The sequence below is a fragment of the Wyeomyia smithii genome, chromosome 1 (assembly GCF_029784165.1).
Source record: "Wyeomyia smithii strain HCP4-BCI-WySm-NY-G18 chromosome 1, ASM2978416v1, whole genome shotgun sequence".
NCBI classification, from domain to species: Eukaryota; Metazoa; Arthropoda; class Insecta; order Diptera; family Culicidae; genus Wyeomyia; species Wyeomyia smithii.
Window position 1 is genome coordinate 97,096,385 of NC_073694.1, and position 72,089 is coordinate 97,168,473.

General features: G+C 38.7%; 1 protein-coding gene and 1 long non-coding RNA gene across 2 annotated transcripts; one reads left to right on the forward strand and one right to left on the reverse strand.

Moving 5' to 3' along the window:
* Positions 1–22,810: 22,810 nt before the first annotated feature.
* Positions 22,811–25,092, reverse strand: LOC129718731 (uncharacterized). The gene is made up of 5 exons (XR_008727031.1): positions 25,022–25,092; positions 24,589–24,956; positions 23,427–24,521; positions 23,278–23,364; positions 22,811–23,211 (listed from the first exon to the last, which is right to left on the reverse strand). It is a non-coding gene; the product is annotated as an uncharacterized LOC129718731 (long non-coding RNA).
* A 7,124-nt stretch (positions 25,093–32,216) lies between these two features.
* Positions 32,217–33,529, forward strand: LOC129716963 (uncharacterized). The gene is made up of 3 exons (XM_055666807.1): positions 32,217–32,667; positions 32,913–33,209; positions 33,275–33,529. Exons 1-3 carry the CDS (start codon positions 32,217–32,219, stop codon positions 33,505–33,507), a joined length of 981 nt encoding a protein of 326 aa, XP_055522782.1. The 3' UTR covers positions 33,508–33,529.
* Positions 33,530–72,089: the final 38,560 nt, after the last annotated feature.

Sequence of the window (72,089 nt, forward strand, 5' to 3'; positions counted from 1 at the left end):
TGCCTATTTGAATGGCTTCAAACATTGATTTTGCCTGCAACATGGCGTTCATAAGATCGAACATTGCCTGTTGCAAAAAAGAAAGTTTACCTGCCGTAATAGGCCCCAGGCAGTTGACATTAGAAAAAATATTTTCGGCAGCATTATTATTAGCATTATTATTAGCTGGAGTAACAGGTGTACAATTATTTTCTAGCGTGTTTTGCTTACCCATATTAACGGTCATTTTCGAACTACCAACACTAGGCGGTATAATGTTCGAACTACCTGTAACCTGTGCATAAGTTAAACGGGTATGCAAAGGAGTAGGTAAACTATGCGTCACTGGTACGCTTGGAGAATTTTGTTTTGAAGTTGGTTTTAATTGAGAAATTGAATTTTGTTTACCTTGCCTTGCCTTAACAATTGCTAAATGGACTGGGCATTGATAAAAATTTGACATATGGTTGCCGTTACAATTCGCACAGCGAAAATTTTTACTCTCTTTCACAGGACATGTGTCCTTTTTGTGAGAAGAGTCTCCACAATTAAGACATTTTTGGTCCATGTTACAGAATTTGGAACCATGGCCATAACGTTGGCAAGTACGGCATTGGGTGATATGCTTTTCACCTCCGCCATACTTCCTATAAATTTCCCACTTTACACGCACATTATACAAAGCATGTGCTTTTTCAAAAAAATTTATGTTGTTAACCTCATTGCGGTTAAAATGAATTAAATAATTAACAAGGGAAATTCCAGTTCTCTGACTGTTTTCGCCTCGTGATTTTTGTTTCATTAGAATTACTTGGGTAGGGGCTATGCCAAGTAATTCTGTTAAAGTAAGTTTGATCTCATCAACGGTTTGATCGTTGGTGAGACCTTTCAAGACAACCTTGAACGGCTTGGCGTTCTTGGTGTCATATGTGAAAAATTTGTACATCTTGTCAGTTATATACTGAACAAGACGATCACGACCCTTTACTGAGTCGGCTAATAAGCGGCATTCACCTCTACGGCCAATTTGATAGGTAACTTTAACGTCAGAAACAAACGTTGAAAGTTCCTTTCTGAATATATTAAATTCAGAAGAAATAGTTACCACAATAGGTGAAACTTTCTCCTTTTTTAAAGATTTTATATTTTGTATAGTTTCATTATAAATAACTTCCATTTCACCAGCTTCTTGCTCAGGCAAAATATCAAAAGGATTGTCACTACAGACACTCGAAGTGTCAGAAAGAGATGCCTCTCTTTTCCTCCCCGCAGCGATGCGAGGTTTCTTTTTCCGTCCAGCCATTTCAGGTGATACGAAAAAAGTTAAAACAAATGTTAAATTCAAAAGTAGGTAGTCTTGAGAAAGACTGATGGGAAATAACTTTCAGATAATCTTTAAAAGACACACTGACAAAACACAAACTTTGAAGCTATAGGCAGTCAAAGACCAGTCCACAAGCAACCGAAAAAACGTCTGATCTGTAGGACAGTTCAAGACGCACTGCACTGAGAAGTTGCGGGTATTTAAATCCTTCGTACGACAATTACGAATAAAACGTTGGACATATGCTAATACTCTTTGTAATTTTCGAAAGCAATTGTATTTCGAAAATATTGGAAGATTGTCTTGATTATAAACTGCAACTGTCAATATTTGATGAACCTTCAGTTCTGGCAAATCATTGTCTGATATATCTTGTGGCGCTTTTGAAAAGTAATGGCCTGCTCGCAAGAACTTTGGACCGAAAAACCACATGTCGTTTCGCTTGAGCGAGTCAGGAGTTTGACCTTTCGATATTAGGTCTGCGGGGTTGTCCTGAGACGGAACGTAATTCCACTCATATTCTTTAGTTTCTTGTACTATTTCCGCAACTCTATTACGGACAAAAACATCAAAAGAGGATAGTGGCTTTTTTAGCCACGCCAACACAATTTGGCTATCGGACCAAAGAACAATACTATGGATGATAATTTTCAGGCTATTCAAGGCCTTAATCAATAAACGAGATAGTAAACGGGCTGCCAGCAATTCCTTGCGTGGAATCGTCAACACATCGAGGGGCGAAACCTTTGATTTACTACAAAATAAATGTAGCCGTGCGGTATGGTTGGAGAACAAATTTTGTATATATAATACAGCTCCGTAGGCGACATTGGAGGCATCGCAAAATCCATGGAATTCCAGTTTGATTGCATGTGGCAAAATTGTATATCTGGGTATCCGAAGATCGTTGAGTTGAGGTAGTGCATTGCGAAACCTGATCTAGTCTGTTAAAATTTCTCCTTTGATAATTTCATCCCAGGCCAATTTTACAACCCACATACGTTGCATTAATAATTTTGCTACGATGATAACAGGGGAAACCAAACCTAGTGGATCGAACAATTTCCCAATATCTGAGAACACCTTTCTCTTAGTGAAATGGTTTATATAGAAAGCTGTGAAACTTGTCACAAATAAAAATTCATCTGAAGTGGGACACCATGACATTCCCAGGGTTTTGATGATCTCGCTTCCCATTGATCTGGTTAACGGAACTAACTTTTCCCGATCTTCTTCTGGAACCTGATCAAGCACTTCTTGTCAATTCGAACTCCGCTTGTGGATTGGAAAACCACCTCGAGCGAGCATTTCTTGAAGCTCACGCTGTGCTTGTAGAGCTTTTTCCACAGATTCTGCTCCGGAAGGACATCTTCGACATAGCAGTCCTTCTTGACAATATTGGAAGCAACTGGAAATTGTTCTTGTTCATCATCGCATAACTGAGTAAGACATCTTGTAGCCAAAAATGGTGCTGCCGCTGTACCATATGTCACTGTCAATAGCTCTAACACCTTTAGTGGTTCATTAGCATCACTTCTCCAAAAAATCCGCTGGTAACTGGTTTGGGATGGGTCAATCAAAATTTGCCAATACATCTTGGTAATATCAGCAGTAAATGCAACAACATACTGACGAAAGCTGAGTAGAATTGTAAACAAATCATTTTGAACTGTTCTTCCTACTTGAAGAACGTCATTTAGCGAGCATGAGCTGGATGATGGTTTTCCAGACCCATCGAAAACGACTCTCAACTTAGTGGATGAACTGGACGGTCGTAAAACAGCATGATGTGGCATATAATATCGGTTTGTGCTGCAGGAATCGTTTTGCTCGTCAACCTCTCTACAATGTCCTAGCGTCAAATATTCCTCTATGAATTTAACATACTGTTCCTTCAGAATGGGGTTTGATTTGAACCGCCTTTCAAGCATAAAAAACCGTCGGAGAGCAAAAGAGCGATTATCTTGCAAATCGGGTAAGTTATCCCTAAACGGCAGTTTGACAACATATCGGCCTTCAGAAGTGCGATAATGTGTGAGGCGGAAGGTGTTTTCGCAATCATCTGGCTCAGTGGAAGGAGAAGTGGCTGGCAACTCTTCTATTTCCCTAAAATTTTTCATTGTTTCATTTAAAGTTTGCAGGGAAGCAGAATGAACCAACTTCGGAACATAGCCTACACCATCATCAACTACACCAGCAAATATCCATCCAAAATGAGTTTCATGAAGCTCAGGTAAACCATCAGCTAGGTGAATCTTACCGGTTTTAAGCAGACGAAAGAAGATCGAAGCTCCAATCAGCATATTAATTTGATCAGGCTTGTTGAATTCAGGGTCGGCGAGTTGGATTCCAGAAGAAATCGGCCATGACGAAATATCAATCTTTGAGGCAGGGATAATTCCAGTCACCCTTGGCACAACTAAACATTCGGCACTAGTGGAGAACTCAGAATGTCTCGATTCAATATAAACCATCATTTTTGCTCGAGTATGAAATTTGGCTCCACCAACACCTGCAATTGGCATACAAACTGGTTGCCTTGTAGAACCTAACCGATCGGCCATAGTCTCGGACAAAAAACATACTTGAGAACCGCTATCAAGCAAAGTACGACACGGAATAACACTATTATCAGCTGCTCTGAGGTTCACCACAGCAGTCATCAACATCACCGTTTGCACATCTCGTGATTGGTTGCAAGAACAAATAGGAACAGCATTTGAGGGCTCTTGTTCAATACTATTCGGGGTTTTTTTTCTGGAGAATTCAGTTTCAAATGGGTCTCAAACTTGGCCTGAACTGTGTGTGAGTCGTCATGCAAGAGGGAATGATGCCTTTTATTACATTTTACACATAACTTTTTGGAGGGGCAGTTGTGAACTCTGGCATTCTTCACGCAAAAATTTAATTGTTTGGTCATAATTGGGTAACTCACCATGTTTCTGTGTTCGCTCCCACAGTTGCAGAGTTTGAGGATCCAGACACGATGTTAACAGCTTGGTAATGATGAGTCCAGATAATCCGTCGATCTTTTGCCCTTGATATTCAAGGCCAGCAACATGTCGAACACAGATTTTCATCAGCTCCAACAGTTCTTTGCAATTTCGCTTGCACATAGGCTTCAAGTGAATCAAACCTTCGATGTGTATATCAACTATCACTCTTGGATTTTCAAACTGCTCGATCAAATGTTTCCAAACTAGCTGAAAGTTGTTGTCTTGAATCAATTTTGCATTGATAAGACCTGCAGCATCACCGACTAGTGCTTTGTCAAGGTGATGCAATTTCATTGCATCGGAATCACTACCGCGAACGACGAGATCCTCAAACAAGGCTCGGAATTTTGGCCAATTTTCAGCTGCACCATCAAACGAGGGAACAGGTGCACGAAGGGGCTGGTGCTGCCCAACCACGTTGGGTGCTGGTGCTCCATTGGCAGACGTGGTAGCAGACTTGGTGTAACACTCTAACAGACGCTCTGCGCGGTCGAGAGCTTCTGTGTGAAGCTGATCAAACAGATCAAGCTTTGCGTCTTGTTCCTCTAACTTTGCTGACGGAGTGGCGGCGAGAATTTCACGGTGCAACGCGGTGTACTCATTGTAGTGCAATTCTAACTTTTTAAAATACACTTTCAACAACGACACACTGGATTTTTTCACTTTTGCCTTAATTTGGCCTCGCTGATGGATAAGCACTTTTACTTCTTCTGCTTCCATCGCGGCTTGCCTCGGTGTGCGATTGACTGGCATTTTCATTCAATTTGTCTCACAGATCGCTTAGTTTAGTTCAATTCTCACTTTCACAGTCAAAGTTTATTTTGAATGTTTTTACGGTAGATTTTAAACACTATTCACTTTCTCTATGGCTTCAACTCAACATCCATGCCAAACAACGAATTGCACGGAAACGACGACGGTAGTAGCATTCATCCGGTTCGAAGGACCAATGTCGAAGCGCATTGTTCCGGCTTCGAGTGGGAATAGGAAAACGATCGCACAGTGACCATCTGAGCGTGGGAGAAAAACTTAACTCATTTCATGCCTTGAAAAAGGTGGATTGGATCCTTGTCGTCCGGTCAACTGTGCCTTTCAAGTGGACTGTATAAACTTCAGCAGTTGCCCATCGGTGGCAATTCTCCTACTGGCTCTCCGTTGCTCGGCAAGAATGTTGAGAGAAAAAAAAACTTTAGCTACAACTCTCCATAAATTAACTTTATTCACCGGATATCAAAATAAAACTGATTGCTTAAAGCTAGAATCGTACGCCTTATATAGAAAATTCAAACACATCCCTTCTACTGCTGCTATAAAGAATGGTTACGTGAGCATGCGCAAGGTGTTTTCTTCTTCCTGTTGGCTTCTGGTGCGCTGCTGGTAGGGTGGAAGGGTGTGCGCAGAGTTGCCAATAAATTTTTTAATTGAACTGGAAAAATGCTGAAGAAAAAACTGGAAAAAACTGGATTCCAAATATATTTGCAAAATACCTAAAAAGTAAATTGTCAGAGAGCTTTTCTGTGATGGTTAATGAATCCAATATAAGTTTTAAATACAGCAACTTCGGGCTTACATTTTGTTGAAATTGTAGACTGCAAAAAAAGCAAAGCCTTGGTGCTACATTCCGAATCGGAACTTGACCTTCTGTTTATTATATACACAGACTTCGCAGCCAACTGTTGGATGTACAGGACAATTGCGGGGCTAGCGCTACGATAATATTGACACTAACAGTCTCTCCCGAGCCGAGACTCGAACCTACGACGACTGGCGTTTTAGGCCATGTTACCGTTGCGCAACTCTTGCCCTACAATGCCCTTGTAGGAAAGTGCCAGCAAGGTAATAAGTAGTGTAGTGTAGTAGATACGATCTTGATGTATTTTTGTTTATGTTTAGGTTGGGCATGCGTTTATTTGTAACTATATTTTGTATGTTAAAGTTACTGTCGATTAAATGTAAATTAAGTCGAAGCATTAAAAAAAATTAAATATAGGGACTAGAATAAATAATAGAACTCCAGTGGACAATAACGAAATAAATAATTAAAAACTAATCTGTACTAAAAACTGAAAATACAACCCTGCTGATGCACCGCACGAAATCTGCTGCACTATGCACGGAGAGAGTTGCAGATAAAGATGCTGAGAGGTGGTAGAGAAGCTTGGGAGCCGGACTGTCTTCTTGACCTGACCGGCGACGAGTAAAGACGTGATTACTGGGTGAAGACCCCACTCACGAGAACCGATTCTATACGAAGGAAGGCCATTTCGTGCCATTAAAGTGAAACTTAGTACCAAAAAGTTAGTGCGCCGGTTAAGAAAAACAAGTCAGGTACGACCGAGGAACGCCGAAAAATTGCGCATTAGATATTAACCCAAGCTTCTCTCCACAAAAACCCACCAGGACCCGTTAACATAGTCTGGCTGAATCCAGGCGGAAAAACCACCGACCGGACCCCCGGTTTGACGCAGCTTGTGAGGTCGAAGTCATCCTGGGCAGGAACTACGACGGGCTGTTGTCCCCTCCACCGACGGCATCGCGACGAGCATTGCGACGAGCATTGCGACGAGCATTGCGACGGACATCGCGGCGAGCATCGTGCAGAGCAGCAGCGGTACCGCTAGAGCAACCAGCGCAGGCCACGTGCCCCTCCCCTCCCCACATTCGGACAAGCAGAGTGAGTGGTTGTTTAAAATAAAAACTAGTAAAAATTCTTGGTTCCGAAGTAGACCCGGAGCCGACCCTGAGGACCTGCGAGTCTCTCACGGCCGACAGGGAGTAAAGAAAAGAGGTCTTGGGAACCCAATCCCAAACAGTCCCCAGAGGAACGACCAGGGACAAGGGACTTTGGCAAAAGCCCTTCAGGCTGAGCAGTAACAATTGGCGCCCAACGATTTAGTTGAAAAGGGATCAAGAATTCAAAACGTTATTTTGAACACTGAGAGTATAGGAGGGATTAGGCACAATTTTAGCAACGCTCTGACTAAATAACACGAATAGGTTAGAGTGTGTAGCGGTAACAAGAAACAGACTTTTCTCTGGAACTAGCATTGTTCTAGCCATCCGCTTACTAGTGCGCGAACGCTTACTAGAGCTGTTTAAACGAAGACAAATTGAATAGTTGAACGCGAGTGAATAAACAGTTATTTTTTGATTATACAACATCGGTTAATGGGTCTTGACTTTCTAAGAGGGAGAATAAATCAAATCCAGTTCGGATTTTGTGATTTTCTTTATTTATTACATATTATTTAAATATTAAATGGATTTACAAACCTTGTATATGAATTTAGATGTGTCTCATCTTACCACAGATGAGGTCGAGCACGAACTTTTGATTCGTAACCTGCTATTTAAACAGGAGGATCATGATAGTGTTAAACGTAGAAAGAGAGGATTAAAAGAGGAAAAGGCGCTTAAAGAGAGAATAAAAGAGGAAAAGGCGATTGGACACGTCTCGACGCAGTTCGCGCGAACGTGGCGATCAGCGTCTGAGGAAATTGCGTTGATAAATTCGAACCTAACAGTAATTAAAGGATTGCTAGATTATCCAAAATTGGATGCCAGACAATTGAAAAAGCTACAATCGAGAATAACACATTACCGAGTAAGAATTGCCCATTTATCGTTGGCATTGTATGCGAGAAAATATAAGTCTCACGTTAGAGCTATAGAAAGGCAAATCGCAGAAATTGTTGAACAGTGTTTTAATTCTGAGTCAGCACCTTCTGAGGACGTCTTGCCTGACAAAGAGACAGAGTCTGATATTACGCAGGCATTGCAAGAAGTAAGAAATGAAATACAGGTGTTAAACGAAACGGTCACTGGACTGGCCGAAGAAGATGAAGTGGGAAAGGAAAGTGTGGGAAGATCTAGAGCAATGAAAGTAAGGAAAAAAAAGACGGAAATTTCGTTGAAGCAAACTGAAGAAATTCTAGATAAATTAGCGGAATTCGAACAAGGAAAAATCGAAAATATAGGACATTTGATAATAGCTTTCAAAGATTTTGTAATACAAACATCTGACAAAGAGAGAGCTAGAAGGGAACATGAAATGGAATTAGAAAAGGAGAGAAGGCTTGAAGCGGAAACGAATATTGAAAGGAAGAAAAAATTAGAAAAACTTCTTGTTGAAATGGGCACTAAATTGAAATTAGACTCTGACAAGAATTCGATCAACAGCAGATCGAACGACTCGGGAAATTCAAATAAAGAAAATAAAATTGATCGAATATTCCGGTCAGAGCCAAAAACTGATAAGAAAACTAAACGGAAAAAAGATGAAAGAAGGGCAAACAGAACAACGTCCAGACGGTCTGATCGAACATCTACAACGGATGCTTCAGAATCGGATGTACGCAATGTAACAGAAATGAGCGAAAGCTCCTCCACCGAGGACAACAGGATAAAAAATTTGAAAGTAAGAAACGGTTGAAAAACAGATCGGTGAAGTTTAGTTCTTACTCGTCGGATAGTTCATTCAGCGAATCAATCACTAACACTGATACCGCGAGCTCGAGTACCGACAATTCAGATTATTCGCCTTATGATCGAAAACGAAAAAACAGGACAATACATCAGAAACAGAGAAAATCGAAGGAATATGTGAAACGAATACCCATATCTGAATGGAAGATCAAATATGATGGGAAAGACAACGGTCGAAAATTGGTTGAATTCCTGAAAGAAATTAAAATGAGATGTAAATCAGAATATGTATCGGAACGCGAATTATTTCGATCCGCGTTTTATTTGTTCTCTGGCCGAGCCAAAGACTGGTACATGGAAGGAGTTGAAAATCGAGACTTTAGAAATTGGAGAGAACTGAAACGAGAATTGAGAAAAGAGTTTCTTCCTCCAGATATTGATTTTGAACTAGAAACTCAAGCCACTTATCGGCGTCATGCGAGAAATGAAAAGTTCATTGATTATTTCCATGACATGCAAAAGATTTTTCAATCCATGACAAGATCGATTTCGGAGAGAAGGAAGTTTCACATAATCTGGCGAAATATGCGTCACGATTATAAAAATGCACTCACGGGAAAGTCTGTCAAGTCTTTAGCCAAATTAAGAGAATATGGCAGAATGGTAGATGAAAATAATAAAAAATGTTTACTCCAGAGCTTCGGAAGGGGTGAATCAATATCGCTCGAATCAGGTTAATGAAATTTCAACTTCAGGAGATCAAAGAAAAAAGAACGGATCAGGCAATAATACTAAAATATTTGTTCCTACACAGAAAGAATATAATAGAAACCGAAATCAGGAAACTAAATCGCGAAACCAAAATAAACCAAAGCAAAAAACAGAAAAAGTGAATGAAACTCCAATGGAACCGTTGGAAGGTTCTAGTAATACCACCCTAGAAGTACTAGTTCAACAGTACTCTCGCCCCCCGATTGGGACATGCTATAATTGCCGAATTGCAGGGCACCATTACGTTGAATGTCCCGAAACTAGACAAAAGTTTTGTCGCTTATGTGGATTCCGAAACGTCTACACTAGCGCATGTCCGTTTTGTAAAAAAAACGCCGAGGGTTCAGTGTAGGGAGGGTAACTGAATCAAATATAAAAATTCCTTCCACAGGTGAGAGAACAGAAACCAATTTGTTGTCGTGTGGTTTCGTTCCAGTTTTAGCTAACGAATATGTCACAGAGCGGGAGGTAGAAGAAAGCTTTATCACTGTGCAAGGTGATGACCGGCCGTTTGCCAAAGTTTTGATCATGGGTACAGAAATTATAGGCCTTCTCGGTAGTGGGGCTCAATGATTTGTGTTAGGCGTGGGATCTGAAAAACTGATAAAAAAATTAAAATTAAAATTGTATCCATCCTCTGTTACCGTAAAAACGGCAGATGGCAACAGTGTATCAGTTAAAGGTTATGTTCACTTACCAATTACCTTCAACAGCGAAACAAAAATCCTAGAAGTATTAATCGCACCAGAACTTCGACGACGGCTTATTTTAGGCTACGGCGATTTCTGGAAAATGTTCGGTATACAACCGACTGTAAACACGGACGAAATAATATATAATCTAGAGGCATTAACTCACGAGGAAACGAATAACTCGAGAGAAGAGGGGTATGAGGGGTTGAGCGAAGAACAGGTAGCGGAACTACAAGGCGTAATGAAATCATTCAAAGCCACCGTAGAAGGTGATGTGTTAGAGGTCACTCCAATGATTTCTCACACTATCGAATTAAAAACTGAGTTTAAAAATTCGCCGCCAATTCGGATAAACCCATATCCCACTTCTCCCGAAATGCAGAAAAAAATCAATAAAGAAATTGACAACTTACTGTTGCAAAAGGTGATCGAAAGAAGCAGAAGCGACTGGTCACTTAGCACTGTTCCTGTTGTTAAGCCCACAGGAGATGAACGGCTATGCTTAGATGCACGACGACTAAACGAAAGAACGCAAAGAGACGCTTATCCCTTACCCCACCAAGATCGTATATTGAGTAGATTGGGAGCGAGTAGATATCTGTCCACGATCGATTTAACCAAAGCTTTCTTACAGATATCACTCAACCCCGATTCTCGTAAGTATACGGCCTTCTCGGTGTTAGGTAGAGGGTTGTTCCAATTCACCTGATTGCCCTTTGGTCTAGTAAATAGTCCGGCCACTTTGGCCCGATTGATGGACGAGGTTCTGGGATACGGTGAATTGGAACCAAATGTGTTCGTCTATCTAGACGATATTGTGGTAGTTAGCGACACATTTGAAGCCCATATTAAAAGTTTGCGGGAAGTAGCTAAGCGGTTGAGAGCCGCTAATCTTTCGATCAATCTCGACAAATCAAAATTTTGTGTTTCTGAGCTACCCTACCTTGGCTATATTCTCTCCCGAGAGGGTCTTCGGCCTAATCCTGAGAGAATAGAACCCATCGTAAATAATGAGCGACCCAATTCCATTCGCGCTCTTCGTCGATTTCTAGGAATGGCGAACTACTATAGGCGGTTCATTCCGATGTTCAGTGAGATGAGTACCCCACTCACCAATCTCCTCCGCAAAAAGCCGAAAACGATCGTATGGAATGACGAAGCTGAAAGAGCTTTCATACGCATCAAAGAAAGCTTAGTTACGTCTCCCGTGCTCAGTAATCCCGATTTGACTTGCCCTTTGAAGTGCAAACCGATGCAAGTGATAGCGCTGTTGCCGCCGTGCTAGCCCAAAAACACCGAGATGGAGAGAAAATTATTGCGTATTTTTCTCAAAAGCTTTCGCCGGCGCAACAGGCTTACGCTGCGATCGAAAAAGAGGGACTGGCTGTAATTTTAGCCATAGAAAAGTTCCGATCATACGTAGAAGGTGCGCACTTTGTCGTGATAACCGATGCATCTGCACTCACCCATATTATGAAGGGGAAGTGGAGAGCGTCCTCTCGACTGAGTAGATGGAGTATTGAACTTCAAGGGTACGATTAAGAAATAAGGCATCGTCGAGGAAGAGATAACATTATCCCAGACGCTTTATCGCGGGCAGTGGAAGCTCTCGAAATTAAAGCAGGGACCGATGATAACTGGTATGCAGGATTGCTTAAGAGGGTTGAAGAAGCACCAGATATTAATTTGGACTATAAAATTGAGAACGGTAAACTTTATAAGTTCGTGCCGACGAAGACCGACGTTTTCGATTATCGGTATGAATGGAAGCTTTGTGTTCCTGAGAATTTTCGGAATGAAATTCTTCAGACTGAACACGATAACGCCTTTCATATTGGCTATGAAAAGCTGCTAGACAAAGTGAGGCAGCGCTATTTTTGGCCAAATATGGCAAAAGGCATAAAAAAATATGTGCGAAATTGTCAAGCATGCAAGGAATGGTCCCCGTGGTTCTATGGTTAGCGATGTCGGTCGGCTAGCTCTCCCACACGGTTGTGACATCGGGTTCGATTCCCGATCAGGTCGAGGATCTTTTCGAGCTGGAAATTTTCTCGACTCAGCACTGGGGCACGGTGTATCGTTGTACTTATCCTACACATGCAAAATGTGCCAAAAAACAATATCGATAACGAATTCTCTCAACTAATCTAGTTGATCGAGACCGCATAAGCCCCCCAGGCTTGCGTGCGATATTATTGTTGCAAGGAATTCAAACCATCGAATGTCTCGCAGCATCCAGAAAGGGGGCAACCCAGATTAGCTACTAAACCGTTCCAAATTTTATCGATTGACTTTATTCAATCCTTACCACGTAGTAAAACTGGTAACATGCATCTTAGACCTCTTAGACCTTTTCTCAAAATACACCATGCTGGTGCCAGTTAAGAAGATCTCTACGGGACTAGTGATCAAAGCACTAGAAGAGCAGTGTTTCCGTCGGTACTCTACCCCGGAAATTCTAATTAGCGACAATGCTACCTGCTTTCTAAGCAAAGATTTTAAAGCCCTCCTGAGTTGGTATAAAGTCAACCATTGGACTAACGCAAGACATCATAGCCAAGCCAACCCTGTTGAAAGGCTAAACCGTAGCATCAATGCTTGCATAAGAACCTACGTAAAATTCGATCAACGTTTATGGGACACTCGAATATCCGAAGTAGAATATACCATTAATAATACCCGACATTCGTCGACTGGTTTTTCCCCATATCGTATTATTTGTGGCCACGAAATTGTCGCCACCGGTGAAGAACATAGATTAGAGCCCGATATTAGTGAACTTTCTGAAAATGAAAGATTAGCAGCTAAATTAAATATCGATCGAACAATTTTTGATATTGTCTCCAAAAACTTAATGAAGGCCCATGCGAAGAGCTGTCAAAATTATAGTCTACGATTTTGTAAAACAGCTCCAGTTTACTTAGTAGGACAAAAAGTCTTCAAGCGGAATTTTGCCTTATCTTCTGCAGGCAACGCATATAACGCGAAGCTGGGACCAGCTTATATTCCGTGTACGGTAATGGCAAGAAGGGGAACAAGTTCTTATGAACTTTGTGATGAAAAAGGCAAGAACTTGGGTGTTTTCTCAGCTGCTGATCTCAAACTAGCAAGCCCTTGAATCTACCTTAACCACAAAAGACAATCAGCATAAATGTCGCATTGGCATTTCAGTACCCAGTGCCCTTCAGGCATACAGAACAAAAAAAAACCTCAATTTAAAGCTTTTTGTTTGCATGTTTTGTTAAAGTAAATTACCTGTTAATTTGATATTACTCGTTGTAAAAAACGATGTTTTTTTTGTTTTGAGAGAAGAATGACGGCGAATATGATCAAGTCTAGTGTAAATTACCAATATTGTTATCACTTTTTAAACCTCAAAGTTAATTAAGTTTACTAAGCTTTATAGAAACTTGCTTTTTGCAATTATAACTTGCTTATATGACAAAACTGATAAATGAAAATCACAATGATGAAGGAAAATCATATGTTGCGCAGGAGAGTACAGACCGGTTGACCTCCACTATAACGGCAGGAAGTGAAGCTATAACAAAAATAAATTAAAATCACAACATCCAAAATATTTACAATAGAAATTAAAACCGATCAAAGTAGTATTACATTTTACGATAACGATTGTCAATAACAAACATTAGAATTCAACTTGATCACAGATAATTCGCCAAGAATATAAAGGAATTTCCCACCTTCCACTCAATCTAAAGAAAATTGAGATTATGTGAAGTGAAGATCGATTTATAGATTTGAAGAGTAAGAACGATTAAAATAATGAGCACTTAGTAGTTTGAAAACCATCTATTCAATTTCTTTAGCGTTTGTATAGTTGCTCTTTTGAAAGTCGGAATTTGCATAAAGGCAGAGCCCAAACCTGGGCCTATGACTAAAACAAGTAAGTTTTCAGAAATAAGTTAATTACTGATAGTAATTAATTTATTTAGGGGGAGTATGGGGTAATGTTACCGTTGCGCAACTCTTGCCCTACAATGCCCATGTAGGAAAGTGCCAGCAAGGTAATAAGTAGTGTAGTGTAGTAGATACGACCTTGATGTATTTTTGTTTATGTTTAGGTTGGGCATGCGTTTATTTGTAACTATATTTTGTATGTTAAAGTTACTGTCGATTAAATGTAAATTAAGTCGAAGCGTTAAAAAAAATTAAATATAGGAACTAGAATAAATAATAGAGCTCCAGTGGACAATAACGAAATAAATAATTAAAAACTAATCTGTACTAAAAACTGAAAATACAACCCTGCTGATGCACCGCACGAAATCTGCTGCAATATGCACGGAGAGAGTTGCAGATAAAGATGCTGAGAGGTGGTAGAGAAGCTTGGGAGCCGGATACTGTCTTCTTGACCTGACCGGCCACGAGTAAAGACGTGATTACTGGGTGAAGACCCCACACACGAGAACCGATTCTATACGAAGGAAGGCCATTTCGTGCCATTAAAGTAAAACTTAGTACCAAAAAGTTAGTGCGCCGGTTAAGAAAAACAAGTCAGGTACGACCGAGGAACGCCGAAAAATTGCGCATTAGATATTAACCCAAGCTTCTCTCCACAAAAACCCACCAGGACCCGTGAACATAGTCTGGCTGAATCCAGACAGAAAAGCCACCGCCCGGACCCCCGGTTTGACGCAGCTTGTGAGGTCGTAGTCATCCTGGACAGGAACTACGACGGGCTGTTGTCCCCTCCACCAACGGCATCGCAACGAGCATTGCGACGGACATCGCGGCGAGCATCGTGCAGAGCAGCAGCGGTACCGCTAGAGCAACCAGCGCAGGCCACGTGCCCCCCCCCCCCACATTCGGACAAGCAGAGTGAGTAGTTGTTTAAAATAAAAACTAGTAAAAATCTAAGTGAGTTGAATTCTTGGTTCCGAAGTAGACCTGGAGCCGACCCTGAGGACCTGCGAGTCTCTCACGGCCGACAGGGAGTAAAGAAAAGAGGTCTTGGGAACCCAACCCCAAACAGTTCCCAGAGGAACGACCAGGGACTAGGGACTTTGGCAAAAGCCCTTCAGGCTGAGCAGTAAACGCCAGCATCGTACCTCGAGACCATCTGGAAGGTTTGATATTGTAAACTGAAAAACTTCATTTACAGGAGCAAAATTATAAATCTGTGATGTTTAAATTTCAAATATATCTGAGATCGCTATCCCTAGGTATCTAATTATTCGAACAATTTTAAAACTGCTACGCCACTGAAATTAATTTGGAGAATGTCGCCTTTATATAATATCTTTGAGACGGATTGTTTTTATTTTTATATAATATTAACCCATCATTGCAATTAATTTTTTTCTTTATGATCTGATAAAACCAATTTGTTAGTTTTAGAATAAAGCTGAGATTACTTGCCTTTTTCATCTCAACCATGCAATACGATTTTTATTTTGGCTTTGTTTCGTGCGAGAAGATACAATACTGAAAATACTGTTGAGAATTGCTACAATGACTCATCAATCCACAAAATTTACGTTCTAAAAATATTTCTAAACCAGTCGGAGCTTGAGTGTCCAGGAAATCTGGATAAAACTGGCAGATATACAAAAAAACTGGAAGATTTTGGGAATGAACTGTTTGACTGGATCACTTGAAAAAAACTGGAAGAATCCTGTTTAAACTGGAACATTGGCAACTCTGGGTGTGCGTGCTCGATGCAGTATACTGTTGTGAACGAAAAGTCCTGATGAATGGTGACCAATCCTGAACAAGGATGATGAAATTCCTTTGCGGTATGTCGTAACCTGAATATTGAATGCTAGGGACGCTTGCTACTAGAATGTTTCGGACGCGTATTAGAAGCTAACGTGTGATGATGAAATGTCACTGCGCATTGCATTTTTCCGCTGTGTGCGCAGACAACATTAGCGTGGGACAAAGTATTAAAGTCAGCTACAAGGTTCAGTTTCCATACGAATTCTATGGAATAATCCACTTTTCTAAACTTATTCTCTAGAAATGTCCAGTTTGCTCTTATGAATACATCGATGAATGATATTAGCAGGAAAAACTCTTCTGAGGACTGTAAGGCGCTACGATGCTTGTAGAAACCATGCTTGAATCAATAATATTAAATAGTTTTTTTCGGCTCGGATTTAGTTGTCACGGCGCGGATCCCCGTGGCGCGGATTTTGCGGATTCAAATTCAAGATTTCTGTAACAACCCTGCACATCGCAAGGAATCAATGAATTTGGAACGTTTAAATAGTACGATACCATATTTAAATTATGTTGAAGCCACATAATTATTGGTTATTATCAAAGCAGGTATTGTTCTAAATAGTCTTTGAATTTCTTTTCTTTCCATAATTTTCGAGCCACATATCAAATTGATATGAAATTTGTTATTTGTAAGTTCGAGAGATGACTCGTTCGTATGACACTAGTTATATTCAAATAAGTCATGTAATCTTTGAGATAATAGACTTTCGTTGTTTTATTGACAACTTAATACATAACGGTTGTTTAAGTTCGGTTATAATCAAATGAAGTGGGAACGTATAGGGCAGCCAAATTTTGAAACCACGTGTTCAATCATAATTTATCAGTTAACCCTTAACTAGCCCGCTCATCTGATAATAATATTAATCAAATCGGTTATGTAGTTTCTGAGATAATGAAGTTTCGTGATTTTCACATTTCGGTACATTACAGACGAAGTTACAGTTCGATTACAGTAAAATTCAACAGGGTGTTATGAGGCAGCTAGACTTATCATTTGACACTAATTTTGTGCGAATCGGGTCAGTCATCTCTGAGAAAAGTGAGTAAGTTCAAGTAGTCTTCGGAATATGTTCCTTTTCATAGCTGGATTTTACATTAGTAAACATAACAGGCAAAGTAATAGTCCGATTGCAAAACAAATCAATAGGGTCTTATGGGGCAACTAGACCTTCCATTTGACACTGATTTTATGAGAATCGGTCCAGCCATCTCTGAGAAACATGAGTGAGATTAAACAGTGTTCAGAACACGTTTCTTTTCATAACTTTTGATTCACAAGTCCAATCTTTATGAAATTCAAAAATTAAGGGTTTTACAGGTAGTCCATCCATTTGAGACCAATTTTGTACAAATCAGTTGTGTGATTCTAGAGATAATGATGTTTCATGATTTTTACAATTCGATACATAACCTCTAAACTAAAAATCCGATTACAATAAAATTTAATAGGGTATTATAGGACAACAAGACCTTTCATTTGCAATCAATTCCATGAAAATCGGTCCAGTCATCTCTGAGAAAAGTGAGTGAGAATAAAAATCTGCACATACACACACATACAGAAAATGCTCAGCTCGTCGAGCTGAGTCGAGTGATATATGCCATTCGGCCCTTCGGAGCACTTTTATATCTTCGGTTTTGCAAGTGATTGCTATACCTTTCTAGGAGAAAGGCAAAACTCCTTTGAAAACACTTTTTTCCAGTTTTCATTTATGAATAATGTATATAATAACCATTATATCACTAGAAACTGTTCATCTTGATTTACCACGTCACTCTCAATTATATACAGTCATGCTTTAGGCCTTAGAGTTGAACATATGGATGAAAAACTGCTTTTTAAAAAGCCTTTTTAGAAAACGTCTTGTAGCTCTGAAATCTCAATTTCTAGAGGTTTGAGGTATTCAGCAAACAGTTTTGTAATCAAATTTTACACAACTTTGCGGAAGAAACTATTCATCTAGCAAGTCACGTTCAAAAGTTAGATATGGCGCCCTCTATACGGCGAAATTTGTAACTTATTTCATTAAAGCATATGAAGGACAGCAGTAAACGAAGCAACGTTTTAGAAGATATGGATAACATAGGACTTGAAAAAATAGTTTTGCCGTCCGTTTCTCGATTTGGACACACTGTGGGCCAGTAATTTTCTCCGTTTACGATTATTTTTATCGCAAGGGAACTGTTTCGACCGTGATCGACCGATTCGGATTGATTTTGGTGATTCGCTGTTGTATCCACATTTGCTAAAAATGGATCATATTTTATGAACGTCTAACATATTTATTGTTGTAAAATAAAAATACCTAAATCGTAAATTGGGTCGTTATCGATTAAAATTAAATCCGATGAGGCGTGATTTACTAAATGGTTATCTACATGGAAACATTGAGTAAATTAATATCCTCGAATAAAAGTTTTTCTTCTAACAATTACAGTCAACTATACCAACATCATCCTGCATGTTCTCTGACAAGCACAACTGATCATCAAACCGTGACTGATTTCCATCATTTATGTCAATCGTCTGAGCTGAAATAATTGCACAATTATTATTGAATGTTTCCAAGAAAAATTGTCATAAATTATGTATCTTGGCATACTCATCATGTGCAACAAAGAGGCTCATATAATTTGCACAGAAGACAGAAGCATGTTGAAAATAACGGATGAGTTGATTATTTTTTCGCACGCTGGAAGCAAATGCACACTGTGTAACAAAGCCAAATACGCAACATTAGAAAGCTTGTATTGTGAAGAGTAATCGCATAAAGCTATCGCAGATTGCAACTGATAAAATATAGATAGCGCACATTTATTGCTCATTAATAAGGGCACTATGATGAAAACTCTAGCTGGTTGAAAACTTTTCTGGCTGTTCCCTCAATAAGCTGTTCTGTAGCGTCTACGTAGAGCTCTGCGCTATGCTCATTGTGTCATGCTCGCTGAGTTTTTTCATTATCACGGTGCAGGTCTATGATAAATTTAGCCCAGACACAGTTAATTCATTCAACAGCACGCAGTTTTGGCTTGCCTACTCATATGTGTAGTTATATTCCACACTCCCTAGGCGCAAAGGTACCGCTCAATAAGGTTGTGCTTTTTTTGCTCATCACAATGCCTACTAACAAACTGATGTGATGTAATTTATGTGTTGAAAAATGCACAAAGATGAGTAAGTGGACAAGACTGGTCATAATACCTGTTGCTTCTAGTGTACGATTTTTCGCTAAATTTGAAGTAGAGCTTTCGTCGATATCAACTGCTAGATCCAAACCAATCAACGTAGGATCAATTTCATAATACTCTGGTAAACCTTCGACTTCATGCTTGACCTTTCTCCAAAAATTGAACAAATGTGTTGTTTCAGGGTCGCCAGTCCAAAAAAGATTATATTTTTGTATCTCAAATTGATGGTAAGTTTCTGGTGAAAGTCTGCGGTTAATTTCTTTGAGAAAAATTTACGATGGCATGTTTTCTTCTGTTGATTGAGAAGTATCCATAGGAGCGACTATATCTTGTTTTCTCTGCTCAGTTAAATGATACGGATCTGGAAATGACGAGTAATTTATGCATTCAGCATTCCACGGCACTAAGCCACACTTTCTGAAGCCGTTAACTAGTGTGGTACCAACATGATTCATCGAATTGATAGATTTTTCTAGAAGAGGCGCAAAATCCGGTTTCGTGATTGTTGCTCCACCATTGTTGAACCTCCATTTGGTAAGTTAGTATCCCATGCTGCTTTCATTGGCTTGAAAAATGACACATCTAATGGCTGAATAAAGTGTGTTTAATTTGGCGGTAAACATCTCAGAATGATTTGATGCTCTTTACAGAACATCATGGTTTCATAAGTCACATGAGAACGATGGCCATCGACAAAAATCACAAGAGGAAGTTCAATTTTTGATTCCTTCAGCCAAGGGTAGAATGCATTTGCCATATATTCATAAAAGGCTTCAGAATTCATCCAACCACTATCTGTACGCCCAACACCCCATCCTTTTGAAACACTTCGAATAATTTCCTTCGACAGTCGTTCTTTAAATGGGACAAAATGAGAGGGGGAACCAAGATGCCAGCAGCTGATCCAGCCATAAGAACGGTGTAGGAGTCACGAGCCGAGTTTTCCTGGACCGATTGTACATTTTTGGTTCCTTTCTTAGCTAATAGTTTCATTTTTCTAGCACTCATTTTTCGCCATGTAATCTTCAACCTCTTTGAACCAGCAAAGCACTTCCCTCTCCGTAATTATTCGTGTTTTCGAAATGTGGTTTGCAGTTCGCTTCGAGATTGTTGGATGACGTCTCAAAAATCTTTGTACTCAGCCTCGTGATCGGGTTCGGATTCGAATATATTAGGCCTACCGACTCATTTTGCATATTGCCCGACGCTTATTTCTAAAATTTCTTCACAAATCGGAAGTCCTGCTGCAGCCATCTCTTCAACCCAATCGACGATTTCAGCTTCCTCTTCAGGCGTGAAAATGGTAGGTTTTCCAACAACATTTCTCCGCTCAAAATGATGTTTACATTCAAAGAGTTTTGTCGTACTCACATTATACTGTTTTGCAGCAGAACGCAGAGACGCCCCAGCTCTAATCGCACCCAAAGCATGTTCAATACATTCAGATTTACGATCAAGAAACTCCATATTTGCGAAATATTGTTCTCAAACAGAAATGATTGTTCAATGTTCGAAATATGAATAATTGTCTTTAAATGTGATTCAAATTCCGAACACTAATTTTCCTTAAATTTCTGAAATAAGGCATGAATCACTACATCCATATTCTGTTTTAACAAAAACTTACCTTACTGATGTCCGAAAACCACAAATATTAGACAAAAACGAATCAAAACTGTTGAAACAACTGAATCGAAATAACAGCACACTTTAACGCCAACCGCTAGAAGAGCGAGTCCAAACGAATAAATACTGACTGTCAATTTACTCAACGCCTACTGATTTCCAGGAAGAGGTCCTTCAGTGAAATGTTATACATCACTGGAAAAAGGACTTTACAATGAACAAAATGGTATATAATAATTATACTTTTTTTTTTATTACACTAGCTATACTAATTCGATTTTTATTCTGAAGTGTTCGAAGTTTGAGACTGATCGGAGTTTGAATCAAAACGGTATGTTCCACTGCAAAAAAGTTGTCATTTTCAATACAAAAAGTTGTGAAGAACACAACGACAAAATCGCGGCGGACATAGTAATTTCAATTGTATTCACTGTACTTGTAACATAATAATGTTTTATAATTACAATCAATAATAGTAGTTATGATAACAGTTTTATGTTTATTGTTACTACAACATTTGTTTCAGAGTAGGACAACTTTTTTTCACTTTTGTCGAACAGTGTAATTTTTATTTTCAATTTTATCAAACTGTCGTGTTTCTCAACAAAAAATATTTTCGTTCAAGATTCAAGTTAGCAAAAGCGAAGCCAAACTGTTTTCATTACTGGTGAAAATTTTAGCAGGAACCAGTTTAAGTCTGATCCATTTTAGCTTTGAGATTTATGTGGTAACACCTAGGCTGCCGCTCATGGCAAGTCCGTCCCAATTGCATTTTTGTCAATTTTGAGTTTATTTATGGAATCAATTTCTTTTTAAATCTACTTTCGATAAAACAAATATTTTTGAATACTTCGTTCTGAGTAACTATGAAAAAAAAATAGCAAGTCGGTTTGTCCCATAGCAAAAGTGATCACAAGTCGGTCCCATCGCAGAAATCTTCGCAATTGAACCCCACAGCCAATAATGATTATGAAAAATGTGATATTTACCACAACTTATGATCTTCAGGTTTAGAATTGGATGTACCAAGTGATATATTATCAATTTCACTATTTATTGCTTAAATTTTCAAATCGATTCATCAACATTTGCGAAGAACTGGAAAATCAAATTTGGAAATTTTCACTCATCCTTTCAAGTTCTATTTAAAAACGAAACAATATTTATTATGGTGAATACTGCTAAAACTATTTTTAACTAGGGTATTTGTTGTATTCTCGGCAGTCTAAGCAGCAATCCTGTTAAAAATGAGCACTATTGTCACATTAGTTACGAAGTACCGTCATGTTGTACTTTGATATGTTTGCTGACAACCCCTCAACTTATTACTAAAGAGCAAAACTATTCTAGGTAACGTAGAAGTTCTAATGCTTCATTTAAAATCTTTATACTTTGGTTCTTATAACGTCAACACAATTTCCATTATGGGCACATAAAATGTTTTCATCGTCAGTTGAAAAAAGTAAAGGAAATCTGAGTGTGTGTTGGAGAACACAAACGCGTTTCACGCAAATGTCAAAATTCAGTACACGTTGTTTACCTGACGACTGTATTGTATGAAATAGTTAATTTAGAACTTAATTGCGTCAACAAAATCTATCCGTCGAACTTTTTTGTAAGTTTTGGTTTTCAATTAAAGAGTTACATAATAAAACCCGCTCTGCCTTTTTTGAGTAGTTAGTACACTCTTCCATATCTATCAGAATAAAGCAGTACAATTTCTATGCTACATGATCACCTATGGTATCGACCGACTTAATCAGTGGGTTTCTTCGACAGGTTTTCGCATAAAACTGGTGCAAAACACCTGCCAAAACCCTATTTTACTTTTAGCTAGTTTGTTCCAGCAATTGTATACAGTGATTGAACTGAATAATACAAAACCTATAGTATGTTGCTAGAGGTGCATGAAAAAGCAGGGAGTATTATACTATTGCTCTACGATAAAAATTAAATTCAATGCCAGTTTATTCAGTAATTTATTTCATAAGACATCCTTCAACGTTCGGATAATTACAAAATCAGTTTTTCCTTTCTTCTTTGTATTCGTTTGTTCTTTTGCGCCTCGACTTCTCCTAGCTTCTTATTCCTGAGGTCATTTTTTACCTCCCGTTTCTTTTTAATAGCATCTCCTCTTTCTTGTTTCCTTTTTAGTCTCTGTTCTCGTTTCAGCATTTTCTCTTTTTCTAGTGTAGCTTTTTTCTCTGCTCTGATGGCCATTTTTTCCTGCCTGATTCTTTCCAATTCGATCTTTTCCTTCTCTATTCAAATCATTTCGCTCAACCTCTCTTCCGCAGTCAGTAATGAATAGGATTTTTGTTTATAGTTCCGACGTTTTCGTGTGAAATTTGCAGGAGTGTTCCAGAAATTTATATCTCCATTCGGCGAACTACCGTTTTCGTTAACGGGAGCCTGTTCCATTGTATAAACAGAAGTTGGGGCTTCAAATCCGAATTTTCTGCAATGAGAAAACATTAATAATCAAGAGCTTTCCAATGAGCTTTAAGTAAAACAAATGTCTTACCCCTCGGGTTTGATTTGTCTATAATGTCTAATTCGATCACATCGCAGCTTGAGATGCTTCTATCAGATTCGTTCAAAAGCACATATTCTGCAATGAACAAACAGCAATATGTATTTGGCGTTTTAATTGCAGTGACTAAATTAACATACCTTGAGGATTCATTTTATCAGTAGTGTCTAATGCGATCGCATCGTAACTGTTTGTTAAAATGTTTTCATAAGGCATCTATCATCCTGTGAGAGACATTCGTCGTTCTCAGTCATTAGCATCTGTACCTTCGACGGTGCTATCATATTGATAGAATGTTCGATCGTTTCGTACGGGACCCAGAAACATTTTTTACCACTTTCCATATTCGATTCGCAGCTACGCAGCTCCTCATTCTGAACTATACATTTAGTGTAGTTTACAGCATTCGCATTATACGGAAATAACCCACATGCAGCAAACGCAGATAAGATGATGCTTGGGTTGAAAGCTTCGTCTATAGCTTTTTGTAACAAGGAGCCGAACTGCACCAATGTCACTGCTGCGAAATTATTTTCTAGTTTCCACCGATCCACGATTTGGTTCCATTTGGTCTTAAGTGGCTCGAAAACGCCGACATCTTCCGGCTGGATAATCCTCGCAGCATTTGGACATAGAGTAATTAAAATAATTTCAAGCCGTTGGCAAACATCAGCTGCTTGTATTGCAGTGTGTGATTTATGACCGTCTACAAAATAGATCACCGGAAATGTTACCCCTTTTTTAATCAAGAATGGGTAAAAAAAATTTCTTATGTATAAAACAATGTTCTTCGAGTCCATCCATCCATTTTCGGAATGGCCTAGACCCCAATTTGCCGGAAAGGATTGGATAAGTTCCTTACTTAATCTTTTTTGAGATAAAATGACATCTGGAGGTACTACAGAGCCTTCAGCACAAAAAGAGAACATACCTAACTGTTATGTTTTGCTTACTACCTCCTGTTTCCACGATAGATACGTTTTGAGTACCTCGTGTAGCGAGCACACGCTTAGATAAAGGGTTCAAACAAAACCCAGATTCGTCTCCATTGTATATTCTCGTTGAATCTTCTAGTATCCTAATCAATCCATTTTCCAGGAAGTAGTATCGAACGGTTTGCAACCAGATCTGAAGATTTTTCTCGGAGACTTTAGCGCTTGCCAGAGTCACCGGTTCAGGTGTTCGTAAAGCTAAATCTGGATGTCGTTTCATGAATCCTCGAAACCAACCCATTCCTAGAATAAACATTACCACGGTTTAGTGTTATTTCCGATTATTTTGAATGTTTTCATGTTCACTTACCTGGAAAATTATTTTAAAAAGGTGTTGTTCTTGGATGAGCTTTAAGATAGGAAGAAACTTTGAATATCAAGGCGGCACGAGTTACCGGAAATCCCTTTCTCTCCATGGTTCGCAACCATGACACAATTTCCTGCTCTTCATTTTGTGACAAACAGTGTAGGGGCCTACTGTAACCTTTTGTTTACATTTCAAACCCATTCGATACTGCAGTGTGGTGCGTGGAACTCCGTAATACACAGAAGCATAGTGAACAGACATGGAACCATTTTTAACATTGGCAATAGCACTGATAATGTTGCACTCCTTGTACTGCTTCTGCTTTTTAATTTTTTCCGTATTTATATTCGCTTGCTTGCTGGTAACTGCAACTGCAATTGAGAAATACAATTTGTTTACGGCATATCGAAAATTTTAATGAAGTAAAATTACTTACCTTTCGCTTCTAATCGACCATGAATGGACAAATCTATGGGATAACACACTTCGGGAGAATCCATCACTACATTTTACAACGCTTTGGAATTTCCAAAACAAAACAGTCCACTTTCTTCACTGACACTCGTTGATACAGTGTCGGTACGAGTTAGCACGCATAAATTTGGTGTCGATTTATTTTGAGGAAACTCTAATTTTGAACTACATTTTTTTTCATGAAAAAAATACATAGAGTACATTACAAATGTCCTGAGCGAAAAATATTGACCGTATTGCTTGACTAAAAGGCTTATCTTCTGCAACGAGATCATTGCATATTTTCAATCCACACAATTTAAAATTGAATAATCCCAACTTTATGCGTGCTCTACATGCACGCACCACTCTGCTCTGTACTCTCAAAGTTCTATTCAAATGATACGTTTTAATTAGAATGGTCGAAGTATGTGAGAGATGTGCGTCACTAGCATCTGATCTTTCAGCTAGATAGATTGGTTATGATCCAAGTATGATGACAGTTCTACAAGGTATGCTATTCACGTCGATGCATTAGGATTAGTGATCGTTATGAACTTTTTCCAATTTTGTGTGAAATTTGAAATGATTTTGCATTTTAAACTAAACTTATAAGACATACTTTCCTGAAAAGTTATAGAAATGATGTTGAAACATGTTTTATTTGTGGGGAATACATAAACATGCTGCGGTTTAGGTAAAATATGCTATTTATCATCAATTTGCCGGTAACCTTTTGCACTTTTCGTATTTTTATTGTAGTCTAATAGCGCTTCTAAATAGAGTCGCTTATGTTTCATACAGTAACAAAAGTCATGAGCTATGACAATGACTAAGATTATGCTCCAACTATTAGAAATATAGCATTTTTATATATTTTATTTCGACATATTGTCGCAATTTTTCACACTAAATCTAAATTAATATCAATTTCTAGTGTGTTTCAACTGGAGATTCACTCTCCAATTAAAAAAATCAAATATAAAACAACATAAAACGAGAAATTTCCGAAAATGGTCCGAATTCCATACAAAAAACGAAAATTTTCATAACGAGATTTGTTTGTGTGCGTGGATAGATAAAAATGTGGCATACCTTGTAGAACTGTCATCATACTTGGGGTTATGATGATGTCACTTGTATACATGTATGTGATTCAACGAAGGAAGAAAGCAAACATAGCCAGCTTTGCGTGCATATGTTATTCTAAAAATTCATCCCCCTGGCAATCATATTTTCTTGTATTGTGTTTAACTTTTCACTCACGGGTATATAATTTTGATAAAGCTCTACTGGTAGCTGCTGACAAAAGTCGATGGTTAACAATAAAAATGAAAGAGTTGTTTTCATTAGCTCATTAGCTTGTTTATTCCGTTGCTCTAACTTATAAAAAACTATTGTGTTTTTCCGCATCATTTGTATATAAGCTGACATATTTTCATGACCACTTAGCAGGGGGTCTTGCTTTTTGAGTCTGAACATACGCATACATATGTATGCACCAGTGCCTCCATAATTCAAAGATAAGAAGTCTTTTGTTTCAAAAATATGTTTTTTGTCACTTGATATGATAGCTGAATATTTTTGCCAAGGTAAAAAATAGATTGAAAAAATATTCTTCTAAAACATTCAGTGTTGATCTCAGCTGTTTTGGTACGTATCATTGCTCGTGTTTCTGGCAACAAAAAATTAATGGCTGTTACTGCCGAAGAGGTACATATTATTGAAATTTTATTATCATATATTATCAGTATCTAGTTTAAAAAGTATATGCTAAAAGTTATTGTATTGTATTCAACCTTGCAGAGAATAATTAAAATAAAAAATATTGGGTGATAGATGTGTATTTCAAAAGAAAATTAATTTTAAACATCGGAAGTACATGGCATGTATGTGTCAAATGTTTACTTCGGCCACCAAGAAAGTGTAAATTTTTTGGGGTCTCAACAAATTGTCGCTTAAAATAGGCACTTTCAATACAGTTTTTATGCAATAGTTTAACTCAGGTGATCAACAAAACTTACTATTTCAAGGTGAGTTGTAAATTTAATGGTTGCGAGGTGCAAAACTTGGGAAAAGAGTACCTTTTTTCTAGCTGCCGATAACACATACAACCTGACGAAGCCGTCAAATACCCTAAGTTATTACATTACTGCGTTGAATATTCTTGTTATGTTTGGAATTAAATAAGTTATTAGCAAAAGTAAAGTATTGATCAAGATTTTGTGTCAGACTGAAAACCATTTTTTTATACGTCTGTCAATATCCTCAAAATTCACTTACAACGAGTAGCAAAGCATAGCATACCATATTTCGTCAAAATTCACGTACATCAAGTACAACAATGTTAAAATAATTTAAGTGAATGCGAAGCATTTTTTTCTACTCTTCGTCACCTTCGCCCATTTAATGAGAGTATCAATGAGATGTTTACATATTGTGATTCACGCTAATTTGTAAAATTACGCGAGATTTGCGTTTTTGTATCATTGTAATGAATTGAAATTGCAAATCATCTAGACCATTTGGGATAGTTGATTGAAAACAACCGTACAAATTTGATTGGAAGTAACATGATATTTTTCTGGGTGTGCGAATCTGGTCAAGCTCACCACTGAAATGATAGGAAATACCATGATATTTTTCCGTGTGTATATGCTTTAGTTCACCCAACGGCCTACAGATGGCAAGTTCATAGTGTTGCCTTGAGATTATATGCAGCGAAGCCCAACTTGGATATCTATGTTTCTTTAGTCTATGCTCTAGCTGATAGTACAATGTTTTCTTCAAGACAAATTTTCCACCAGTAGCTTCTTTCAGCTGTTGTTTGTTGACAGTGAATGCTTTAGGTGTGTCACTGTATTGTTAGTCAAAGCATTCTTTAGTAAATACTACTTTTCGTATTTTATCCGTATTTTATGTAAAGACGTGGGCAAGAATTGTTCAATTTTTGTCGTGAATTACGTTTCGAAGAATTTGTCAGTCATATCAAATACTTCGGTACGCTACTTAGCTGTTTTTTAACGTAGCAAACATTTTCCTAAGCTATAGGTGTTCTTTCATATTTGCTTCCACTGCTACGTGGAAGCTGTCCGCCGTCACGAACGTGTGACCGCTCTCAGGAAAATTTAGAACAAGTTCCTACACCTGATTTCGAATTTATCAGTAGTATCAAATGTAAAAACAAAATCTAATTTTATTTTGAGCGGCGCAGTTAGTACATTGTGTTATGCTTCTCACAAAAAACATGCTTAATGAAGCACGAGAGAAGGTCGTTCATAAATTGACCAGCGATGGATTTATTCCAAGCGCAAGCCAAATATCCGGATATCCGGTCTCGGATATCCGACAAATATCCAAAATCCGGATCAACCGGATATCCGGATATTATCCGACAGGATATCCGGATTTTCGGATAGTCGGATATCCGGATATTGTATCCGAACATAGTTTAATGAGATTTATGTAAATAATTACTTACGAGGGGATGGGGGATTGTGGAAAAAGCCAATTTCTGCGTTACATTTCATTCGAACGGGCTTAAAAGACAGGAAAAAAATTCGGATATCCGGATAGTACATCCGGATATCCGGACATCCGAATAGTATTCGTTTACACATCCGTGATCCGAGCTTCGGATAACCGGATCACGAATAAATCCGGGTAAAAGTCCCAGCACTAATTTGCAGTAGTTTGTTTTTCATCACCAATCGTAGCTGATTATGGGACTGACTTGCTATCATTCTATACGTACCTTAAAAGTAATCGTATGTGGGTCCCAGCTTATGATTTTCAACAAATTTTATTCAAATTTTGGTGTGTATGCAAGTTTGATGATGGAAAAGTGTTAGATTGTCATTGAAGTACTAAATTCTGTTGATGGTCTTGATTGAAGAAGCATTTGAGTGCAAAATTTCACCTAAAGCGTTAAGATTTTTAATTGCTGTTTTCTCATCAGCACCAAAACGCGAATGGGACGGACTTGCTATGAGCGGAAGTATGATAGTGGTAACTTTAATCAGGTAAAAATAAATTTAAATAGTCAGGGAAAAAAATTGGAACATCAGGGAAAATCAGGGAATTTATTTTTGAAAATTGAGTCGCCATCCTGCTTGATCAAAAATATACCTTAGCCTACCTACACGTTCCCCCTTGCCGAATGTTTTATAAAAAAAATATGTTTGTCGTGCAACAATACCAACTTGTTTACTAATTGTGGTGATGTTTTCTATGGTCGGAGAGTGATATATAGAAGATGGCTAATGACACGGATGTGTTGGTTCATTTTGTATTCTGGAATACCACAAATTGGCTACGAGATTGGGATATTTGAATACTGTTAGTGATATTTTATCGTAGATTAGTTTCTTGGCAAGTGAAGCATTTGGTGTCAAGATTAATTGAGCAAGCGTGACAGAGAGAGAAGTATTTGACCACCGTAGAAGACGGTGCGAAAAAAAGAGAGATTAGCTGCCACGGCAAGGAAGTGGTGAGATACCGCGACTGGAGAGCGGGCTTGCTTCCACGTCAAGAGAGTGGAAAGTTTGTGCTACCGCGCCTGAGAGCGGATCGCTACCGCACCAGAAAGCGGTGTTGCTACCGTGACTTGACAGCGGAATTGCTACCACGGCTAAAAAGTGGTTATTTATGGTTGTTGCTACCGCAGCGCGAGAGCGGATTTGATACGTTGCTAACGCGCCTTGACAGCGGAGATTGTTTACATTGTGAGGTGCTTAGATGAAACAGTCGTAGCTAGCTCTGAGATTTTATTTGATCTCGTGTTTTCGAGGTAAATAATGTTGATTAATTTCGTTTGGTAACGAAACTAAACAGATTGCTTTCTTCAAGGATGGAAAATCGAGTGTTTGCAAACTTGCCGACGTTTTCGTGCGCAGATATACCATTAACGGATCGCAGACAAAAGTGGATAACTTGGAGGCGTGGTTTTGAGATTTGCCTCCGGGCATCGAAGATCAATGATGCAACGCAAAAGAAAGATTTGCTCTTGGCTCACGGTGGTTTTGAATTGCAAGAGATATTTTTCAATATTCCGGGTACAGATGTTGACGCTGGCAAGGACACGGACACAGACCCTTACAAAGTTGCCTTGGAGAAATTGGATACATATTTTGCCCCTCAGCGGCATGAGGCACATGAGCGTTATGTGTTCTGGGCTTTAAAACCAGAGCCTGGCGAAAGTTTGATAAAGTTCTTGATGAAGACCCAAACGCACGCATCTAAGTGCAATTTCGGAAAAACTTCCACCGACAGTTCTGCAATAGCTGTGGTGGACAAGATGCTTCAGTTTGTACCTGTTTAGCTCCGTGAAAAACTGTTGCAGGTAACGAATCTAGACCTGGAAGAAGGTGTCAAGCAGGTGAATGCATTTGAAACTTCCCGCTCAGCTAGCGAGCAGATAAGCGGTCAATCAATTTTACCAGTAGTATGTAAGAATCCGGAATTTGTGCAACGCGTTAAGGGACTTTGCAAATTCTGCGGAAAGAATCACGTTCCAGGTCATTGTCCAGCTCGGAATAAAACGTGTTCCAACGTGCCACAAGCTGGGGCATTTTCGTGAAGTTTGTTACAGTCGCGTAGGACAATCAGGAAATTCTGCTAGCTTTCCCCAGAAGGTACCATTTAAGCAAACTGTTAAACGGAACCACTTCCAAGCTTTCCAGTCCAATCGCACATCGTCCGGAAAACCACCACAACAACCGCCTTATCCTACTCGACAGGTGCATGCGATTGGTGACGAACAAGAAGAAGAATATACAGAATTGGTAGAAATGGTGTCGCCGGCGAGTGATTCAGATGAGCTGGTGTGGGCTAATGTAGGAGGTGTCATCGTCGAAATGCAGATAGATTCTGGTGTTTATTCGAATATCATCGACTACAAGACCTGGGGAATGATGCTGAGGAATGGAGTACAGACGTTGACTAGGAATGATCAGGCGGACAAAAAGTTCAAGGCATATGCACAGAAAGATTGCCTGGTAGTGATGGAAATGTTCGACGCGGAAATCATTATTAATGATAGGGGCAAAGAACTAAAAACGAACGCACGTTTTTACGTCGAGAAAGATGGACCACAGCCTCTGCTAGGCAAGCAAATTTTGTCGGATTGTGGCCATTCCATTAATTTCATTGACGATATAATCGTTGTGGGCAGAACTGAACAGGAGCATGTTGAAGCATTTGGGAAAGTATTGGTCAAACTTCGTGTTTACGGGGTTATGCTCAATCACGCAAAATGTGCATTTAAATTGACTGAGATCAGCTTCCTCGGCCACAGGTTTAGCAAAAACGGGATGACTCCTTCACCGAGCAAGATAGCAGCTCTGCAGAGCTTCCGAGCCCCAACCACCTGTGAGGAAGTCAGAAGTTTTCTCGGTCTCGTTAACTACGTTGGGGCGTTTATTCCGAACCTTGCCACCATTTCATTTCCTCTCAGAGAGCTTATGACAAACAAAGCTGTTTTTCAATGGAGTTTAGAGGAACAGAAAGCTTTCGACGAGTTGCTTAAATCCATATGTCATGTAGACCAACTTGCACATTTTGATCCTAAGCTAAAAACCAGAGTTTTTGCGGACGCTTCTCCGGTAGGACTCGGAGCAGTCCTGTTGCAGTTTTTCGAAGGATCGCCGAGAGTCGTTTCGTATGCTAGTAAGAGTCTGGCTGAAACAGAACGTCGATATACTCAGACGGAGAAGGAGGCTTTGGCCTTAGTATGGGCAGTTGAACGGTTTCAGATTTACCTCGTGAGCATTAGGTTTGAATTGGAAACCGATCATAAACCCCTCGAGGCCATATTTTCGCCAGATTCTTCACCGTGTTTAAGGGTAGAACGTTGGGTACTTAGGGTGCAAGCGTTCAGTTTCGATGTAGTATACCGTCAAGGTAAGTCGAACATTGCCGACCCCCTGTCACGCCTCGCCCAAACACCAAACGAACCATTCGATCCAGATTGCGAGGTCTACATACGTAATGTGCTCGAATTGGAAGCAGTAGATATTGGGGAGTTTGAGAAGGCATCTTGCGAGGACCCTGAGCTATGTGAGTTACGTGAGTATCTGGATCGAGGAATGTGGAACTACACTTCCAGTACAATCAAACCTTATCATGCGTTCCGAAATGAGTTTGGGAAAGTTGGTGATTGAGTGGTTCGAGGCTCTAGAATGGTTGTACCTTCGTGTATGCGACAAAGATTGCTTCAACTGGCCCATGAGGGTCACCCAGGTCGAACCAAAATGCAACAACGGTTGCGACTTTCGTATTGGTGGCCTCGAATGGACGAAGACATTGCTCATAAAGTAGATGGTTGCGAAGGCTGTCGACTAGTCAGTCATTCGGATAGACCTGAACCAATGGAAAGACGGAGAATGCCGGAAGCTCCATGGATCGACCTTGCCATAGACTTTCTGGGTCCATTACCTTCAGGAGATTATTTGCTGGTAATCATCGTTTACTACAGCCGATATAAAGAAGTAGAAATACTTCAGAAGATCACTGCTAATGAGACGGCGGATAGACTTGAGAAGATATTTATCAGGCTGGGTTTTCCCAGAATTATAACATTGGATAACGGTCGACAATTTGTTAGCACGGAATTCGATAGTTATTGCCGGAGTAGACGCATTTATCTGAATAGAACAACGCCATATTGGCCTCAAGAGAACGGCCTTGTCAAACGACAAAACCGTTCCTTGATGAAGCGTCTCAGAATCAGTCAGAGCCTCAGCCGTGATTGGAAGCATGACCTTCTCGTCTATCTGTCGATGTAAACTAATCGACTCCACATAGCACCACTGGGAAAACCCCAGCTGAACTGCTGTTAGGAAGGAACTTGCGCACTAAATTGCCAACTTTGGGAGATTTGAGCACTGAAGCACCACCGACCGAGCATGGAGATTGCGATCTGCGTGAAAAGGAGAAGGGTAAGGATGCAGAGAATCTTCGTCGTAGAGCAAAACCATCTTATCTCGGTGTTGGAGATGAGGTTCACATGAAGAACGTCCTTTCAGGAAATAAACTTACGTCTACATTCAACGCATCGGTTATGACAGTTACTGCGAAGCACGGCTCTCGTGTAACAGTTCAGAATAACGAAACTGGAAAATCATACGACAGGAATTCCAGTCATCTAAAACGAGTAGCTATTAAGAATGGTGGTATAATGATTAAAGCAGGAATAATTCGTTATTTCAATTCTCTAACAATATTGTTTGATTCACAGAACAGGTAGACGATACCCAAATGGACCCTCAACAGTCTGACGAGCCGAACCCAGCGAGTAGTCCTAACTCCGTCCTCGGCCATGGTGCTGACATGGATGATTCAAGTTTAAATATTGTGGATCAGCCATCCGATGTACCCGTAACCGATGAGGATGAACAGCCGGATCGAGCCAGATCACGACGTGAGATTAGAAAGCCCAAGCGGTTTGAAGATTGCCTTTTTGATTATTGATTCATTTGTCTACATTTAATTAAGAGGAGGATGATAAGATAAGATGTGGTGATGTTGTCTATGGTCGGAGAGTGATATATCTATGTAAGATCTATGGTAGGAGAATGTATAGAAGATGGCTAATGACACGGATGTGTTGGGTCATTTTGTATTCTGGAATACCACACTAATAATAACTGTTTGTAAAGTACGCTACCAATATCTTATAATATCTGTTTTCGTATATAAATACGATTGCACTTCTCCAGAAGTGTTTGTAACAATTTGCATTTTGTGAAGATGAATAAAGTGAAAATGGAATACACCAAACCCAAGTGCTGTATACCCTTTCCTGATCATCGGTGCTCATCAAGCTTATGCAAATTTAATGAAACGTTGCAAAATTAAAAATATCAAACTGTCAAGCTCATTTTAATACGTCTATCAATTTGTGATTCGTGTAGATTATATTGTATCAAAGTGAAAGATGAATTTGATCTCGAAGAGCATCCACACAATTCATTCATGGAACCATCAACATCAGGATGTGGAAGAAACATTCAACCGACGGAGTTGAACCATCTGCATCTGTATACGAATTGGCGAAGATACCATCAATCGTATCATCATATTCTCAAGAGAGCATTCAAAAAGAATACTCCAGAACACAGAAAACTGAGTTATTCCACAAAGGCCTAGCTGGAATCAACGTTTCACCGATATCATTGGCAAAGCACAATCAGGAAAAATATCCTCAAAACAAGTATCTGAACATTACTGACGGTATAAGAAAAAACATTTTCGATTTTGATGCTGAAGATGCCCTAAACTTATTGAAACATAAAGCGAGAGACTTCGACGAGATGATTTTGCAGTTAAAAGAAAAATTTACTGCGCCCGAATGCTCGAGGGAAGATAAAGTAAGAATACTTTTGGTTCTACCGAAATCTTGGAACCAACGAACGATAACAGAACAGTTTGAAACAACGGAATACATTGTGAAACAGGCTCGGCGCATATCAGAGGTTAGTGGAATATTGGCTATTACTGACGTGAGGCTTGGACATGAACTGCCCCTGGAAGTAAAAAACGAGGTATTGCAGTTTTATGACAGTGACCACGTCAGTAGAGCTATGCCAGGGCAAAGGGACTACGTTTCAGCGAGAAAAGATGGTAAGCGACAGCATGTGCAAGAGCGACTCTTAATGTATTCAATTCGTGAGGCTTACGCTTATTTTAAAGATATCAGCAAAACTGATATTGGGTTGACTTCTTTTAGAGCTTTGAAACCTAAGCATTGTAAATTACTTGTAAGGTCAGGATCTCATAATATTTGTGTTTGTACTATTCACGAGAATACTGAATTGATGATACGCAGTGTAAAAAAATATTCATTTCAAAATGATTCTTAATTTTACTTTGAACAACTATTTGGTACCTCAACTACACGATTCAAATATTGTTATCTCCGCAAATGTGAACATTGTCCAAGCCGTTTAGATTCTGAAAACAGTTTTTCAAAGAACTTGAGAAACGTTATGTGAGAGAAATACCTTTCGAACAGTGGATTGCAACAGATCGATGTAATATAGAGACACTTGTGAAACCAATTGATAAATTTGTGTCTTATTTTTGTGAAAAGTTGGAAAAGTTTATAACTCACGATCACATGAAAACTCAAGAGTCGACTCACACGAGAGAAGCAAAAAATAATTTGGAGGATGGTGAAGTTGTTATAGTGTGTGATTTCTCAGAACTCTTTTCTTGAGAACCGTTCGTCCAATCGTCTTGTTGTCAAAGAATGAATTGTATATTTTTAATCAAGCATTCCAATGAACGTATGGTTTTTGCTGGAGAACCACGGACAAATTAAGAAAAACGTGTATTTTCTCAAATTTTAACAATTTTTCTAGCTTAAATTAGAAAAAACTCGAAAACCAATGCCTTTAGAATTTTAACTACCATGAGTTTTTGGATTTAAAATCTCTCTGCATCTTTCAAAATCACCAGAATTATTTTTTTTGAAAATGTTTGAATTAGAATTTTTATAAAAAAATCAATCTACCATAAAAAATTAGTTTTCATTTCTCCATCCTGGACATTTTTTTAAAGTTGCGTATTAACATCAAGTTTCTTAAAAAAAAAATTTAAAAAAAATCAACTTTTGTTTTTAATTGAGTTTTAATGTTTATTTTTAATTTTTTTCGTCAGAATTTTTTTTTGTGCAGTGTATATTTTTTTTATGATGCATTTTTAATTCCCTACAATTCATTCTCAGACAGTTTTCTATACAACCAACGGTTTCTGGGCTAAAATGCTTCGAATAAAACCTATGCCAAAAGGCATACGCCCTTTTAGAATGTAACTCATGGGTGTGAAAAATCTCTCCATCTGTGAAAAATGCTCAGTTTGCTAAGCCAAATACGTGTGCCAAGTTTCATTCAAATCATAAATGGTCGATTAAATTTTCGCGTATTTTCAGATCATTTGGCGCGATTTGTCTCTGTACTGTTCATTGCAGCTAAAAATCCCGATTTTGCTATTATTCTCTTGAATGAGGACTTGTATTCGCCGAGTAGATGGTTGAAGTTCAAACAACTAAAACTGGATATAAGTAAAACTAAATTTAAGGTTATTTCGCGCAACCGTGTTACTGAAAATGTCTCTTTGGAAATTGACAGCGAAATAGATGAAGAAAAAAAAATTGACAGCGAGACACTTGAACGCGTACGTGAGATGAAATATCTTGGCGTGACTATTGATGACAAACTTAAGTTCAATATTCATATTGACAATGTCATCAAGAAAATTGCCAAAAAATATGGAATTCTCTGTCGTTTGAATAAAGAGTTGAGTACTTTTAGCAAGATTTATCTCTATAAATCAATCATCTCTCCCCACTTGGACTTTTGCTCTTCCATTTTATTTTTGGCAAATGAAATTCAAATACCGAGATAACAGCGTTTGCAGAATAATGTTATGCGGTTAATTTAGAGATGTAATAGATTCACTTCCTCGGCTTTGATGTTGGCAGCGAATTGTGCTCATGACGATGGTGTTTATTTTTAAAATAGTTCACGGATTGCTGCCTCGATATTTATGTGATTGAATTGTGAGAGGAAGTGATACAGCCGAAATTCGTTGGTTGGAACACAACTGCCACCCAACTAGCGAATCGTGTTCATTAGTTGGATGAACTGACAACTGGGCAAATTTTTCAAAGGGGAGCGCCGATTGTTTGTTTTCTTCCTGCTTTGGAAAAATTCCGAATTTCATTGCGGTAAAACTATGCCAAAGAAAATGAACTTTGCTCATCTGTATTGCTGCTGAAGTAAATATTTTATGTATTTGGTCAATACTTTTTCATACAAAAATTCCAATGAGAAGTAAAATGACAAAGCGCAAGCACATCACTCTGCTTCTTGCCTAAAAAATGGAGGATCGCTACGCTGGATAATTCCGGTGAAGGCGTTGAAGAAATAAAAGAACAAACAACCGAACAGTAAACCTCTAAATTACACACAAAATTTTGTAAATTTATAACATTTACTTTTCAAATTACGCGATTGATTAGGCCAGAGATGATCTGCATGAAGTGTCCAGTTAACAGCGCCGAGAAACAAACTTATTAGTGCTGAATGGATAAAGCGTAATAACTAAACATGTTTACAAATTTTTTACAACAATAAATAATTACAACAACAATGATAATTGAAGGAATAAAAGGAATAAATAATTAAAGGAATTAACGTTTTCAATTCAATGCGGGGCCTAGTGTGGTTGGTAACGTCTCCGCCAACCACGCTCGACGCCTGGGTTCGAATCCCACCGCCGACATAGGTGTCGATGGTTGTGAGGTGGCGTGATCCACTCACAACCAACCCAACTGGTCTAGATTCAATCCTAGCCGACACCGGGAGATTCTGAGGCGAAAAATCTCTGGGATCACGCCTTCCATCGCATGAGGAAGTAAAGCGCCGGTCCGTTAATAAACGGGTCGTGAGTTAGGGCCCTGGGTGTGGAGTCGCCTCCCTGGGCGTCGGTGATTGGCCACAACAGTGGCGGAACTAGACCGACGGAAAAAAAGCGAGAATAAAAAAAAAAATAAATGCCTACACATGTCAAACGTGCAGCAACGCTACTTGAGTTTAAGGGACAATGTATTTCACACGTCAAAGCTGTTTTTTAAGCAGCTAAATAGAAATGTTTTTCAATTCACGCACTAAATTGACGAAGTTTTCATAACGGATGATTTTATGTGGACTTTTGCTGTAATAGCTTTTTAGTATTTATTTAAGCATTGCCAAAACTGTTATGTTCATCCCGATGATAATGATGGGTTTTGTATTTAATGTAGTAGTAACAAAAAAGGTTTGAGAATCGCGCGAGTTACATAGATATAATTGACTACCTTTCTGAAATTGATATAGGGGTAAGCGGGGTAAGACCGCCCCCTTAAGCAATTCTGTTTATAGAAAAAAAATGGCGGCTGACATTTCATTTTTTCTTCGCTAAAAGGTTCTTTCATTCAATACCCGCATTAAAAAAATAAGAACTGAAATATTTTTGTTTTTTTCCAGCTTTTTTTTTTAATTTTAAAAATTCATTGAAAATGTTCGGATCTTTTTCATGCGGGGTGAGCCCGTCAACCAGCGGGGTAAGATCGCCTACCATTTTTTGGGAATAAAAAATATTTTTAGGGCAAAAACGGTTGATTTTATCGGTATAGTGTCTTTCACAATGTTTGCGATGGTATTTTTTTCTTTTTAAATAAAATACACTTTAAATAAAATACACTACACTGTGAAAAATCTAAAAAAAAAAATTTTTAAGTTTTTATTTGTTGATTTTGTTTTTTGATTATCCATTTTTTTGATTTTTTCTTATGTATAGAGTAATAATAATAATTATTAATTTTCCAATTTTTTATGTTTTTTTTTTAAGAATAAAATTACCAACGACTTTATGCATCAAATAAGGCGCCCAAAAAAATTTCTTTACAAAATTTGAGCTATCAATATTTTCATTACTTCATGATCCAACAACCATCAAATTTTAGCTTACCTTTTGTAGATTTGGCAGGCAAAACATGTTTTTTTTCAAATAAATTTGAAAAAAAATATTTTTAATTCTATTTTGATATCTTTTCTTTAATTTTTTTACAGTGTGTACTTTTTTCGGAAGTAAAAAACTACTATTTTTTTCAACTCTGCCGGAGACGTCATACCGATTCAAACAAACCATCCTGGCTCTAAAATTATTTTTGTTCAGTTCATTAATACCATTTTTACACAAGTTAACTTTTTTCAAAAGTTTTTGTTAAAAAAATATTACTAGAAAAGCTTCAACCAAATTGAAAATGGTCAATTAACATCGATGTCTTATGTGGCTTGAAATATCCTGTAAATATTCCCTTTGTAGTGTCGAGACATTTGGGTTTTGAAGTAAAACAACAAACAGTTGTATACGTGGCGGTTTCACCCCCAGTGGAACATTTTCATATTCCACCGAAAAAGTAGTAAAAATTACAAAATTACTCATGGCCTTCGATATTTCCGAAAGAAGATAGATTCAGACAGGCGATTAAACGTATATTCACGAATAAAACAATAGATTTTTAGACAGAAAAACCTTAAGTCCCGTTGCCGCAAAACAATAGCGCCTTTACTGGTTGCCAGCTGAAAGGTTGTTTTTGATTATTTCAGCGACCGTTCGCGCACTATCAAAACAGAAAGGGATGCAAAATGTTATGTAATTATACTGTAATGGACACGTTAAAGAAATTTTTCATTTATTTTATAACTTGGTAGTAAAACTACGGTGGGCGGTCTTACCCCGCTGGGCGGTCTTACCCTGTTTACCACTATGTTATTTTGAAAAATAAAGGTTTTTTATATACATATATACAATTTTTTTTTATTACTATATTAAGGTGGCTTTCAGCCACAGGCTGGTTCGCCACCAGATATATACATATGTATTATGCTGATGTATGTTATGAAAATTGAGTTTTTGTGACACACTAAACTTTTAAGTAGTTCTGGACATACGTCGGATTACTCGGGAAAATTATGACACTTTTGATTGAAATCGTCTACCTCAAATCTTCGTAGGGGTAAGAGGCGGGACCATCAACATCATTTGCATGTGGTAATGTGTTTGAATGTTATATTTTGAATGTATACTCTTGGCTACCAAAAATTTGTTATTTAGAGTGAAAAATAAATCCAGCGAATATTATCGAGGTGAGCAAAATCATTTCAAATCGCCTGGAAATACGCGAAAATTTAATCGACCATTTTTGATTTGAATGAAACTTTGCACACGTATTTGGCTTAGCAAACTGAGCATTTTTCACAGGTGGAGAGATTTTTTACACCCATGAGTTACATTCTAAAAGGGCGTATGCCTTTTGGCATAGGTTTTATTCGAAGCATTGTAGCCCAGAAACCGTTGGTTGTATAGAAAAACTGTTTGAGAATGAGTTGTAGGGAATTAAAAATGCACCATAAAAAAAATATACACTGTACAAAAAATTTTTTTGACCAAAAAAATTTAAAATAAACATTAAATTTCAATTTAAAAAAAAAGAGTTGAATTTTTTTTATTTTTTTATTTTAAAAGAAACTTGACATTAATACGCAACTTTTTAAAAAAAGTCCAGGATGGAGAAATGAAAAATAATTTTTTTATGGTAGATTAATTTTTTTATGCAAATTCTAATTTAAACATTTTTCAAAATATTTGTATTCTGATGATTTTTAAAGATGCAGAGAGTTATTTTGAATCAAAAAGCTCTTGGTAGTAAACATTCTAAAGGCATTGGTTTTCGAGTTATTTTTAATTTAAGCTCGAAAAATTATAATTATTTAGACAAATACACGTTATTCCTAATTTGTCCATGGTTCTCCAGCAAAAACCATACGTTCATTGGAATGCTTGATCAAAAATATACAATTCATTCTTTGACAACAAAACGATTGGGCGAACGGTTCTCAAGAAAAGAGTTAAATGTTCTAAGTGATATAAATATATATAAGAATCAAATATTTATTTTCGAGTTTTATTATCGTAGAAACATATTTTTTTATGACATTGATACTTTACAGAACTAGTTTTACCTTATATTTTATATACATCATAAGTAAATGATTCGTCAGCTTTTGAAAACAGCTTCGTTTGTATCTTATTTTCTGAAGTCGGAACAAAAGGGTAATACTTTTATGTGGCAGCTATCATTATAGATTTTTTGAAAATATTGCTCCATTCTGTTACTCCTTGTTCATATTCTTCATATGATACCCAACTAAATGACATTTTTGATGAATTTTTATTACAATCATACAATTCTTTTGCGCTTGTAATGGGATGCTCATGTTCTTTAGCTAAACTTGCATTTCCTGCCATTCGTTTTAATATGCCACTAATTGCATCGTATGGGCCTTTACCATGAGAAGTCGCAAAAAAATGCCTCTCTGCATCGATGTTATATTTTGTTGCAAAGTTTTTTCTATTTTTATATTGTGAGGCAGCTCCATCAGACATTAATATCGCTTTTTTCAACTCTATTGTTGTTTTTAAAAAACTCATTAATTTGGCAATGAACACCTGAACCGCAACAGTATCATGATGGAGTACTTCCGGTATTAAGTGTTCCAGATTCTGAATAGTAAACAACGAAGGGATGAATGGTGACTTGACTATCATTCCAATAACTACACGAATCACAAATTGATAAAGACGTATCAAAATGAGCTTGACTGTTCAATATTTTTAATTTTGCAATAACGTTTTCGTTTAATTTGCGTAAGCTTGATGAGCACCGATGATCAGGTAAGGGTTAACAGCATTTGGGCTTGGTGCATTCCATTTTCACTTTATTCATCTTCACAAAATGCAAACTGTTACTAACACATCTGGAGTAGTGCAATCGTATTTATATACGAAAACAGATATTATAGGTGACCCAGTAGTTATTGGTTGCGTACTTCAAAAACAGTTATTATTAGTAAACTAGTAGGTAGTGTTGCACGACAAACATATTATTTTATAAAACATTCGAACAAACTTATGATGTATATAAAATATAAGGTGAAACTAGTTCTGTAAAGTATCTATGTCATAAAAAATATGTTCCTAAGATAATAAAACTCGAAAATAAATATTTTATCCTTATATATATTTATATCACTTAGAACATTTAACTCTTTTCTTGAGAACCGTTCGCCCAATCGTTTTGTTGTCAAAGAATGAATTGTATATTTTTGATCAAGCATTCCAATGAACGTATGGTTTTTGCTAGAGAACCATGGACAAATTAAAAAAAACGTGTATTTTCCGAAATATTAATAATTTATTGAGCTTAATTAACTAGAAAACCGATGCCATTAGAATGTTTAGTACCAAGAGCTTTTTGATTCAAAATGACTCTCTGCATCTTTTAAAATCATCAGAATACAAATATTTCGAAAAATGTTTAAATTAGAATTTTTATAAAAAAATTAATGTACCATAAAAAAATTATTTTTCATTTCTCCATCCTGGACTTCTTTTTAAAAGTTGCGTATTAACGTCAAGTTTCTTAAAAAAAAAAATTCAACTCTATTTTTTAAATTGAAATTTAATGTTTATTTTTAATTTTTTTTAGTCAAAAAAAATTTTTTTGTACAGTGTATATTTTTTTTATGGTGCATTTTTAATTCTCTACAACTCATTATCAGACAGTTTTTCTATACAACCAACGGTTTCTGGGCTACAATGCATCGAATAAAACCTATGCCAAAAGGCATACGCCCTTTTAGAATGTAACTCATGGGTGTAAAAAATCTCTCCATCTGTGAAAAATGCTCAGTTTGCCAAATACGTGTGCAAAGTTTCATTCAGATCAAAAATGGTCGATATTCGACCATAGGTCATTTCGCGCGATCTTGCTCAGGTCAGTCTTTAATTATTATTCACTGTAAAGCTCTGCCTCCACTTGTCAATAGCAGTACCAATTGTTCATGCTGTGTCTCTACGTCCCGTAGATCCAGAGACAGCTCGAAGGCTCTAAGCCATTCTTCCAACTCCCGTCTCATGTCTTTCTGATCCACTGAATCGTTGGAAGGTTGCAAAAATAAATGCTTTCCTTCAGAGCTCATCTGCAATTAAGTCAAAGAAAAACAAAATACATATAACATTTGATACCCCGAAAATCAAAACATAGTACGCAATTAAACGAAAACAAGCTGTTGTTGAAGTTCTATACTATCTGTTTCATTTTCTAATCACCTCTACAAGGAAACAAAATATTTTGCTGCTAGTCTCGAAGTGGTAGACTTTTTGGCAAACCGTTCTAGTGTAACGATAGTTGTATACACAACCTTCAAGTGTTCAATTATAGACCGAAAAAAATCTGCTGTGGCAATTTCTCTCTTTTTCAACGAATTTCTTTCAACATATCAACAGACAGTGCAGTCGACTCACTCATATGCCCAATAGTATCTCTCGATTGCATTTTTTTTATCCAGCAAGTGGTCTCGTTTTGGTAGTGCGCTTCGATCTTGAACCGGGCTCGCTTTCCTCTCTTCAGTACGATGAATGGCCTATCGTTGTAACAGTGCGCTTCGGTTTAAAAACCGGACTCGCAACTTTCCTTTGCCTCTCAGTACGATGACTGACCTAGCGTTGTAGTAGTTCTATTACCTCTTGCTCTTTAGTTCGACAACTTATCAAGCGATGGAGTGGTGAGTAGATTTCTGCCGTCCATGCCTTGTATATTATTTTAACCAGGATCACGGGCTTTCACTAATATGCTACTCAAACGAAGAAAGCCAAAGAAAATCATCATCCGCTCCACTTGCTCTCGTTCAAAAGCCGCGCAAGAAAAACAAAAAGGCTCTTCAATGTGTAGCTCCACCCTAGCTCATGGAACTTATCACCGGGTCGTTTAATGCTGTCAGTTCGTTACTCACCCATACACTCTTAATTCGTACCTACCGCGTGGGAGTTATGTTCAATAAATGCAGACGATGTTTCTAAGCGAAGGTATGCCACTCGAGGCTCAATAACGTCAACATAGGGGAAACGGCTCAAAGGCTGCACGAATCTAATTCTTCGCTCGTGATAACGTGATTAACAGAAGGGGTGGTACTTGCACTTTTGTCGTGTTGCTGCTGCTGCTCGACCCCGCTGCTAGTTGATACTGCTCTTAGTTGTTTTCGTTGATTTTCCGCGCCGATGAAGTTGGACACCAAGGCTGATGACGTCACGGGCTGCCTATGTTGATGACGTTCAAGTTGAAGGTGCCTGACGTACCGGCTACGCCGAGGATTATTCCAAAATGCCGTTGACCGACGGCGCAGGTGGGTAGGCCACTAGGAACGGCTCCCTATTTACTTGTCGTCCGTCTCCAATACCGATTACGTGGAAGCCGGATCTCGATTGTATAACCTCAGTTGGTCGTGATTCAAAATGGTGAATTTACTCCAGCCGATCACCAGACGTCCTAGCGTCTCAAGATGGCGATTCTCCTCACTGTATCGTGTAGGCCTGCACGCCTTACCTAGCTAGACAAATCCCGCAGGATTTTAGCCAAAAAATAGAAAAAGGGCCCACAGCGGACCTTTTTCCTGATGGCCGAATTATCTTCGTTTAACTGTTAACTTCTACTCTTCCACTTCCATGTGCTTTTTCAACTAAACTCTTGTCTTTCCAATTAAACTCACGCCCTTCTTAACCGTTTGATCGTTCAGGATAGAGAGATCGTATTCTTGCCAAAGCCGAGCATTTTAAGTCACTAATTCGGGCTAGGAACCAACAGTTTTCTAAGAGTGTATAAATCTGAGTTCTGATGTTTCTCTCTGAGAGTACTCTGGCTGCGTAAAGCTCATTTGCTGTTGCCCGTGCTGGAGAGAACGGTACACTGGGGCAAATGAGCTATGTGGTGGAGCCACATGCAATATTTTTGGAACCAACCGGTTACAAATGCATCAAAATCATACGGGCTGGGCGCCAAATGTAGAGTCCTTACCTTGAACCACGATTATCTCTGTTTAGGTCTTTATATAAGACCACACGAACTCCTTCATTACAAATTTACTTAGCGACCATCCATTAATGATGTCACGCAAAATTTGGAAAAAATCAACTCCCCCCCCCCATCCCCCTTGCCACAAACTGTCATAACTTCCTTGACCCCCACTTAATTACGTCACGTTTTGCCTTTCTCCTAGAAAGGTATAGCAATCACTTGCAAAACCGAAAGAATAAAAGTGCTCCAAAGGGCCGCATGGCATATATCACTCGAATCAGCTCGACGAGCTGAGCATTTTCTGTATGTGTGTGTATGTGTGTGTATGTGTTTGTGTGTGTATGTGCAGATTTTTATTCTCACTCACTTTTCTCAGAGATGGCTGGACCGATTTTCATGAAATTGATTGCAAATGAAAGGTCTTGATGTCCCATAAGACCCTATTGAATTTTATTTTAATCGGATTTTTGGTTTAGAGGTTTTGTACCAGAATGTAAAAATCATGAAACATCATTATCTCAGAAACCACACAACCGATTACTTTGCCTGTTATGTTTGTAAATGTGAAATCCAGCTATGAAAAGGAACATATACCGAAGACTACTTGAACTCACTCACTCTTCTCAGAGATGGCTGACCCGATTTCCACAAAATTAGTGCCAATTAATAAGTCTAGCTACCTCATAACACTCTATTGAATTTTACTGTAATCGGACTGTAACTTCGTCTATAATGTACCGAAATGTGAAAATCACGAAACTTCATTATCTCAGAAACTAACTACACAACCGATTTGATCAATATTGTTATCAGATGAGCGAACAAGATAAGGGTTAACTGATGAATTATGAATGAACACATGATTTCAAAGTTTGGCTGCCCTATACGTTCCCATTTCATTTGATTATAATCACATCTGTTCAACTGAAGAACCAAAAACGAGACAAAATCTTTTTATTTTAAGTATCGACATCTAGCGGTGGAGAGAATGCATTTTACACTCGAAATTTCATCACGCTTATATTCCATTCATTCAACAAAAGGACCGTATGAGCTCTCGCCGCTTTTTCGTCGAGAGAATCCTTTGTTCTCCCCGGTGCTGGTATAGCGAGGGTGCCTTTTCATGATGAACGTACAGTGCCACCCGCATACGTGCAACGGTTTTTAAGTAGATATATTTTTAATGAATTTCATTGTTGCCCAAGTTGAAAACTGAATATCTTGACTAACGACAATTATTTTTTTACATTGTACCTAATGTCGTAAGCAGTGCTGGTACAGCGTGTCTGAAATGCATTTCTAGCAATGTTAGGTATAAAAAACGGTACGAGAAAAAAATATTGTCGTTGATCGAGAAATTCGGTTTCCAAGTCCAACGAAAATATTCAAGTAAATCAACTAACAGGTTAAAATAGTTTCAACAGTCGTGAGGTGTACGATCCAAGAAAATTTGTTAGACAATGTTTGAATGGTTGAAAGATTTTTAGTTTAATTTGTTCTATTGACGTTGATTGTGAATTGTTACTGAAGTTCCACTTCAAAGATCTCTTGAATGCGGTCCTGTGTGAAGTGCGGTCGGTCCTGTGAACATGAATTTGATAGATTCAACTATGCAAGATCACCTTTTTGCCTGGTTATTAAAGCAAAAAAAAATAGTTTTTTCGTGCATGTTCAAACTTTTGGAGCGAACTGTTCGAACGATGCACTGTAAAATCAATGTAGGATGAAACAGCAAAAAATGAATGCGAAAGCAAACAACAAACTTATGATGTATATAAAATATAAGGTGAAACTAGTTCTGTAAAGTATCTATGTCATAAAAAATATGTTCCTAAGATAATAAAACTCGAAAATAAATATTTTATCCTTATATATATTTATATCACTTAGAACATTTAACTCTTTTCTTGAGAACCGTTCGCCCAATCGTTTTGTTGTCAAAGAATGAATTGTATATGTTTGATCAAGCATTCCAATGAACGTATGGTTTTTGCTAGAGAACCATGGACAAATTAAAAAAAACGTGTATTTTCCGAAATATTAATAATTTATTGAGCTTAATTAACTAGAAAACCGATGCCATTAGAATGTTTAGTACCAAGAGCTTTTTGATTCAAAATGACTCTCTGCATCTTTTAAAATCATCAGAATACAAATATTTCGAAAAATGTTTAAATTAGAATTTTTATAAAAAAATTAATGTACCATAAAAAAATTATTTTTCATTTCTCCATCCTGGACTTCTTTTTAAAAGTTGCGTATTAACGTCAAGTTTCTTAAAAAAAAAAATTCAACTCTATTTTTTAAATTGAAATTTAATGTTTATTTTTAATTTTTTTTAGTCAAAAAAAATTTTTTTGTACAGTGTATATTTTTTTTATGGTGCATTTTTAATTCTCTACAACTCATTATCAGACAGTTTTTCTATACAACCAACGGTTTCTGGGCTACAATGCATCGAATAAAACCTATGCCAAAAGGCATACGCCCTTTTAGAATGTAACTCATGGGTGTAAAAAATCTCTCCATCTGTGAAAAATGCTCAGTTTGCCAAATACGTGTGCAAAGTTTCATTCAGATCGAAAATGGTTGATATTCGACCATAGGTCATTTCGCGCGATCTTGCTCAGGTCAGTCTTTAATTATTATTCACTGTAAAGCTCTGCCTCCACTTGTCAATAGCAGTACCAATTGTTCATGCTGTGTCTCTACGTCCCGTAGATCCAGAGACAGCTCGAAGGCTCTAAGCCATTCTTCCAACTCCCGTCTCATGTCTTTCTGATCCACTGAATCGTTGGAAGGTTGCAAAAATAAATGCTTTCCTTCAGAGCTCATCTGCAATTAAGTCAAAGAAAAACAAAATACATATAACATTTGATATCCCGAAAATCAAAACATAGTACGCAATTAAACGAAAACAAGCTGTTGTTGAAGTTCTATACTATCTGTTTCATTTTCTAATCACCTCTACAAGGAAACAAAATATTTTGCTGCTAGTCTCGAAGTGGTAGACTTTTTGGCAAACCGTTCTAGTGTAACGATAGTTGTATACACAACCTTCAAGTGTTCACTTATAGACCGAAAAAAATCTGCTGTGGCAATTTCTCTCTTTTTCAACGAATTTCTTTCAACATATCAACAGACAGTGCAGTCGACTCACTCATATGCCCAATAGTATCTCTCGATTGCATTTTTTTATCCAGCAAGTGGTCTCGTTTTGGTAGTGCGCTTCGATCTTGAACCGGGCTCGCTTTCCTCTCTTCAGTACGATGAATGGCCTATCGTTGTAACAGTGCGCTTCGGTTTAAAAACCGGACTCGCAACTTTCCTTTGCCTCTCAGTACGATGACTGACCTAGCGTTGTAGTAGTTCTATTACCTCTTGCTCTTTAGTTCGACAACTTATCAAGCGATGGAGTGGTGAGTAGATTTCTGCCGTCCATGCCTTGTATATTATTTTAACCAGGATCACGGGCTTTCACTAATATGCTACTCAAACGAAGAAAGCCAAAGAAAATCATCATCCGCTCCACTTGCTCTCGTTCAAAAGCCGCGCAAGAAAAACAAAAAGGCTCTTCAATGTGTAGCTCCACCCTAGCTCATGGAACTTATCACCGGGTCGTTTAATGCTGTCAGTTCGTTACTCACCCATACACTCTTAATTCGTACCTACCGCGTGGGAGTTATGTTCAATAAATGCAGACGATGTTTCTAAGCGAAGGTATGCCACTCGAGGCTCAATAACGTCAACATAGGGGAAACGGCTCAAAGGCTGCACGAATCTAATTCTTCGCTCGTGATAACGTGATTAACAGAAGGGGTGGTACTTGCACTTTTGTCGTGTTGCTGCTGCTGCTCGACCCCGCTGCTAGTTGATACTGCTCTTAGTTGTTTTCGTTGATTTTCCGCGCCGATGAAGTTGGACACCAAGGCTGATGACGTCACGGGCTGCCTATGTTGATGACGTTCAAGTTGAAGGTGCCTGACGTACCGGCTACGCCGAGGATTATTCCAAAATGCCGTTGACCGACGGCGCAGGTGGGTAGGCCACTAGGAACGGCTCCCTATTTACTTGTCGTCCGTCTCCAATACCGATTACGTGGAAGCCGGATCTCGATTGTATAACCTCAGTTGGTCGTGATTCAAAATGGTGAATTTACTCCAGCCGATCACCAGACGTCCTAGCGTCTTAAGATGGCGATTCTCCTCACTGTATCGTGTAGGCCTGCACGCCTCACCTAGCTAGACAAATCCCGCAGGATTTTAGCCAAAAAATAGAAAAAGGGCCCACAGCGGACCTTTTTCCTGATGGCCGAATTATCTTCGTTTAACTGTTAACTTCTACTCTTCCACTTCCATGTGCTTTTTCAACTAAACTCTTGTCTTTCCAATTAAACTCACGCCCTTCTTAACCGTTTGATCGTTCAGGATAGAGAGATCGTATTCTTGCCAAAGCCGAGCATTTTAAGTCACTAATTCGGGCTAGGAACCAACAGTTTTCTAAGAGTGTATAAATCTGAGTTCTGATGTTTCTCTCTGAGAGTACTCTGGCTGCGTAAAGCTCATTTGCTGTTGCCCGTGCTGGAGAGAACGGTACACTGGGGCAAATGAGCTATGTGGTGGAGCCACATGCAATATTTTTGGAACCAACCGGTTACAAATGCATCAAAATCATACGGGCTGGGCGCCAAATGTAGAGTCCTTACCTTGAACCACGATTATCTCTGTTTAGGTCTTTATATAAGACCACACGAACTCCTTCATTACAAATTTACTTAGCGACCATCCATTAATGATGTCACGCAAAATTTGGAAAAAATCAACTCCCCCCCCCCATCCCCCTTGCCACAAACTGTCATAACTTCCTTGACCCCCACTTAATTACGTCACGTTTTGCCTTTCTCCTAGAAAGGTATAGCAATCACTTGCAAAACCGAAAGAATAAAAGTGCTCCAAAGGGCCGAATGGCATATATCACTCGACTCAGCTCGACGAGCTGAGCATTTTCTGTATGTGTGTGTATGTGTGTGTATGTGTTTGTGTGTGTATGTGCAGATTTTTATTCTCACTCACTTTTCTCAGAGATGGCTGGACCGATTTTCATGAAATTGATTGCAAATGAAAGGTCTTGATGTCCCATAAGACCCTATTGAATTTTATTTTAATCGGATTTTTGGTTTAGAGGTTTTGTACCAGAATGTAAAAATCATGAAACATCATTATCTCAGAAACCACACAACCGATTACTTTGCCTGTTATGTTTGTAAATGTGAAATCCAGCTATGAAAAGGAACATATACCGAAGACTTGAACTCACTCACTTTTCTCAGAGATGGCTGACCCGATTTCCACAAAATTAGTGCCAATTAATAAGTCTAGCTACCTCATAACACTCTATTGAATTTTACTGTAATCGGACTGTAACTTCGTCTATAATGTACCGAAATGTGAAAATCACGAAACTTCATTATCTCAGAAACTAACTACACAACCGATTTGATCAATATTGTTATCATATGAGCGAACAAGATAAGGGTTAACTGATGAATTATGAATGAACACATGATTTCAAAGTTTGGCTGCCTTATACGTTCCCATTTCATTTGATTATAATCACATCTGTTCAACTGAAGAACCAAAAACGAGACAAAATCTTTTTATTTTAAGTATCGACATCTAGCGGTGGAGAGAATGCATTTTACACTCGAAATTTCATCACGCTTATATTCCATTCATTCAACAAAAGGACCGTATGAGCTCTCGCCGCTTTTTCGTCGAGAGAATCCTTTGTTCTCCCCGGTGCTGGTATAGCGAGGGTGCCTTTTCATGATAAACGTACAGTGCCACCCGCATACGTGCAACGGTTTTTAAGTAGATATATTTTTAATGAATTTCATTGTTGCCCAAGTTGAAAACTGAATATCTTGACTAACGACAATTATTTTTTTACATTGTACCTAATGTCGTAAGCAGTGCTGGTACAGCGTGTCTGAAATGCATTTCTAGCAATGTTAGGTATAAAAAACGGTACGAGAAAAAAATATTGTCGTTGATCGAGAAATTCGGTTTCCAAGTCCAACGAAAATATTCAAGTAAATCAACTAACAGGTTAAAATAGTTTCAACAGTCGTGAGGTGTACGATCCAAGAAAATTTGTTAGACAATGTTTGAATGGTTGAAAGATTTTTAGTTTAATTTGTTCTATTGACGTTGATTGTGAATTGTTACTGAAGTTCCACTTCAAAGATCTCTTGAATGCGGTCCTGTGTGAAGTGCGGTCGGTCCTGTGAACATGAATTTGATAGATTCAACTATGCAAGATCACCTTTTTGCCTGGTTATTAAAGCAAAAAAAAATAGTTTTTTCGTGCATGTTCAAACTTTTGGAGCGAACTGTTCGAACGATGCACTGTAAAATCAATGTAGGATGAAACAGCAAAAAATGAATGCGAAAGCTTGGGCACCGATTTGCTGCAGAGTTTTGTTCGAAGTTGCATATCTGTTCTGTGTTATAATAGAATTTAAGCAACCGTGATGTATTAAATTGTTAATAAAACAAGGTGCGCAACTTGTAGCGGGGGCCTAGTGTGGTTGGTAACGTCTCCGCCAACCACCGCCGACCGCCGACCATCCCACCGCCGACATAGGTGTCGATGGTTGTGAGGTGGCGTGATCCACTCACAACCAACCCAACTGGTCTAGATTCAATCCTAGCCGACACCGGGAGATTCTGAGGCGAAAAATCTCTGGGATCACGCCTTCCATCGCATGAGGAAGTAAAGCCATTGGCGCCGGTCCGTTAATAAACGGGTCTTGGGTTAGGGTCCTGGGTGTGGGGTCGCCTCCCTGGGCGTCGGTGATTGGCCACAACAGTGGCGGAACTAGACCGACGGAAAATAAGCGAGAATAAAAAAAAAAGATGCGCAACTTCTGGTTTAGTTCTACACGACATGCGGAAAAGAGTAACTTTTGACAATAATATTACCCTAATGGGTACACTGAAAAAAATGCACAATTTATTGTGAAGTGGACTCGGCCGAATATTCTATAATAATAAAGTTCGCCTATGTTTGAGGTAATCCATGGGTTGTGTTCCACGGTTTGTACGTTTGTCGACCTTCGACGACATTTTGAGTTGTAAAATGGCGACTTCCGGTGACTGGAAAACTGCCGAAAATGACTAGAATGACGCTCAGAGGCCAGAAATTGTCTCCAAATGCCATTTTGAAATCCAAGATGGCGACTTCCGGTTTCTGAAAAACAGCAGCAAATGACCAAATATGGGTATTTCCGCGATTGTTATGATGCACTGAAGCCACAAATCGACCTCAGACAACATTTCGAATTGTAAGATGGCGACTTACGGTTCCTAAACAACAGTGGCAAAAGACCAAATAACACTCATTATGGGTATTTCCAGGATTGTTATGATGCACTGAAGCTACAAATCGACCTAAGACAACATTATGAATTGTAAGATGACGACTTCCAGTGAATGGGAAACTGCCGAAAATGACCAAATACCACCCAATATAAGTGTTTCTTCAACCGGCCGATTTTCATCCAATATGAGATGCTTCGATACCAGAATGATACACAGGAGCTAGAATCGACCACAGACACCATTTTGAATTCTAAGATGGTGACTTCCGGTTTCTGGAAAACAACCGAAAATGACTAAATAACAGCTATTATTGGTGTTTCTTAAACCAGAATGACGCTCAGGGGCCAGAAATTGTCTCCAAATGCCATTTTAAAATCCAGGGGGTGACTTTCGGTTTCTGGAAATTAGCTTAAAGTGATCAAATACCACCCAGTATGAGTGTTTCTTTAACCAGAATGATGCATGGAGCTAGAAATTGACCTCTGACACCATTTTGAATTGTAAGTTGGCAACTTCTAGGAAACAGCCGAATACTACTGCATATGAATATTTTCGTAATCGAAATAATGTATAGAAGCCAAGCATTGACCCTGGACACCATCTTGAATTCGAAGATGACCACTTTCAGTTTCTGGAAAACAACGAAAATAACTGAATACTACCCAATATGAGTGTTTTCGGAATAGAGGTGATGTACTAAAGGCAAAAGTCGAGGATGTTGTCATTCCGATAAAACCAATAATTTCAAACGATATAAACAAATCGCAAGAAATCAATCAATTTGGAATGTTGAAAATTATTAAATTAAACACAAAAATAGGCGGGACCAAGTTTGCCAGGTCAGCTAGTAAATACATAAATATGCTGGTTAAAGCAAAGCTGCAAGTGATGAATACGAAGATTAGAACTCGAGAGCAAAAAATCGGAGGGATAAAAAAAACAAAAAAAAATACTTTCAAAAGGAAGAAAACTAAACATTGAATAATAGTTTTTGCATAACAGTTGTTATCACTAATTATGTTTGTTTTATTGAATATCTTTTATATATAATATAATAAAGCTTTTAAACCAATTACAACATTTTATGTATCTATACTTAAATTGTTAAATTGATTGACAACCATTGTGCGGTTTCTCCTTTTATCTTTTCCACGAGGTATTTTAAACATTCATTCAATTTTACACTTCGTGGCCTAATTATTGAGCTTGAGCTTGACGGCCGCACATTTCGTAGTTGCTTACCGTGATAGATCTGAGCTAGTGAAGTTACACAGGGAACCACGTATATAGCAACTTGGGATTAGTTCACCATTTACACGTCGTGACCTGATTATTTGAATATTTCTTCTTCGTGCCTCGATAAGCTACATCAATTATATTATCAATATTTACCTCCCGGAATGGCGTTAGTTTTACATACAAACAATATACGCACGAAATCTGCAACATATTTTTTTCTGTGAAAGTATGAAATTGAGATAACTAAATCTAAAATTGAGTAATTTCAGTTTCGTGTGTGAGAATGTCGGTCAAACGCTCACAGAAATTCTACAACAATGCACAGTGGTACAGTAAGGCAATGTAGGCGGACATGAGTTTTTCGATGCGATTTTGTGGTTTTAGAGTTAAATTTTTTTTCTAAGAACTTGTTTCTTATAGGGTTGTTGATATTTTATCGATATTTGATATTATCGATATTTGCTCGTCACAATATCAATATTTTTGACCGATATTGGCGCATTTGATATTATCGATGTTTCGATATTGCGACTCGATATTGCTGTCCGATATTCTCGGTTGCCATCAGGGGAGTGCTGCCGGCAAAATTTTGCCTACCGATCATAAATTCATCATGGCATCAAAATTAAATTTAAAATGCTTACACACAATATAAGATATTCATTGAAAGTGCACATTATACTGAAAACAAACGTTAAGCAGGGTGACACTCAAAACTCGAAATTAAATTCCCGGGTTTTTCCCGGTTTTTTCCGGTTCGTTCAAATATTTTTCCCGGTTATTTGTACTTCAGAATTCTGCATTTTTTCATACAGTTAAGGGTTAAAAAAGCGTGACTGTCGATTTACATCCCATTATCGAATTACATTCTAATATAGTCACTTTTTAAGCGTGTTCACGCTTATTATAATCCAGAGATATTGTTGCAGAAATTCGAAAAATGTGACGGACGTCATCTTTTTCAAGAGGATAACGTTTGCGGTAAAAAAAATGGTACCCCGCCACGTCAAAAACGGACATCGTGCGGCACTTTGTAGACGCCTGGTATGCACGTTCCGGCATCTACAATATCTTGACACAATTGGACAACGATCAAAGCATCGGAAGAAAGCCCAGTTCTGGACGGCCAACGACCCTGAACGGCAAGAAGCTTCAAAGGATGCTGAAGAGGAAGACCGAGGGAAAAGTGGCTAAATCGCTGCGTGCACTTGGTCGGGAGGTTGGTGCATGCGGTAAAACAGTGAAAAAGTTGTTGGAAAACATGGGCATACATGTCAGGAAGCAGCAGTCCCGTCCACTGGTGCTAGTCTCGGAGCTGCAGGCAATGACGCAGGTTTAAGATGGTCAAGTCGATTTCCCTGGCAAATCGCGATGTGACAGTGGTAATGGACGACGAGACCTATCTAACCCTAGATGACAACGATTAGTAGGGCACTTTGTATTTTACCTCCCCTACGAAGAAAGTGAGCACCGAGGTGAAGTATATTCACAGACCAAGTTCCCCAAGAAGGTGCGGCTGTGGCTGACAATCAGCGAGAAGGGATGTCAAAGTTGCTCTTCTTTTGCTCCGGGCTGGCCGTGAACGAGGAAATTTACAGTACGAAGTGCCTGCCAGAAGTTGCGTCGTTTATCAAGAAATACCATAAGGGCGAAGACACGGTGTTCTGGCCAGATTTGGCGTCGGCCCACTACTCGAAACGATCGTTGGAGGAGATGGAGAATTTCTGGGCATACTTGAAGCGCAAGATCTATTCCAACAATTTTGTCGCGAAAACGGAGGAGGAATTAATAAAAAACACAGAAAAAGCTTGAAAACATGCCTGCACGCAGGTTTTCGTCCGCCATGGCGAATGTTCCGGTTAACTGCCGGAAGGTCGCTTGCAGGGGCGTAGAATTTTTAAAACTTATAAACAACGCATATTATACTCATTACCGGGGACTCCTAGGCTAAATTAAGTTTGTAGGAACCGTTTTTACCTCAACCACCGAAGATTCAATATATAAAAGAATTACACTTAAACACATTAGCTTCAAGAGCACGGGCCGTGGCATTCTTCTTTCTGGCTTCTTCATCTTGATCTGAATTCTCCTTCTTCTTTGTCTTCAACAATTCAATATATCGGCTATGTGAAACGCGAGCGTAATAGATTAACGACTTGGTGATATCAATTTCGTCTTCACCACCGGCATCCTGTACTGCATCGTACACCAATCGCTGGATCAAAATCTCCTTAATAAACACGGTCAAGTTAGGACGTTTCTTGCCTAAATCAGCTATCAGATCTCTACAGAAAGTATCAAGGCGTTTTTCACTACGGCGGTAGGAAGTCAGCAATGTCTCCGTCGAATGCATACCCAACAGTTGTGAGTATTCTTGGCGAAATCTGTCAACTACAGTTCCCGCGAGATTATCTTTGTGAACCATTTGCTCTAGGCGAAATTCGAGCCGTTTGACTGCTACTTCCGGGGAGCTTACCGTGGTTAATTAATTTTCAAGAGAAAGATGAATAAAAACAAAACTGATATAAGCACTGTGAGAAATGAGTTAAATATACTGGCAGCCGGGGTGAGATTGTGCCATCCAGCCCGTGACCTGTCAGCCATCTCTTCCGGGTCAGAAGACCAGTCTTTCTTGGTCGTTTTCGAGAAAACTTATTCCAGGAATTTTAGTGATCGCCATGAGATAGCTGACAATCTCACCCCGGCTTGAAATATTCAGTGAAATTCCCGGTTTTTTTCCCGGCTCCAAACAATTCCAGGTTTTTTCCCGGTTTTCTCGGTTGGGTGGCCACCCTGGTTAAGGCTTGGTTTTCCATTGATAAATATATTTATTCGATAATAGGTCAATAGAAATTAAAGGACGTTTACTCTATTTCAGCTATTTTAGGGCAAACCAACTAAAAAGTAGGTACCAGAATTGTTGGTATTAGAATCATTAAGTGCTAGATGGAAAATGTAAGCAGTTCGACAGAAATATGGTTGCCATATTTCTTTTTTATTGACAGCATGTATAGAGCGAATTTCCAGAAATTTGGGTGTGAAACTTCTCGGGGCAATAACCACCACATTAAACCGATCAAATGCGATGCCTTGGTGTTACATTGGGATGGCAGGATCGATGAATTTCAGTAAAGAATCGGTGTGACATAAGCGATAACATGAATGTTCAGGTAGAATGCTTCAGTAACTGACTGCTGATTACTCAATGGATCAGTGACGATTAGGAGACGCGGCTCACGAAACGTCGGTTTAATCTGATTGGAAAATGCACCTTGCGTAAAGCGATCAGCAATCGCTGCGTGCACTTGGTCGGGAGGTTGGTGCATGCGGTAAAACAGTGAAAAAGTTGTTGGAAAACATGGGCATACATGTCAGGAAGCAGCAGTCCCGTCCACTGGTGCTAGTCTCGGAGCTGCAGGCAATGACGCAGGTTTAAGATGGTCAAGTCGATTTCCCTGGCAAATCGCGATGTGACAGTGGTAATGGACGACGAGACCTATCTAACCCTAGATGACAACGATTAGTAGGGCACTTTGTATTTTACCTCCCCTACGAAGAAAGTGAGCACCGAGGTGAAGTATATTCACAGACCAAGTTCCCCAAGAAGGTGCGGCTGTGGCTGACAATCAGCGAGAAGGGATGTCAAAGTTGCTCTTCTTTTGCTCCGGGCTGGCCGTGAACGAGGAAATTTACAGTACGAAGTGCCTGCCAGAAGTTGCGTCGTTTATCAAGAAATACCATAAGGGCGAAGACACGGTGTTCTGGCCAGATTTGGCGTCGGCCCACTACTCGAAACGATCGTTGGAGGAGATGGAGAATTTCTGGGCATACTTGAAGCGCAAGATCTATTCCCACAATTTTGTCGCGAAAACGGAGGAGGAATTAATAAAAAACACAGAAAAAGCTTGAAAACATGCCTGCACGCAGGTTTTCGTCCGCCATGGCGAATGTTCCGGTTAACTGCCGGAAGGTCGCTCGCAGGGGCGTAGAATTTTTAAAACTTATAAACAACGCATATTATACTCATTACCGGGGACTCCTAGGCTAAATTAAGTTTGTAGGAACCGTTTTTACCTCAACCACCGAAGATTCAATATATAAAAGAATTACACTTGAACACATTAGCTTCAAGAGCACGGGCCGTGGCATTCTTCTTTCTGGCTTCTTCATCTTGATCTGAATTCTCCTTCTTCTTTGTCTTCAACAATTCAATATATCGGCTATGTGAAACGCGAGCGTAATAGATTAACGACTTGGTGATATCAATTTCGTCTTCACCACCGGCATCCTGTACTGCATCGTACACCAATCGCTGGATCAAAATCTCCTTAATAAACACGGTCAAGTTAGGACGTTTCTTGCCTAAATCAGCTATCAGATCTCTACAGAAAGTATCAAGGCGTTTTTCACTACGGCGGTAGGAAGTCAGCAATGTCTCCGTCGAATGCATACCCAACAGTTGTGAGTATTCTTGGCGAAATCTGTCAACTACAGTTCCCGCGAGATTATCTTTGTGAACCATTTGCTCTAGGCGAAATTCGAGCCGTTTGACTGCTACTTCCGGGGAGCTTACCGTGGTTAATTAATTTTCAAGAGAAAGATGAATAAAAACAAAACTGATATAAGCACTGTGAGAAATGAGTTAAATATACTGGCAGCCGGGGTGAGATTGTGCCATCCAGCCCGTGACCTGTCAGCCATCTCTTCCGGGTCAGAAGACCAGTCTTTCTTGGTCGTTTTCGAGAAAACTTATTCCAGGAATTTTAGTGATCGCCATGAGATAGCTGACAATCTCACCCCGGCTTGAAATATTCAGTGAAATTCCCGGTTTTTTTTCCCGGCTCCAAACAATTCCAGGTTTTTTCCCGGTTTTCTCGGTTGGGTGGCCACCCTGGTTAAGGCTTGGTTTTCCATTGATAAATATATTTATTCGATAATAGGTCAATAGAAATTAAAGGACGTTTACTCTATTTCAGCTATTTTAGGGCAAACCAACTAAAAAGTAGGTACCAGAATTGTTGGTATTAGAATCATTAAGTGCTAGATGGAAAATGTAAGCAGTTCGACAGAAATATGGTTGCCATATTTCTTTTTTATTGACAGCATGTATAGAGCGAATTTCCAGAAATTTGGGTGTGAAACTTCTCGGGGCAATAACCACCACATTAAACCGATCAAATGCGATGCCTTGGTGTTACATTGGGATGGCAGGATCGATGAATTTCAGTAAAGAATCGGTGTTACATAAGCGATAACATGAATGTTCAGGTAGGATGCTTCAGTAACTGACTGCTGATTAGTCAATGGATCAGTGACGATTAGGAGACGCGGCTCACGAAACGTCGGTTTAATCTGATTGGAAAATGCACCTTGCGTAAAGCGATCAGCAATCGGCCCGCTGTCCTAACGGACGAGATGAAATAGCAAACACTTCGCCGGAATATGCAATACAAAAGCAGGTATTAGACGACGAAAATATTTGCTATTTTTGGTACGATTTTTATTTGCACAAAATAAAATCTGTATTCAAAAAAAGCAAATATTTGCTTCGTCTAATACCTGCTTAAGGTGAAACCTCATTGAATCCAAAAATGGCCGACTTCGAGTCACCACTTCGAATTTTCGAAAGCACAAGACTCGGAAACAGTTAATGCGTTCTCTGTGAAAATGTTATTTTATGTTTGCTGTGGTGAAGCAAACATAAAAAAGAATTTTCATAGGAAACGCAATGAGTATTTCCGAGTCTTGTGCTTTTGAAAATTCGAAGTGGTGACTCGAAGTCGGCCATTTTTGGATTCAATGAGGTTTCACCTTAAGGCATGAAACATGCTGAACACCAACGCGACCGATCGGGTGAGATTCTCGCCGTAGGTTAATGAACAACTCTACTCACGGCTGTTTGTTAACCTTCGGCAAGAATCTCGCCCGATCGCTCACGTCGGCGTTCAGCTTGTTTCAGGCCTAACTAAAATCCAAACAAAAAATATATGAAGGAAAATATCGATATTGACACGTAATATCGATTTCAATATCGATGCCGCTTTTAATATCGATAAAACGAATATCGATATTTTATTTTCAATATCGACAACCCTAGTTTCTTATATTTAGTCTATTTTTTATGTGCAAATGAATATTAGGATGGTCCTGAAATCGACTAAATAAAAAAATTAACTTTTTTATTTGCAGAAATAAATGTATTCATTCATCGGCACAGTTGTAGATCAACTAAACTTCACAATATTTGTTCATTTAAATGATACCAAAAAATATTATTTATGTTTGCCCTAAACGGAAACATCAATACATCAAAAGGGCCTATTTTTAAATTAATTAAAAAAATTTAATAGTGAAAACTCTTCTCCTGTACAATATATCGACAATGTTTTTGAAGTTGAATACTTCTCTCAGGAAGTTCGGCTACATAGGGATGTGAAATGAAAATCTAAAACCGAAAAAAGTGAAAAATATGTCTAATTTTAAATGCTCATAAATCGGTTAGTATTCGATGGATTTTCTCCGTTCTTGCAGCAATAGGTTTGAAAATCTTCTAAGATTCTTCCTAAAATTGTAATTGTAATTTTATTATTCACACTATTGTACTATTGAAAATAGTCAAGCCTTGTCAAAACGAAAAATTCGACCTCTGATTGGTCGTTATATGATTGCTTCCCAAGTACGGTCGACAGAATCATATACCTTGCAATTTAAAACATGCTATTTGGCCTATATGAGAGCCTGTTTCAGCCGAAGCCGCTCATAATATTTCTAGACAGCGACAACAGCAGTCGTCCTCCCTTAGCAGCAGCACTAGCAGTGCAGTGGATACCAGCGATGGCGTAGCAATAGATAGCGCACTAGTTGCAGCGGATTCCAGCAACGATAGCAGCTAGGCCAGCTGATGCAGGGACAGTGGATACCAATGGCAGCATATAGCGACCACAACTGTGGCATGGCTATGGATAGCGAACTAGTTGCAGCGGATCTCAGCATCGATAGTCTCTGTGCGATAGTAAGCACTAGTAAATGCATTCAATGAAATGTTGACTCATTTTGACAACACGTGAGCCGTCTAGTTTTGAGTGTCAAATCAGCTCTTCACTGTTTATTTTATCACAAGGAATACATTATTCGCCCTGTCAGTGATAACGCAAAGATGTGATCGGCATCTTATCAGATACTAAAATGAACAACAAATTGTCCTTTTAAGGTGAAATAAAAATTTGATTGAAGAGTTAATATTTTCTAAAGAGTTAATTCACATTTTTAAATTTGTAAAAGTTATAAATTTTACTTCATCTCCGTTTCTCGAAACGTACTTTATCTTTTCCTTTAGTCATGAGCACGACGTCCAAAAAAATTTCATTTCAAAATACTGAATTGTCAAGCCCCAACCATGACGAGCAACTTACTATGTTATTGAAAATGGTCAATCCTTGTTGAAGCGCAAAATTCGATTGATCTGCTTAGTCAACGTTTATTTACTAGAAAAAATGACTGACACGCAAGCAGCCGGGTTATCTTTCTTGTAAAAGTATTCTATTTCAACCTTGCGGTCGTGGCTTTGCACACAACCCTCCTGTTATTTCGTCAAAATTGACGTATTTTTGATTAAAGTGACCGAAGAAAACTTTGTTTTTAAATTTGGATTAAAAAAATAGTGCGAAAAGACTGTTTTTGGAAACCAAATTTAATGTCTACAAAAAAGTTTTTTTTACAAAGTTACTTAGAATTAGTTGGTCTACAAGTTTGCCAAAGAATGTTTACAATTATTTATGCAAATAAAAACAAGTTAGTATGTTTTTATTTCGTTGATTTTAGGACCACCCTAATTCTCATTCGCGCATAAATAGAGGACTATTTATAAGAAACAACTTTCTACAAAAACAATGGCTTTACCAAAATCGCCAGGAAATGCTCATGTCCACCTAAATTGCCTTACTGTACCACTGTGCAATGAGCTTAGTTACCTTTTTCACCACAAGACGGAGTGTTCCCTGTCTGTCTTCACGGGAATATATGGGAAATTCGAGAGTGAACTATATTGTTATTTTAAGATATTTGACGAAAGTCTATCATTCCAAAGATTACATGATTAATTGAATATAACTAGTGTCATACGAACGAGTCATCTCTCAAACTTACAAATAACAAACTTCATAACAATTTGGTATGACGCTCAAAAGTTATGGAAAGAAAAGACACTCAAAAAACTAAACCTGCTTTGATCGATATATGTGGCCTCAACATAATTTGAATGTGGTATCGTACTATTTGAACGTTCCAAATTCATTGATTCCTTGCGATGTGTTTAAAGTCTGCAAATGCCCGACGAATCGGCCATAGGATATGATCAAAGTCAAATAACAAATCGTTTGAAATGATAGGTTTTTGCCTTTCTCCTAGAAAGGTATAGCAATCACTTGCAAAACCGAAAGTATAAAAGTGCTCCAAAGGGCCGAATGGCATATATCACTCGACTCGACTCGACGAGCTGAGCATTTTCTGTATGTGTGTGTGTGTGTGTGTGTGTATGTGTGTGTGTATGTGCAGATTTTTATTCTCACTCACTTTTCTCAGAGATGGCTGGACCGATTTTCATGAAATTAATTGCAAATGAAAGGTCTTGTTGTCCTATAAAACCTTATTGAATTTTATTGTAATCGGATTTTTAGTTTAGAGGTTATGTTTAAAAATGTGGAAATCATGAAACATCAATATCTCAGAAACTACACAACCGATTTGAACAAAATTGGTCTCAAAAGAACGGGCTACCTAGAAAACCCTTAAGTTTTGAATTTCATAATAATTGAACTTGTGGTTCAAAAGTTATGAAAAGAAAGGTGTTCTGAAGACTGTTTAATCTCACTCATGTTTCTCAGAGATGACTTTGCCGATTTTCATAAAATCAGTGTCAAATGGAAGGTCCAATTGTCCCATAAGACCCTATTGATTTGTTTTGCAATCGGACTATTACTTTGCCTGTTATGTTTAAAAATGTGAAATCCAGCTATGCAAAGGAACATATTCCGGAGACTACTTGGACTCACTCACTTTTCTCAGAGATGGCCGACCCGATTTTCACAAAATTAGTGTCAAATGAATGGTCTAGCTGCCTCAGAAGACCCTATTCAATTTTACTGTAATCGAACTGTAACTTCATTTGTAATGTGCCGACTTGTGAAAATCACGAAACTTCATTATCTCAGAAACTACACAACCGATTTGATTATTATTATCAGATGAGCGGGCAAGTTAAGGGTTAACTGATGAATTATGATTGAACACGTGGTTTCAAAGTTTGGCTGCCCTACACGTTCCCATTTCATTTGATTATAATCGAACTTAAGCAACCGTTATGTATTAAATTGTCAATAAAACAACGACAGTCTATTATCTCAAAGATTACATGACTTATTAGAACATAACTAGTGTCATACGAACGAGTCATCTCTCAAACTTACAAATAACAAACTTCATAACAATTTGATATGTAGCTCAAAAGTTATGGAAAGAAGAGAAATTCAAAGACTATTTAAAACTATACCTGCTTTGATCGATATATGTGGCCTCAACATAATTTAAATGTGATGTCGTACTATTTGAACGTTCCAAGTTCATTGATTTCTTGCGGTTTGTTTGAAGTCTGCAAATGCACGACGAATCGGCCATAGAATATGATCAAAGTCAAATAACAAATCGTTTGAAATGATTGGTTTTATCGGAATGACAACATCCTCGTCTTTTGGCTTCTGTACATCGCCTTAATTCTAAATATATTCATATTGGGTGGTATTCTGTCATTATCAGCAGACTTTCTGGCATCAATCTGACACCGGAAATACCCATATTGGGAGGTATTTTTGGTTGTTTTCCAGAAACTAAAAGTGGTCGTCTTCAAATTCAAAATAGTGTCCAGGGTCAATGTTTGGTTTCTATGCATCATCACGTTTACTGAAATAGCCATGTTGAGTATTATTCGGTCATTTCCGACTGTTGCCTATAAGTTGCCATTTAGCAATTCAAAATGGTGCCTGAGGTCAATTGTTAGCTCCTTGCATCATTCTGGTTCCAAAGATACTCATATTGGATAGTATTTGTTTATTTTAGGCTGTTTTTCACAAACCGGCAGTCGCCATCTTGAATTTCAAAATGGTATTTAGGATACTGGTTAAAGAAAAACTCATATTGGGTGATATTTGGTCACTTTGGACTGTTTTTTAGAAGCCGAAAGTCGTCATTTTGGACTTTGAAATTGCCTGTTAAATCAATTTCTGTCATCTGGGCGTAATTCTGGTTCCGAAAACATTCATATTGAATGGTATTTGGTCATTTCCGGCCGTTTGCCAGACACCGGAAGTCACCATCTTGAAATTCAAGATTGTGTCTGTGATCAATTTTTAGCTTCTGTGCATCTTTCTGGTCCCAGAAATACTAATATTTAATGGGAATCGTCCATTTCAGACTGTTTTCCAGAAACCGGCAGTTGCCATCTTACAATTCAAAATGTTGTCTGAAGTCGATTTGTGGCTCCAGTGCATCATTACGGTTCCGGAAATACCCATATTGGGTGGTATTTGGTCATTTGCCGCTGTTTTTCCGACACCGAAAGTCGCCATTTTGGATTTCATAATGGCATTTGGAGACAATTTCTGGATTTGAACGGCATACTGGTGAAAGAAAAACTCATAGTGGGTGATATTTGGTCATTTTCTGCTGTTTTCAGAAACCGGAAGTCGCCATCTTAGAATTTAAAATGCTATCTGTGGTCGATTTTAGCTCCTGTGTATTATTCTAGATCCGGATATTATTATATTGGGTGGAAATCGGCCATTTTCGGCTGTTTTCCAGAAACCGGAAGTTGCCATCTTACAATCCAAAATGTTTTCTGAGGTCGATTATGGAACATATTTATTACCACTAAAAACATTCACCTGCCAATATGGTTCAGTCGTGAGATAACTGCAGTATTGGGTAATACTACCCTTACAAGGAACACAACTAAGGGATGCCCGCAAGGTGGAGTTCTATCGCCTTTGCTGTGGTCATTGGTTGTAGACCAGCTACTTAGAAACCTAACTGAGCTAGGTTTCGAAGTTGTCGGATTCGCCGATGATGTTGTGATTCTTGTGAGGGGAAAATTCGACAGTACAGTATCGGAGAGAATGCAGTTAGCTCTAAACTATACTTTAGAATGGTGCAGACAAGAGGGGCTGACCATTAACCCTTCTAAAACAACCATTATTCCCTTCACCCGGAAAAGAAGGTACAACTTGGAGAGCCTGAAGCTGGGCGAGACTACACTGCAGCTTTCCACTGAGACTGAACATCCTGGAGTAGTTTTAGATCAGAAACTCAGCTGGAATGCACATATTGAATATGTCATCGGTAAAGCTACGAGTGCCCTCTGGGCATGTAGCAAAGCTATTGGCAGAACATGGGGTCTAAGGCCAAGTATGATCTATTGGTTGTACCAGGCAATAATAAGACCAAGAATAACGTATGCCTCGCTAGTGTGGTGGCCTGAAACAAAAGAAAGGTCAACGCAGAACAAGCTTGGCAAGTTGCAAAGGCTAATTTGTAATGCAATTACAGGAGTAATGAAAAGTGCTCCGTCAATTCTGCATCTATTACCACTCCACCAGGTAGTACAACTAGAGGCGGAAAAAAGTGCATTGAGACTAACACGCCTCAACAAAGTACCTGATGGAGATCAGACAGCCCAGCTGGCAATCCTCAAACATTTTCAGCTGAGCAAACATATACCAGGTATCGAAGATTGGATGAATACAGAAGCAAACTTCGAAATACCTTTCAAAATCATAGAGATCGAACGGGAAGTTTGGGCACAAGGTGGCCCGAATATCCGACAAGGCTCTGTCGTCTTTTACACAGATGGCTTTTCCTCATCACGAAAAGTTCATTGAGGCATATTTAGCCAGATGAAAACATCAAATAAATAAATAAATAAAATAAATGAATGATTCAACCGGAGCAGGTATAAATGGTCCTGGGATAAGTATCTCGATACCAATGGGCCGTTGGCCTACAGTGTTCCAGGCCGAAATATTTGCAATTTATGAATGTGCACAAGTCTGTTTGGCTAGGAAATATAGGCATGCTAACATATGCATTTTTTCTGATAGCCAAGCAGCACTTAAAGCACTAAAAGCCTTCACATGTACCTCTAAGCTAGTATGGGAGTGCATCCTCTCACTGAAACAACTGGCAGAAAGGAACCAAGTATGGTTATACTGGGTTCCTGGTCACTGCGGAGTGGAAGGCAATGAAAAGGCCGATACGTTAGCTAGACAGGGGTCATGTACCGATTTCATTGGCCCAGAACCGTTCTGTGGGGTGTCATCAAGCGCCTTGAAAGCAGAATTGAAAACCTGGGAACATAGGACAATACAAGAGAACTGGATATGCTCAGTAGGGCTACGCCAGTCTAAACGCTTTATAAAACCAAGCGTCAAGAAAAGCCAGCAATTGCTTAGTTTAAATAAAAAGGGACTAAGGGACAATTACCGGACTATTCACAGGACATTGTCCAAGTAAGCATCACCTGAAGCAAATTGGTCAGTCAGATGACGAAATTTGTCGGCTCTGCGGGTTCGAATGTGAAACCGCAGAACATTTGCTCTGCCACTGCAGTGCACTAATACAGCGCAGAATAAGAGCCTTTGGAAAAGGAACTTTGGAGCCTTTTGAGGTCTGGTCTGCGAATCCTAATGAGGTAATACATTTCATACGAAATTCAGTGCCTAATTGGGAGACAACGACGATCACTTCCATCAATAGTGATATGTCTGCCACAAGTACCTAGACTAAAGAAGAGGTATACCACAAAAGATCAAAATAATGGTCGCAGTGGTCCAAATCTTACAAAAAATATGGTTCCATTTAGTTGATTAGTTCGCGAGATGTGAAGAAATTTGTGATGAAACATGTACTTCCAGAAGAGGGAGGGGCGTCAAACCATTATGAACATATTTGTTACCTCTAAAAACATTCACATACCAAATTTGGTTGTATTTTCTTTATTGGTTCTTGAGCTGTGCGAAATTTGGGTTTCATTCTCATGAGATCCCTCCCTTATAGAAGAGGGCGTCGGGTTTCAAACCATTATGTACATATTTGTTACCACTAAAAACATTTACCTGCCAAATTTTGTTCCATTTGGTTGATTAGTTCTCGAGATGTGCACAAATTTGTGTTTCATCCAACTATCATGGACATATTAGTTACCCCTTAAAACATCCACATGCCAAATTCGGTTTCATTTGCTTGGTTTGTTCTTCAGTTGTGCAGAAATTTATGTTTCATTTGTATAGGACCCCTCCCTTCCAAAAGAGGGAGGGGTCTCAAACTATCATAGAAATCTTTATCGGCACCAAAAACCCCTACATACAAATTTTCACGTCGATCGGTTCGGTAGTTTTCGAACCTATATGGATCAGACAGACAGACAGACCGGACTGCATTTTTATATGTATAGATTACAACATCAATATTTTATAACCTAAAGAGTGAATATACATTTATTAGATTGAAGCGTTCATGTAAATCTATTTAAACAGATAAAAGTTTGAATGAGAAAGGCTGGGTCTGACCGCTAGGTGGATTAATTTAGGTTTTTTTCTAAATGACAACACCCTCGACTTTTGGCTTCTGTACATCGTCTTAATTCTGAATATATTCCAAGTATTCGGTCATTTTCAGCAGATCTTTTGACATCAATCTGACACCGGAAATACCCATATTGGGAGGTATTTAGTTATTTTGGTTGTTTTCCAGAAACTTAAAGTGGTCGTCTTGAATTTAAAATGGCGTCCAGGGTCAATGTTTGGTTTCTATGCATCATCTCGATTACGGAGATATCCATATTGAGTATTATTCGGTCATTTTCGACTGTTTCCTAGAAGCTGCCATGTAGCAATTCAAAATGGTGCCTGAGATCAATTGTTAGCTCATTGCATCATTCTGGTTCCAGAGATACTCATATTGGATGGTATTTGGTTATTTTAGGCTGTTTTCTACGAACCGGAAGTCGCCATCTTGGATTTCAAAATGGTATTTAAGATAATTTCTGGCCTCTGAGCGTCATGCTGGTTGAAAAAATACCTATATTGGTTGTTATTCGATAATTTTCGGCTGTTTCCCAGGAACCGGAAGTCGCCAACCTAGAATCTAAAATGGGGTCTGTGGTCGATGTTAGTTGCTGTGTATCATTCTAGATCCGGAGATACTCATGTTAGACAGAAATCTGCAATTTTTGGCTGTTTTCCAGAAACCAGAAGTTGCCATCCTACAATTCTGAGCTCAACTTTTAGCTTCTTGCAACATTCTGGCTCCGAAATACTCATATTGGGTGGTATTTGGTCGCTTTCTGTCATCTGGGCGTAATTCTGGTTCCGAAAACATTCATATTGAATGGTATTTGGTCATTTCCGGCTGTTTACTAGACACCGGAAGTCTTAAAATTAAAGATTGTGATTCAAGATTGTGTCTGTAATAAATTTTTAGCTTCTGTGCATCTTTCTGGTTCCGGAGATATTTAATGGAAATCGTTCATTTCTAAGTTTTAAGTTAAGGTTGAAGTTATATTTAGAATAACTTATACTTAGAATAACTAGGCTGTTTTGCAGAAACCGGAAGTTGCCATCTTACAATTCAAAATGTTGTCTGAAGTCGATTTGTGGCTCCAGTGCATCATTACGATTCCGGAAGTACCCATATTGGGTGGTATTTGGTCGTTTGCCGCTGTTTTTCCGAAACCGGAAGTCGCCATTTTGGATTCCATAATGGCATTTGGAGACAATTTCTGGATTTTGAACGTCATACTGGTTAGAGAAACACTCATATTGGGTGGTGTTTGGTCATTTTCAGCTGTTTTACAGAAACCGGAAGTCGACATCTTAGAATTCGAAATGGTATCTGTGGTCTAATTTAGCTCCTGTGTATCATTCTAGATCCGGATATTATTTTATTGGGTAGAAATCGGCCATTTTAGGCTGTTTTCCAGAAACCGGATGTTGCCATCTTACATTCCAAAATGTTGCCTGAGGTCGACTATGGATCATATTTGTTACCACTAAAAACATTCACCTGCCAAATATAGTTCCATTTAGTTGATTAGTTCGCGAGATGTGCAGAAATTAGTGCAGAAACATGTGCTTCCAGAAGAGGGAGGGGCGCCGAACCATTGTGGACATATTTGTGACCTCTAAAAACATTCACCTTCCAAATTTGGTTCCATTTAATTGGTTAGCTCTCGAGATGAGGAGAAATTTGTGTTTCATTTGTATGGAACCCCTCCCTTCCAGAAAAGGGCGCGACTTGAAGATCCTTTATCCCTTCCAGAAAAGGGGAAGGGTCTCAAACTATCATAGGAACCTTTATCGGCACCAAAAACCCCTATATACAATTTTTCACGTCGATCGGCTCGGTAGTTTTCGAGCCAATATGGATCAGACAGACAAACAGACTGGACTGCATTTTTCTATGTATAGATTACAACATCAATATTTTAGAACCTAAAGAGTGAATATACATTTACTGGATTGAAGCGTTCATGTAAATATATTTTTACAAATAAAAGTTTAAATGAGATAGGCTGGGTCTAACCGCTAGGTGGATTAATTTAGGTTGTTATACTCCCCCTTGCCCTTCTTTGGTTATTATTGGAATAAATTGGGAGTTTGTAAAAAATGCATTTTCAAAATTAGAACGATTTCGCTGAAAGAAAAACTGGAACTTAAAAGGAAAAGTATACAAAAAATAACTAGGAAAGGCGTTTAATTCTTAGTCCAAGGATTCTGTTGATGGTGTCGCATATCGACGACATCGCGACGAAATCGCAATTACTTGTGTATGGTCATAACAACATAACACAGCATTTAAGTGGAATGTAATAAAAAAGAAATAAAAAAAAAAGAATAGTTTTTCTACCTTCAACGGTCATTCTGACACCGACCGACGACTTGAAGATCCTTCATCGCTAAGATTTCCATCTTGTATCCATCCATCTTGTATCCATCTTGTCGCCGAAAACTTCGTGCATTCGCTCGAAGCTGCGCTACCGGAAGAGAACCAGTAGGAGGAAGGTCCTCTCGAGGACTGTTGAAACATAATTAAAACAGCCATCAACAGCGTAGCGGAGAACGTCATCAGGCTTGTGAGACGAACCCAACGGAAGAAGTGATTCGACGACGAATGTAGGAGGGTGATGGATGAGGAGAATGCTGCGCGGGCGGCTAAGATGCGCAGTGCCACTCGTCAGAATGTGGAAAGACACAGACAGAAGAAGATGCAGCGAACCCAAATTTTCCGGGACAAGAAGCGCCGCCTGGAGGAGGAGGAGTTTGCACAGCTGGAACAGCTGCATCATTCTCTGGGAACGCGAAAGTTGTACCAGAAACTCCACGCATCCCGTAGAGGCTTTGTGCCGCGAGCCGAAATGTGCCGGGATAAAGGTGGTAGTATTCTGACGGACGATCGTGAGATGACCGAAAGGTGGAAACAGCACTTCGACGAACACCTCAATGGCGCCCAGGCAGGAGACCATGGCGGCGGAGAAAGCGATCCTGCCGGTGCGACAAATGTAGAAGACGTGCCAGCCCCAACGATAGGCGAAGTTAAGGATGCTATCAAGAAGCTGCAAAACAATAAGTTGGCTGGGAAGGAAGGCCTCGGAGCGGAGCTTATTAAGATGGGCCCGGAGAAGCTGGCCACCTGTTTGCACCGACTGATTGCAAGAATTTGGATACAGAACAGCCACCGGAGGAGTGGAAGGATGGGGTTATCTGCCCTATCTATAAATAGGCGACAAATTGGGCTGTGGGAACTATCGTGCGATCACCATCCTGAATAGTGGCAAAAGCTGGACGGATACGCTGGGTAGGGCATGTTGCAAGAAAACCGGACAACTACCCAGCGAAGATGGTGTTTGCCTTGAATCCGGTAGGAAGAAGACGACCAGGGGCGCAGTGGGCAAGATGGGTAGACCAGGTGGAGCTTGATCTGGCAGAGAGTACACGGTGTCCCAGGGATTGGATTGGCCAATAACCGAGTGAATTGGAGGAACTTTGTAAATCAGGCCATGTCATTATGACGAAATGCCAAATAAATAAATTAATAATCCCAAACGATCTTTGGGATTTCCGCTCCCACACTTGTTTCCCTGCGCAAACAATAAAAACCTCGGGTTCGAGCTTTAATGCATTTGCTTTCTGTTTCTGCTTGGACGATATTTCTCGGTTGATGGCATAGTTCATCGAGGCCCATAATATTTTCTAAACCTTTGTCCCTTACTTTTTCGCCGCGAACACCCATTGTCACTTGTTGTAAAATCTCTTGCTCCTCGCGATCTCGAAAATCACATCGAGCAGCCTGCATGCGAGGCTTGAGAATAAAGTTACTGAAAGACTCATCAGTAGATTGCTTCAGTGACCGAAAAACTTCGAGCTCGACCCTCTCATTCCGTTTACCAACGAAAAAGTTGTTCAAACGTTTGATCGTATTATCGAATTCAGGAATTTCTTTTGGGGCAAACGGCACTTTTGCTAGTTCAGGATGAACCTCTCCAAGCACTGGTCGAAGATTGGTATAGATCTGCTGTAAATCCCGACCGCCACGAGCAAGCCCTTAGACTAATTTTTCGCGTTGACGTTCTATTGGCTTCAATTCAAGAAGAAGCTCAAACGATCGTAACCACTCTTCCCACTCTCGAAATGGTTCCAATGGACAATGTTTTTCAACATCCATCTGAAATAATCGTGAAATGATATTTTCGAATAAATAAACCATTCATCGCAACATGTTTCCATGCAGGATCAAATTGGGTAATTGATTGACAAATCTGTAATTCCTCGGAAAGCGACTTCTATTTTGTTTTAAATCAGTGAATTTTTATATTTTCAATTGTCTTTTCGCATCAATTCTTTCCCATGATGTCAGGCGTAATCTCTCTAAAATAACCTGCATCTATTTAATCAATGTTTATTTATTTCGTCAATCAGGGTAGACTACATACAGTTTTACTTACATATATGATAAAATTGTTAATTTTGTCTTCTGTTCAAAGTTTTTCTTATTGCTGCCCTGGACAAAGTTACGTAAATATGTACACAATATTGATTATATGTGTTCATCATTTGGTTCATAGGTCTATTAGTTGCATACATTGTTCGTTGAGGAGCCACTTGAAACAAACTTCTGGTTTTAAGTATACGTGAGGGTACATAAAAGTTCAAGTTTTCTAGTAGGTTTTCTGATTTCACACGATGAGAGATTATATCGTTGATAAAAGATACCTTAGCGATTTCTCTTCGTTTTACAAGCGTTTCAATGTTAATTAGCATGCACCGTGATTCATATGATGGGAGGATCAGAGAGCTCCAACCTAGCTTCCTGAGTGCATACAACAAAAACTGTTTTCGAACTGATTCTATTCTTGCTACATGTGTGGGTAGATATGGGCTCCAAACTACACTACAATATGTGAGAACAGATCTTACATACGAAGCATAAAGTGTTTTAATGGTATAGGGGTCTTTAAAATTGTAGCTGAACCTTTTGATGAATCCTAACATACTGAAAGCTTTATTGGTCATTGTATTATAGTGTTCCACAAATGTTAGTTTTGAGTCAAGTATTAGGCCTAAGTCTCTAAGCTTGTAACTCCTTTGAATCAACTGGTTTCCTAAAGTGAAACTGAAATCATGATTGGTGTGTTTTTTTCGAGTAGGATATAATGTTGAGCTCTCTTGCCTTCGGAAATTAATGGAGAAAATGATCCTCTTACGGTTAGACAAATGGGTCGAAACAAACGGTTTACTTTCAGATACTCAATTTGGCTTTCGCCGGGGCAAAGGAACGAACGATTGCCTAGCATTGCTTTCTACTGAAATTCAACTCGCCTTTGCTCGAAAAGAGCAAATGGCTTCTGCATTCCTGGACATTAAGGGGGC

What these genes read in the sequence shown, in the direction of transcription:
- LOC129716963 (XM_055666807.1), top strand. Translation starts at nt 32,217, where the DNA reads ATGGTTGTACCTTCGTGTATGCGACAAAGATTGCTTCAACTGGCCCAT. An exon ending in ATTCGATAGTTATTGCCGGA is followed by an intron (nt 32,668 to 32,912) that starts GTAGACGCATTT and finishes CAACTTTGGGAG; the next exon opens with ATTTGAGCACTGAAGCACCA. An exon ending in AGTAGCTATTAAGAATGGTG is followed by an intron (nt 33,210 to 33,274) that starts GTATAATGATTA and finishes TTTGATTCACAG; the next exon opens with AACAGGTAGACGATACCCAA.